Raw genomic sequence first — 67,970 nt, forward strand, 5'->3', positions numbered from 1 at the left:
GTAGGCAGGGCATTAATAGCAGGCAGGGTGGTAATAGTAGGCAGGGCATTAATAGCAGGCCGGGTGGTAATAGTAGGCAGGGCATTAATAGCAGGCAGGGTGGTAATAGTAGGCAGGGCATTAATAGCAGGCCGGGTGGTAATAGTAGGCAGGGCATTAATAGCAGGCAGGGTGGTAATAGTAGGCAGGGCATTAATAGCAGGCAGGGTGGTAATAGTAGGCAGGGCATTAATAGCAGGCCAGGTGGTAATAGTAGGCAGGGCATTAATAGCAGGCAGGGTGGTAATAGTAGGCAGGGCATTAATAGCAGGCCAGGTGGTAATAGTAGGCAGGGCATTAATAGCAGGCCAGGTGGTGATAGTAGGCAGGGCATTAATAGCAGGCAGGGTGGTAATTACACGCTGCAGGGCAGAAAGTGAAAGTGTAATATCACCAGCGTGTGACAGGTTCTACTGTTAAAACCCTCCTGCGTGATATTGATTGAGTTTATTTTAATTCTAGGCACCTTTCAACGGCCCAAGGACGGCTGAACTACATACTGAAAAGAGCAGAGACTCAAAGGGAACCTAAAACGATGAGTACAGACTGGATGTTCTGGGGTCAGGAGGGGTCAGGAGGGCAGACAGGTACAATCAGAAGTGTGATGGGTGAAAGATTCCAGTGATGATGGTTTTAAACCAGTTGAAGGTGGTAAAATAAGCAGAGAATTGACGAGGTTATGAGCAAGTGTGTGTGATAAAGAAAACTGCTGGATAAATACAGATTTTGAGATTTCCTGGATAAAACAAAACCTAGGAAGATCCTCTGAACAGCTGTTCCTGTTCGTCATGTGGTTTTAATAGATACTGTGTGTGTGTGTGTGTGTGTGTGTGTGTGTGTGTGTGTGTGTGTGTGTGTGTTGGGGAGGTTCCTTCTTCACATGCCCTACAGCCTTAAAGAATAAAGACCTCAATGCTTTTTTCAATCCGTGAAATTTTCGATCTCATTCCTGCAGTTTGGTAACTTTGAAGGTTGACAACAGAACACAGAAATGACCTCAATACCCCCCTACACACACACACACACACACACACACACACACACACACACACACACACACACACACACACACACACACACACACACTCAAACCACACACTGTTTAAGCTGTGGTCTGAGTGAATGTTTGTTAAAGAGTGAGTGTGTGTTTGTGTGCGTTCATGTGCTAATGTGTGACAGCTGCAAACTCCCTGACCTACATCTCCTGCTGACATGCTGTGATTCATATATCATCCTACTGTCCAAGAGACACACACATACACACACACACACACACGCACACACACACACACACACATTTCTGCTCTCGTAAATTCAAATGACTTATGATTCAAATAGTTTTTGTAATAAAATGATAACTAACATGTCTAAACAAGCTCCAGCAACAGAGCACCAGTCCCAGCACCAGAAGGGAAAGTGTGGAACCAGGTGCTCAGCTGGTTCTGGACTTGTTCTGAGATGTGAGGCCGCTCAGATAAAACACAACTGCTGACATGCTTGTTTAAAGTTTGTGCACGTTTGGGTTTTATCAGGCTGACGTGTCAGCGTTTTTAAAAGGTGGTGTCTGGCCGTCCGGGCATCAGTCCAGGAGATGTCCTGCTCTGCGCTAACATCCGAGCATGTTCTCACTCCTCGACTCACCTTCTTCCTCATGTCCCGGCCGTGTTTCTCCAGCTCCTTCCTCATCTCCACAGCTCCAACTTGGGCAGCATTTAGCACCAAATTTTTCCACTCGATTGGTTGGATGATGTGGGGATCGTGAGGCACGTACAGGCCGATCTTCACCTGGGAGGAATGGAGGTTAATACTGGCTGTGAACATGTGCCCACCCTCCTCCTTCACAATCCTACCTTTTTCAGAGTGTGCTGGTATCTCTTGTAGGAGCTCTCAAACTCGGACACCAGCTCCCCCAGCGTGCGGTGGGTCAGCGGTTTGTCCATGAGGTCCTGACGGCGGCTCATCCCCAGCGAACCATAGCGGCCGTTGCAGTAGACGCCCAGCACGATGTGGTGGAAGCAGTGGCCAGAAAATTGGGTCTTAAAGCTGATGGGGAAGCGCTCGAGAGACGTCAGCCTGTTGGTCAGGTAGCTGGTGGACGTAGCTAAGGAAGGATGTGGTCTACGACGACGCAGCATCAGAGATCAGAGCAGAGCTCAAAGCCAGATTAGCAGCAGGGGTCACCTGAGGGGAAATGGTGCCTCTGCAGCAGCACCTTCAACAATCTGCCATCAAATACAACCCCATGGGCTGCTGTTACCAACACTACACAGCCAGATGCTGGATTTGTTTCCCCTGCCCAGCTGAACCTGTTGACAGTCATGTGACAGTAGATCCAGTCTGGCTGAATGCGCCGCAAGGTCTGTGCTGCCTGACTCCGCCCATTTCTAGCGGTTTACCGACAGTCTGATGCCTGTTCACTCTTTTGCCAACACACTGGGGAGGCGTGTTAAAGACAAAGCTGTGTTACTGTCTTGTCGATGTCCAACAGTCAACACCAAACCTGAACCTCATTTCCTGTTACGTTACAGGAAATGAAATAGGTGTGATGATCAGAAGGAAAAGCACGTGATCAGTAGTGAGTCAGACCTCACGCTGTTTAGAGATCCAACTGTAGTGGGTCTGGGGAGGATCCAAGAGTCCACCATCTGTTCTGAGTGGCCACAGGTCCTTCAGGAGACTCACTACTGTGTAAATATCAGTAAATATTTAGGAAGAGCCACTAGCAGAGGTTTCTCTGTTCTCTCTCACATCTTTCTGCTAATTTATGCAGCTCAGCTGCTGCTCAAGGACTCTTCCTCTCTGACCCGAGGTCAGCCGACCCTCCTCCTAAACAAGTCTGTGTGCATAAACAGGAAGTGTCCGTCTGCAGAGCTTTTTATGGCCGATGATGTTTGTTGGTTTGTGATGATAGAAACTGCTCCATCGGGAGCTCACACACCTGAGTGACACCTGTGTTGTGTTACTGTCTGCTGATTTCTGTGTGTTGTAGCCCGCAGCAACAATGTTTATTGCCATAGTAACACAAATAATACAGGTCTTGAACTGTAAAAGTCTGCAGATACTTAAATATTTGTGCTTCACACTTCCTGAACTCTGACATCACTGACCTGCTCAGCAGGTATGTGCAGCACATTGGGAGTGTCCTTCCTTAAGATGAGGCTGTCCACCTGTTCTACCAGGTGAGGCCTCATAGCTCAGTGGTTAGAGCACTGGTCTTGTAAACCAGGGGTCGCGAGTTCAATTCTCGCTGGGGCCTACCAGTATCTTTTCTTGTGGACAGCCGCAGCAACTGGTGAAAGATGACACCACTAACGCCAACATGAAGACTGAGGTTATTTAAAGGTCAGGTGAAACCTCCCTCCAGCCCACACGTCCGTCCCTCCCTTTCAGTCGTGTCATTTGTCTGGCAAGCTGTTTCTGTTTCCCTCCCGCTTTCATCTGCAGGCTAAAGTCGGTTTCATTTTCCGTCAATGTCAGCTACCCTCCAGAAGAAAATCCAGCCTGAACTGGATGGTGGCCAACCTTAGATTTTAGAGGGTGAGCAGAAGTCAAAATCAAATCACATAAACACAGTTTGGTTAACAATTTCCAGCTCAACGAAAAATCTCGGTCGCCCCCTAGTGGCGAGGTGCAATAAAGAGGTTAGCCCCATCTCCATTTTTGGGATTTTGTTTAGGCCAAACTGACAACTAATTGTTTCTCAGACACATTTTCCCATCGTTTTGTAAGTGTCACCAGTGAGCCGCGGCAGCAGCCAGGTGTCATCACGGTTGTGTAAAAGTGACGCCTGGTCTGTGTTTAATCACAGTTCTGTGGCGACAAACCAGAGGAAAAGATGGTATTGTGATGATTGTGTGGAGTCAGGGGGTTAAACTTTAAAGAGGGTTTGTTGCCAGGCAACAAGGTTCCTTTCGAAGGGAAGGGTGGAGCTGGATATGGTGGGGGATTAATGCATCAGAGCAAGATGTCTTCTTGATTATATACACAAAACAATATGACCCCGCGCATGTGTGTGTGTAGGATACATCCCCAGGATGACAGCTTCGAGACATTTGATTGGCAGAGACTCTCTGATCATCTCTCTTGCCGTCTCCATTAATCTGAAAGAGGAGAAGTGAAGATACTGATGAATAAAAGTGTTAATTCACTCACTATTAGTCAAGGAAAATGGGAATTAAGTGGGTTTAATTGACTGTTAGTGAAAGAATTCAGATGTTTTCAATAACTGGGTTTGTGATGATGGTTATCTTACCCATAGAGAGGACGACTTTTCTTGATTTCAAAGAACTGCGTTCCAGTATGGTTGTATCTGACAGCCACATTAAGGATAACAAGGACACTTTTCTCCTGCAGCAGTTCTGGTTTTTTTTCCACGTGACAAATTATCTGACACTGCTGCGGATGTTGTAAAGTTGTCATGAACAAATGCTGACGTCCGTGTCTCAGGGAAGAGGACACAGGAGGACTTTTGTCATCAGAGTTGCCACAACACTCAAGCATTTTCAGTGTTGGCTGTCCAACTCGCCCATCAACTCAACTCAGTGTCCCGATAAACTGATGTGCGCAGACATGCCAAACATGATGAGCCTCAAACCGACTTCACCATGGCAACCTGTGCTGCCAGGTGACAGAGGATACTGCAGGGCCTTCATGTAGTTCTGGACGGCCACCAGACAGTCTGGGACAGACATGGACGGCTTGAAGGTCGGAGTTTGGGGAACAGGGTGCTGCAGAAACAGCGGAGAGAATGATACAAATTAATGACAGTAAACCACCAGGCAGGAACCATAATTAAGCACGTCTATTAACGATTCACCATCGTGGCTGACAGCAAACTTGTTCGGTCTGACAGTGGGGAACAACAGGAAGTCGTACGATAAACAAATGTTGTCACACCACAAAGACCAGCGGCTAACCCAAAGCGTTGGGGTGAAGTGGCACCAGAGGAAACACTGATAAGTGAGTCAGAGTCACCACAAACCCACACTTCCTCTGACACACTGTGTGTGTGTGTGTGTGTAGCAGGAAGTTTTACAGGAGTCCCATAATTTCCTGACTTTTGTTAATTTATAACATGAGCAAAGGGAAAAACAAGGATGGGAAGAGTCTGAGCTGTGTTTAACTGTGAGATTACAGAAGAAAACTGTCCTCACTATCCCCTTGGCGATTAGCAACATGGCTGCGAGCAGCAATGAGGATGAACAGTAAAGATTCTTCATTTCAGATAAACTTTTTTCCTCTCCATCAGTGAGAGATCCGGACAGGACAACAACATCACTTCCTGTTCAGGGATGACTGACAATATTACGACTCTCACAGCTGTTGCTACTGATGCTAATAGTCATTTAATACAGTCAACCTTCACATCGCATTAAGGAGCAAAGAGTTGGACCGTCGCCCCCTGTCTGTAACAGCTGATTACCAGTCATCGCAACACATCCAAGCATTAAAAAAACTCTCTCAGCCAGCTAAGGCCAGTAATGAGCAGATTTTACTGGTGCCATAAATCCATGCAGTGAAATCCTCACAGACACACACACACACACACACACACACACACACACACACACACACACAGCTGCTTTGTGCTGGGTGGGGAAGTGAGATGACTGGTGATCCCTCGCTTTCATCCCCTCCTCCCTCAACATGTTCCTGCAGCTGACATCACATCCAGAGCTTTAGTTGGAAAAAACTGGATTTTTAATGCAGCCTTTGAGCAAGGCACTGCACACACTTTGCTTTTCATGATGAAACACCTGTTAAAAATCAGTGAATGCAAAAACCAGCAGAGCAACAGTGGTGAGAACTTAACTGAGCTGCTAACTATCGGCGTTCAGCTGTTAAGACCTGACAGCCTGTATGTTAGAAACATGCTAGCAACAGGCAACTACACACTAACATGCAGCTACACGCTAACACCCCCTGTAATTACACAAAGACAAGTGCAGAACTCGTGATTAAAAACCCCCTCGTCACAGCATCTCTAGGGCCATTTCATTTCTCCTTCCCCCTCTTTGGTTGTCTGTTCATCCTCCTTTCCTTTCAGACTCTTCCCACTCCTAACATCCCCCCTCAGAAAGTGGCTTAAACCTTCCTGGATTTTGAGTCTGAACTGTACAGGAAGCTGAAAAAGGAAGCAGGAGGCGGTCAGAGAAGAATGATCTCAAATTCAGCAACACAGTTAGGAAGTGTCCATTTAGCTACTCTGCACAATAGCGTCATAAAACATTTAGTTACAAGCTGACGTGCACTTTAATGAAATTAGGGAATAATGTTTTTATGAGACTGAAATGATGAAGCCAGGTCGCCATAAAGATTTAAAAGGAGAACAAACGCAGGCCATCTTTAACATTATTGTAATTCTCAGCATCAAAACTTGACCAGGCCTGCAAAAATCCCCAGAATTTGTTTCCTGAATCCAACAAATCGGTGAGCCTGGCGTCAACTGTTGCTCTGGGACGGGAAAAACTGATAAAACAAAGGCCTTTGTTGGTTTCTTCCATCTAAAATGAAACCCCGTCGGCAAAGAAGTATTTAAAATGACTGAGCTGCTTGTGTGGCTCTGATGAACAAACGGTTCTTTAAACTGCAAAAATTTCAAAAATGTTTGTGGAAAAATGATTCAATTCGGCTGTTAAACAGACTCAAACAGTCCAGAGAAGGTTGGTTAAAGATTGTCAATAGGTGCAGCTGGTTTTTAGAGATTATCCAGTACCCAGATTGTATTAGAGGGATTTGGTCTCTGTGCCAGTTCTGTAAATGAGGACACACATCACGCATGCACGCACGCGCACGCACACGCACGCACATGCGCACCCTCCCTCCTGCAAGTTTCTGCATGCTGCATTTTTGTATTTTAGACACAACCATGAGGACTATAACATGTAACTGTACCAGATGGTTAAATGCTTCTCAGTTATCACTGGTAAACATGACTGACCAGTTCCTGGCTGGGTCACCACCAGCAGCTGTAACTGTGGCGACCATCTGCTTTCACACATGACTCAGGTTGCAAAGACACAAGACAATCATGCAACATAAACCAGCAGACACCTTCGGTCTTCAGAGATCACGATGATGAGCAAAACACGAAACCCTCCGTGAAACACACGACACGATGAAGGGAGGCTGTTCCCTTTACAATCCCTCTCTTAACGTTGTTATGCAGCTTGAGTGCATTGTTGCGCGAGTTTGTGCGTCGCTGTGAGGCTTCTGTTCAGAACAACACAACAGGATTTCAGGACTGTGGGCCAAGCAGGTCACTAATGCCCATGTGGGCAATTAGCAAACATGCAACAACCGGATTCCATTGTCCACACAGAAGCATTCATGCACGCTGGTGATGAGTCAAATATTAGAAAATACAGGCCAAAGAATAAAGAGGTGTGTTTGAAAAGGGAGGAGAGGGTGATTACAATCAGGGGAGAGTTAATAAAATGAGACCAATGATTGGTAACAGATTAAATGCTTCATCATTTGACTTCTGATGAACGACTCAAATGAGCCATTTGTTCCACATTGGGAGTTTAACTGGGAGGTCACCTGACCCTCTCAGAGCTGCTATTTAAGTGCTGATTTGGGGGGTTTCCTCCTGATAGAGAGAAGAATTTTGAGTTTCAGAGTCTGGTGACAATGATGTCATCACATTAAGGTACAGACAGTTCAAGTGAAACTGTAGAAAACATTTAATGAGCCGTAGAAACAAAATATAGCACAGAGTAGAGGGTGGAGAAACAGTGTCGATATTTATTAGCTGAGGCTCATGTATTGTCCTTACATAACCTTCGTACAGATTAAAGGATGTTGTGCCTGAGTGTGTGTGTGTGTGTGTGTGTGTTTCAGGAGCGACAGTCTTGGGCACTGTGACAAATTCAAGCAGAATTTATGTTACTTGACAGGTGTGGCGCCCCATTTTAGCACAACTGTTGTCATGGTAACGCGCGTGCGTGTGCAGTGAACAGTTTACCTGTAACGGTCAGGTGAATGTACATAGCATTCAACACAGTAAATTACAATTTCTCAAAATTCTTCCACAAATCAGGTCACGGTGAATTTGACCTCTGACCTCCCAAATTAAATCATTTTATCCGGGCAGGCAACTGTGTCAACAGTCGCAGCATTCCTGAGATATCCTCATCACCAGATTAAGATCAGTGACAGTTGATAGCACAATCGCGCCGCAGAACAAAGAACTGTTCTGTGTTCTCATCTCAGTAAAGACGTCTGGCGGCAGGAACATCTCAGAAAGGCGGCAGCTAAACTGCAGCAGCCTGCAGGATGAAACCTGAGCGGCTCTCACTCACCATCCCAGCTCACTCCGCTGCAACGCTGCAGCACTCGCTCCAGCCGAACGCTGCAGAGACCTCTGCGCCTCTCTAGGTGCCACAGCGAATAACATCGCTGAGAGCTCTGCGTCCACTCACATTCACTCGTGTGATTCCACTCGCTTGCCTCCAAATCCAAAGCAAGTTGAAGTTGTTGAATTTATTTTCCAAATTGGCGTAAATGTCTCACATGGCAGACCGCCATTATCGATTACGATTAGCTGAACATTACCACAGGAAGATGAGTCTAGAGGCCAAATAGACATAATATGTGGTTTTTACTCCCAGCAGAGCTTCAAACCCTCCAGCTTCTCCTCCTCAACCTACCTTAGGAAGGTACGTAGCGTTCCGGATCCTTTCGACCATCTCCTGGCCCTCGGGGTGAACGGCCGACACGTGGGACCACATCCTCTCCCAGGTCACACTCTCAATGGGGAAACCGGCCCTGTTGACGTAGAACAGAACCCCTCCGTCCTTGTCTTCGTCCTCCCCGGGAGACCTGGACACGTTGTTTGGGGCGGATGCACACAGCTCCTCCTGGGTGCTGCAGCGCAGGAGACAGTGAGCACTGGTGCTCTTGGAGCGGCCGTACCGGCTCAGCTTGGCCGGGGAGGTCCCGGCCCGACCAGGTGAGTTCGGTCCCGTCATCGATTACAGGAGGAGGAAATGTTGGAACGATAATCCTCCTCCGATCCTCAGAGGCTCTTGTTGTTTGTCAGACAGAACATGTTGATGTCAAATGGAAAACCTGCGAGGGTCAGAAATAATAACAAGGATATTTATTGTTATTACCATTAGTAACAGCAGTTATATCAGTAGTAATAACAGCACTGTTGTCTGACAGAATCGTATAAGCCTGCGGACACGGCTAGAGGCAGCTGTAATGACTGTGCTTCCTATTTTAGGATGGTTTGAAGCCTTGACAACATGGCAACAAATGCAAACAGGAACACCAATCTATCGAGTCCATTTCTGTAAATGTCTTAAAAAATGATCTGGACATGTGAGGTGAAAATAAACACTTTTTCACTGAAACAAATGAACAAATATGATTTATTTTTTTTAAATATGAAATAAATCAAATATTCTATTTTGGGATACCAGATCATTTTGGTCAGAGGTTTGGTGAAACATTGAGAATTTTATATAGTTTTCCTGTTCAAAATGATGATGTGCTTTGAGGCCAATGGTTAAGCGGGACAATTTCTTTAAATAAGATCAGAAATTACAGAGAGAATGAATTAACTAATCGGAAGAGCAACATATTAATACAACTACTACAAAACTGAGAAAGGAGAAGCGTATCTAAAACACGTTTCTCCAATTTTACTTCATGTAAAAACGATAAAAAATGAACTTGAGCAGCATTTACAGTGCTTATTGAAATCTTAATTAAATGGATATTTCTCTCACCACTTGGCACATCGAGCCCAAGTTCACACCAATTTGAAGGTCTGGCTGCGGTTATTGTTTTAAGAGCAGCCGCTGGAGTTAACAGGCGGAACCAACGGTCCGATCGAGGCTAGAATCGACACGGTGCCGGTGGATGGAGGTGGGTCCCAGTGGTAACAAGGCGTCCATGTCCAGCTCGGCGGTCAAGTCTTGTTTTGGGTCGAGGTTTTCGAACTTCAACAGTCTTCGATTGTCAAGGCAGCATGATTTAATGGCCGCAGGTGACAAGAGTTTCAAACACCTCTTAGAAGTAAAAGCATGGCCTTTAAAAACCGCCTTGTACGCCCACTAAAAGTTCCAGATTACAGCGGCATGTTTAAAAGAATACAAATCATTAATTAGTATGGCTTAATTTTTTTTTTGGTAAGGCCAGAAAAGACGATATTTCGAAAACTACGGTTTTTGTACTTTGAAAATACTTACCGGAAGTCTCGTTGGTTCGCTAGCTGGCTAACGCAAGCTCACGCTCGGCCTCACAATACTGCGGGGACTGTTGCCTCCCACCACCCAGCAGGAGAAAATTACCTCCTCTGCGCATTCTTTCCCATCAGCATTCCGCGCAGCTCTTCGGTGTCAGCTACATCTCTGTGAAATCCGTCTTCATGGTGATAAGGCGCTTCTCCAAAACGCTCACATGATGGAATCACTCAGAGGAACCAACCTAACTGAATCCCCGATGTTCTTCTGTATCCCCTCACTCCGCGCACGGCCGCGAGCCGCCGATCCTCGACGGTCTCCCATTGGCTGATCCAACAAAGAGAGGCGGGCTTTAAAGGCCGCTTGGGCCCTAACGCGACCTCTGATTGGTGGGTTTTGACAAACGAAGGCGTCAACAAGTGACATGCGAAATTAATCGAATTTCTGTGCCTTTATCTCAACTGTTGATGTTTCGCCCCCCCCCCCCCAGTTTTCCATATTTTCAGCTGCGTGAACAAGGTTACATTCAGAACAAGCAGCTCATTCCACAAGTTATCTCCAGATAATTGAATACCTTCAATGCGTTTGTCCGCCTCAGTGTTGCTCGTCTTGTATTCGAGGGTGAGCCTCGGTGAAAGAAACGATGTTTGAGTCAGTAAGTTATAGAATCCGATGAGAGAATCAAAGCACTTCGAGAGACCTGTTATCTTGCTGGAATGGAGATTGTTCAACAAAAACAAGCAACGTCATTTCCCATCTATTGTGACTTACACACGCAGTATAGGATATATATTGACAATAGTAATACACGATTACAGAAAATAGAAGGTTGCTTTACAATCAAAGCCCCTTGTCTCTGATCTTGGCCTTTGGAAGATCAGAGGTCAACGTCCATCCAGAATCCAAAACAGCACCAGATTTAATCATCTCTTCCTTGGCCAATTATCAACATTTCCTGAAAATTTGATTTAAATCATAAACTTTTTGAGTTATTTTGCTCGGAAATGAACAACCGCAGGCGGTCACATAACCTTGGCAGAGGTAATAAAATAGGCTGCGAGTGAAGAAAACAGCACGTTTAAAAAAAATAAAAAACACGCTAAGGGTGTTTATTGACCTTTATATTTGAACACTAAAATAAAATAAAAATCACTTATTGCGCAATCATGTAACATTTGTAGACCTTATAATAATGTATCCGTTAGTGTAATAAGTTAATTAACAGCTCCCCCTTCTGGACAACAGCGGTTTATACAGCAAAAAAAAAAGTGTCGAGACAACTGTTTAGTCAAGCGTTTGTACCACAGGCAATTTTAGACTGCATTTATAGAGAAATTATAGATTTAAACTGGAAATCTTTGGTTTTGTTCTTCTGACGAAACAGGACATTTGTTGTTTTGCAACAAATGTCACAAAACTCCATCTCAAACGTTTGTCCTGCTCATAGTCCGAGACAAGTTAACAGGTTCTCTATGAATTTGAGCAGCACCCAATTTTAGTGTCTGCATATTTGAAAAAATATATATGTTCAAGTTTGAATGGACTCAATTTATGAAAACAGCCTTTAATTGTACAGCACTCTAAAATGAGTTTATGATGACTTGGTCTATCAATTTATAATTTCAGGTCATTCAGGCTGTTTTTAAAATTATTGGTTGCCAAAGAGCTCTGTTGTTAACCTGTTCTTTCTAATATTTTTACTAAAATGTTTCTGGTTTTATTTTGAAAGTTGCTCCAATGTGTATCCTGATTTCTGCCCATTCTTGACCTGTAGTACCAGATGACCTCCTCCCTGCAGGTACAGCCTGTTTTATCAATCTTTATTCTTTATATATATAGCATCTGTTACAATCAAAATTGTTTCTAGGCGCTTTACAGAATCCCAGGGTCTGACGCCCAACAAGCAACAGTGGCAAGGAAAAGCTCCCCTTTAACAGGTAGAAACCTTGAGCAGGACCAGGCTCATGTAGGGGGACCCTCCTGCTGATGGCCAGCTGGGTAGAGTACCTGTAATCTGTCACTAAAGAACAATTGATCTGGTCCAGGATAGAGCTGCCTATCAATGATAAAACATCTTTCAACAGGTGTGTTGGGATGGGATCTAAAAGACACATGGAGGTCTTGGATTTCTGAATTAGCAAAGACGCCTCAGAAAAATATATAGGGCTGAAGGAGTTTAAGGGCTCGTTGGAGAACATGTATGTTCCCACAGTCAGCACATCTGGTGATGGTCCAGTTGTTGGGATGGCCTGGTTAGCTTTTTCTCTGATACCTAGAACTTTATCAGTGAAGAAGCTCATGAAGTCTTCACCACTAAGGGAAGAAGGGATACGTGGATCTAAAACACTGTGACTCTTGGTTAATTTGGCCACAGTGCTGAAAAGAAACCTGGGGTTGCTCTTATTTTCCTCAATCAAAGAAGAAAAATAAGCTCTTCTAGCCTTACGAAGGGCCTTTTTTTTTATAAACTAATAGACAGTCTTTCCAGGCTAAATGGTAGCTATCTATATTTCAAGAATACCACTTCCTTTCTAGTTTTTGCACTTTCTGCTTGAGGGTCCTGATATGTGAATTATACCAGGGGGCACACCTCCTCTGAGTTACTATTTTCTTTTTCAGGGGGGCAACAGAATCAAGCGTGATTCTCAGTGAGGTTGCTGCACCTTCAGCAATAGAGTCAACCTCAGCAGGGCTAAGATTCTAATGATTGATCCCTGGGGAAACACACGGTGGTCCTGGGATCAACGCAGAGATCGCTTCCTTAAACTTAGCTACAGCATTATCTGAAAGACATCTGCTATAGTGAGACTGTGCTCTGAACATAGAAGAATCCTTAATCATAAATGTGAAAGTGATCAAAGAATGGTCTGACAGGAGTGGGTTCTGAGGGAACACTGACACATGTTCTACCTCAACACCATAAGTCAGGACTACAGTAGATCTAGGGTGTGGGTGAAGCTATGAGTTGGTTGGTTTATCTGCTGGAGGAAACCAACTGACTCAAGTAATGAAATGAAGCCATTTCTAAAGCTGTCATTTATAATGTCTACATGGATATTAAAGTCTCCAATGATAATGACTCTATCTGTTCTGAGGACCAAGTCAGATAAGAAATCAGAGAACTCAGATAGGAACTCTGAATGTGGCCCAGCAGGGGGCCGATATACAACTACAAACAACAACAATGTTGCTGCTGTCTCTCTCCTGCCACTGAGCAGCTGACGTTAATATAACACCTTGATGAACAGTCCTTTAAACACTACATTTAACCCATATGTACCCTTAAGTTTTGCCCATAAAACCTTTGAAACCAAAACAAAAACTAACCAATAAATTAAAATAAGAGCTGTTATTTACAATACAGCCTCGGTTTAAGATGAGTGGGCTTTGAGATTTGGATTTCCTTCCATTTTGTCATTTTCCATTGAATTCTATGGGGGAGAGGAGAGTCTACTATCACACAAGCTAAAGTTTTCTATTGTTAAACTTACCAGTACTTTATAAAATGACAACGGGTGACAGAGGGGTTGTGGGTAAAGGGATATCATGTCTTTGATCTTTGAACATCATAGATAGACAAATATATTTAAAAAAACACTTTGGTGCTTTGGTATGAAAGGACAGAGTCTAACATAGGTCATTTTTATCCAGTATTATTAGGGTAACAGAGAAACTGGTCTACAATTTGGCACTACATGTTTGTCAGGAGGTTTTAAGATAGGAATAACTTTGGCTGTTTCATTCTGCTTGGAAATATTCTGGTTTGTAAAGTCATAACAAACACCTACTACTCAGCACTACACAAAAGATGGCACACGGGTAAGTTTTGATCAATTCAATTATTTGGCAAGGAAATTTACATTAGCTAAAAATAAAATGTCTATCCTTGTAGAGATTGCAGGTTGTTGAGAAAATGGTGGACCTGATTGACTTTCTCTGGAATGATTTTTTTAGGGTCTGAGCATTGGACAAGTTATGTTTTTATTATACAGTATACCCTTACCCATGCACAAAAAAATCATGACAATTCGCACACACATGAGATGTGGTGAAAGATTTGATATTGTTGCTTGGAATTGAACATGAAATAATTTTATTTTGAGTGACAGCAAATATAGGTAGACAAAATTGGCAGACAAGATCTACAAAAATGTAACCGTAACCCATGTCCCCAAATCAACTGGTAGTCCTGTATATCCCTTTTATTGCTGTTCTACTGCAGCTTTATGAGTGAAGTGGTTCATAATGTTTCTGCAACAAAACTAGAAATTATGGGTTATTTTAATGGTATAAGGTGAGACATATCAGGCATTGTATATCTTTGGATACAGTTGTTAGGGTGGCTTAGTCCTTTGGTAAATGGGGCACTGTGCAGTGAGGGTAAGCTTAAGGTGATCAGTGATACTGAAGACAACCTTAATAAATTGCCTGTTATGCTTGATGATTAATAATCATGAGATAAGTCATGAGATAAGTGTTTCCCTAGAGTTTCTGTACTCCATTTTGATTTAAAGGGAGACTTCTCTTAATCTTTTTTCTTCTCTCTTCTAACATATCAGCTACCAACATTTGGGTCCATCCGCATACGAGCACAACACAGTGGAAATTGGAAGCATACTCTTTTCCAGACAAACCAATTATCTGGTGCAGTCCATTCTGGGAGAGGGTTCATTTGGCAAAGTAGTCAAATGTTTAAGACTGAAAGACAACAAGACTGTGGCAGTCAAGGTCATAAAGAAAAAAGGAGATTACTACGATCGTGTAGAGAAGGAAGTATGTAATACCCACTTTTGTTCCTACTTGCCCTTGTATGTGGTTTAATAAAGGTGAACCTTGAGCCCTGCTAAGGCTTCAAAGACTGGATGCAGAAAAATGCAACATTGTCCAGATTCACGCAGCTTTTTTTGACAGAGGAAATTTCTGTTTCGTTTTTGAGTACCTCGAAAAAAGTCTCTTTGACTTCATGGAGGAGAACGATTTTCGTCCTCTGCCTCTAAAGGGAATCAGATTTATTGTCCAACAGGTATGTCTCGCTGCACTTCCTTTTTCATTAATAGCCCTTCAATCTAATGTTGAAAAAGTATTCTGAAAGTGTTTTATTGGCTTTAAGCTTGCAATTGTACTTCAATCGCTGAGGAGTGTGGGACTAACACACTGTGACATAAAGCTGGACAATATTATGTTAGTGGACCATGAAAAGCAGCCTTTCAAAATCAAACTTATCGACTTTGGAGTTGCCAGGGTTGCATCCACTATACCACAGGGCTCAGCTATACAGGTCCTCTGTTACAGGTAATTATTTTTACAAATATTTAAAATCATGGCAATCTATAAATAACCAACTGTAAAAAGCAAATTAACACCCTTTTATAGGTCTCCAGAGGTCCTTTTGGGTCTTCCATTGACAGAGGCTGTCGACATTTGGTCTCTGTGCTGTGTGGTTGCAATGTTACACCTTGGTAATCGGCTGTTTGATGGGGATAATGAGTTTGACGTGGTAAGTATATTTGTAATATTTGTAATTTACTTCATTCTTTTCTTTGAACTTTTCTGCAACATAAACCTTTTTTGGTGAATATTGTGATATTATTGAATATTGTGTTTTCTTTACCCACAGATGAGGTACATAGTGGAGCTATTTGGTCAACCTCCGAATCGAATGCTAAATGCAGGCATAAAAACTAATCAATTCTTTAAGCAAAGCATGTGCGCATGGAATCGATCATGGAAACTAAAGGTATCTGTACCTAGTTTGTCTAAAATATTTCTTACGGACTCCCAAATTCACAAATTAATAGGTAGGAATGTTTATTTTGTTGTGCTTAACTCATTTTCTGTTATCTGTTCAGACAGGCTACAGCAGAGGAGGACATAAGCTTCTGGATTCTCTGGATGACATTTTAAGCGTATGTTTTTCCAGTTTTAATTTGTTCTTCACATCAATGTAACAACACTTTCTCTATAGCATAAAGAATATATTTACAGGGTAATTAGCTACTTTAAATCAATTTTTATTGTTCCAGGCCTTCCCTTCTAATGGCAGCGAACATCCAGAACTTAATCTTTTTGTTAACATGCTAAAGAACATGCTTGACCTTGATCCTGCTACACGCATTACCCCAGCTCAACTGCTGCAACATGGTTTTCTGACAAACACTGAGTAAGTCTACACAAAGATCATTCATTTCAGTCCTAAAACCCTTGATTTATCCATTTGAAAAAATTGCAGGACCTCAGATAATTATTTAAGTCAAGTATTTGTTGTCTTGAAGGGTGGGGGCTACCTCTAAAGAGCCAGAGGTTACTGCCAGCCAGGAAAATGGACAAACTTTACAGACGCAGTGTGAAAACCCCCAGCAGCACCAAGAGAGCCACTTAAAAACAGGGCAGAAAAGAAATCGTGACTCAAAAGATGATGACCCAACTTGTCACGACTCCAAGCGGCCTAGAATACAGTCAAGGGTGACACCAAGAAAGTACACACAGATAAATGCTAATAATTCCAGTGTTCAGAGGAAGCTGCCTGACGGGAAGGATGGTGGGCCTCATCGCTCCACCTCGATGGCCGGGCCCAGGTTCAGCCAAAAAGCTTTGAAAAGAACAAGGCGATACACAGGCAGTAAAGGAGGGAAAAAGTAACTGACTCCCTCAATACCTACAGTATGTGTGGGGTACAGTCCCATCTGGTCTTTAAATCACATATTCACTCTGAATTACAATAAAGGAAGCTGATTTCATTATGTTAAACATTAGTATCTGTTTTTTCAAGACCATAAAGTGTTTACAAAAATCAAACAACAAATTGGTGCATTGAAATTAATATAATTATTATTTGGGAACCTATTCCCTTGTTTTGTTGTGCCTGGGGAAAAGTTGACCGATTTTTACTTTGTCCCATTTACTCTGCCTATTGTTACGCACAAAATTGTAGTAACAATATTTTATATGTTTTTAAAAATATTTTATTCTTAGAAGATATAAACAATTCAAAACTATTGTGTAGTGATATATAGCTGATGTATAAGTAGTTTGTATACAGTTGCTAAAACAGACAGGAAACAGGTAATAACTGCTAAAGATATGTTTGCTAAAGATACACAGGATATCCCCAAACTACTTGTAACCAACTATTTTTAATTAATCCTGCACAATCAATCAATCAATTAATCACGTAATCAATTAATCAATTAATTAATCAATCTTTATTTATATAGCGTCTGTTACAATCAAAATTGTTTCTAGGCGCTTTCCAGAATCCCAGGGCCTGACCCCCAACAAGCAACAGTGGCAAGGAAAAACTCCCCTTTAACAGGAAGAAACCTTGAGCAGGACCAGGCTCATGTAGGGGGACCCTCCTTCTGATACCCGGCTGGGTAGAGAGAGAGGAGAAGGGGGAGGACAGGTAGAGGATAGGATAGGTAGAGCATAGAAATACATTAATAGGGTTAAGTATAGTGGGTCAGCAGGGTCGGAGGTCGGCAGCATACAGTAAAACTATAAAGGTGGCTCGGCCTGTTGATGAATACAGGGGATGGGGGAGCAGAGATACTAGGGGAGAGGAGAGGAGAGGAGAGGAGAGGAGAGGAGAGGAGAGGAGAGGAGAGGAGAGGAGAGGAGAGGAGAGGAGAGGAGAGGAGAGGAGAAGAGAGGAAACCATGACCCAGTGGGGTGACAGAGGCCTGTCAGGTGATCATGTTTCTGGACCCCGGCAGCCTTGGCCTATTGCAGCATAACTAAGATATTAACCTAATAATTAGACAACTCCCTAAGTATGATAATTTGTCTGTCTATGATAGTAACTGCAACTACAGAATTAGTGATAATAAGCTTTTTGAAAGAGGTAGGTTTTAAGTCTGATCTTAAAAGTAGCGATGGAGTCAGCCTCCCGTACCTGGACAGGGAGCTGGTTCCATAGCAGGGGGGCCTGGTAGCTAAATGCTCGGCCCCCCATTCTACCTCTACAGACTCTGGGGACCACAAGTAGACCAGCATTCTGAGAGCAGAGCGGTCTATTGGGTTGGTAAGGTGTCACTAGCGCCTCCAGGTAGGATGGAGCTAGGCCTCTGAGGACCTTATAGATCAGAAGAAGAATTTAAAAATGATCCTAAGTTTAATGGGCAGCCAATGAAGAGACACCAGTACAGGAGTTTCCTAAGGGAAGCATGTACAAGGTGAAAAGGATTGTTTCAAGTGTTGACTCTTGATTGAACTTCTTTATTTGGATCCTAACTTTGTTCTGGACCAATTTTTCTTTGTCATTCTGCCTTTCTTAGTTGACTTAATTATTGCTTGTTCTTCTAATTATCTGTCTTGAATATCACCTATTATTCTACTGATAAAGAAGACATCCATTTATTTCAGACTTCTCTGATCTACACATGTCCTGATTTAGCAGAACGTGAGAAAAACCTATAGTTTCAACAGTCAGAGTCACAGTCAGATCAGTGTAGAAAAGAAAGCGTGAGTAAGAAGCACGCAACAGAGCACACCAAGCTATTTTGTAATAAAGTAACGGAAACAAAATCTGATTAGTTAGTGTTAGCTCCTGTTAGCTGTATACAGACTTCATTTTAACCTGGTTGGTAGAAAAAGAGTTTATTTTATGTATATGTTGCATGTCTGAAGTAATAAACACGTTTACATTTTTTAAAATGCCTTTCTAGCTTTAGCATTAGCAGGACACTGAGATATTTTAAGTTTTTCATGAGTCGTGGCAGAATGATTCTGTGCACATGGTTTACATTTAACAGATTTGTATATTTGTGCGAGCTGCTTGTTTCTTCGTGCCTTTTAACTCATCATATCCCAACATTCAAAAGAACATCTTTTTATCTGTGCTGCTGTATCATTAGTGCTACTGAACATGATGCACACTCTGTCTACCAAAGGGGGATTGTCGGTGAATAGCGTGTTACATAGAAATTATTTTCACCCATTTAGCAGCTGAAAACATCTCACTGGTTTCATCACATGTGGTTCAGCATGCTATAACTTGGCTGGCACATGTAAAAAAAAAAAAAGAAAAGGGGAAGGTAGTTTCATGAGAAAATCTTGTTTACACATCACCAACACGAACAAGCCTCATTTACTCTCTATTCTTGACAGATTTGACTAATTATATGATGACAAAGTGATTAACGTGATTAAAGTGGTGAAATAAATCCAGTGACATTTTTTATTTTTGTTTATGCTTTTTTCCTTTTTTTCCCCAAATGAGAGCATTTAAAGCAAAAGAAAATTATTATACAGAAAAAAAACAAAAAAACAATTAGAATTACATGCTCAAGGAGTGCTTTATCTGTGTCACCAGGCTCAAACGATCAAACTTCCAAACTTTCATCTCTGATCAGGCGGTCTCATGGGGTTTCGTACGGCCGGCGAGGCTGTAGGACAACAGGAGTCTCTGATCTGGTCTCTCGAGCCTGCTCATGATGAAAATTAGCTCTAAATCAGCCAGTGGAGGGAGGTTGGGATTGCAGCGATATGACATCATCTGTGTAAACCCGTGAAAATCTTCACCACTGCATTGATGGCTGACCGGAGGTATGACGGCGACACACGCTTCCATTTTGGTACAGTCACGTTTAACGTTTTTACAGTGCATCAGACAACTCTGCCCTGAAATGTGGTCCTTATAGGAGGTTTTATGGCTAAAGAATAAATAAGTGCCATCTGTACACTGACAGTGATAATAGTACAAACGATAACGTCAATACTTTTATACTGTTTTAACCCTCTGAGTCAACTCTACCCAAGACTGAAGCTAATCTGACCAGTGCTTCTGGGCCTCATTTCTCTAATATTGGTAGTGAAACATTTCGGGTTGCAGATGTTGTTGTTGTTGTTATGGTGGTGGTTGTTCCTAACCCAAAGTCAGTTTTCAGCAGTATCTGGCGGAGAACGCCAGGACAGAATGTTGATATGTAGGCGTCTTTAAAGCCGGAGTTGCAGAAGCAGTAGACCAGCGGGTCCAGCAGGCAGTCCATGTAGGACAGAACCATGAGGCCGTCGTACACCTGAACCACCAAGTCCTCGGCCTCCTGCAGGTTCTGCAGCCGCACGCTCAACAGCACTGCTCTGGCGATGGCGCAGGGGAGGAAGCAGATAGAGAAAACTACCACCACAGACGTTACCACACACATGGCCCTCCTCAGTTTGGCCTTCTCCCCAACTGTCTTCTTCCTCAGGCGATTGACGATGCGCATGGTGCAGTAGACCAGGATGATGAAGGGGATGACGATCTGGCTGAAGAAGACAACCTGAGAGGAAGAGGAGTGACAGTATCTGTGAAATGCCGCCATTTCAAGGCATAAAAAAGGTGGACAGATTAGCTCAGATTTTGAGGTATCGCACTGATTAATCTGAATTATCTATGTGTATATGAAGATGTGTAAACAGCAGCTGCTACAGGTGTTCTGTAACCTGTCTGTGGATCCCTGAGCTCCAAAAAGGTTCATTGCTCACTCACCTTGGGACTGGGCTCCAGCAGAGAACCAGGCTGTTAATCCCTGTGCATTTGTCAACATGGAATGCTGCTGTTTGTTGTGCTAGGTTTTAATTTGTGTGAGCACTGATGTCACCGTCAGCAGCCTGTTTTGGCTAGCGAGCTCCGCTGTGTACACAGCTCACGCTGTTTACCTAAATATGGGTTATTTTGACGTGTGAACGCGTAACAGCCCAGGATTTAATGTTCTGAAACCAAAACTCTGTGAAAGTGCAGCTGTTTTCTCTCATCTCTACTGGTTTAATGTAGCACAGATGTGAGGTCATTTGAATAAATACCTCTCTTAAGGTATCTGTCACGTCATGCAATTGGGTCTCGATTTTGCGGCCGTGACTGTTGCAGCACTCGAAAGTCTTCAGCATGGTGGGGATGGTGAGTGGCAACAGGAAAAGCCAGATGATGATGGAGATCTGAGGAGATTTCTTCAGGATTTTGACAAAATTCCTTCTCCCGAGATGCACCACATTGAAATAGCGGTCGATGGACAGCACGATGAGGAAGGCAATGCTAGCGCCTCGGTTGAGGAACAGCATGAAGAGCAGGGTCTTGCAGACTGGCGTGCTGTTGCTGCGTCTCTGGTTGTGCTGGTAGTGGTAGATCTTGGCCGGAAGGCAGGCCACCAGCAAGAAATCAGCAACCACAATATTGAAGAGGAAGATGCTTTTGTTCTTCCAGAACTTAAACCTAAAAGGAAAATAAAACATCTATGTAAGCACTGATGGTGAAGGCTTGTTGAACTCAGTCAGCCAGACTGGGCTGAATAATTAATCTACACATGCAGACGAAGCTGAAATAAAACTGGTTATCCATCCACGGTAATGGTCAACGATGTGATGGGCTGTATCACAGCGGACATCAGGCACCCTGCCTCATGGACGGGGTCCAGCTGCACAAGGCTGCTCTCCAATGGATTGAGAGCCCATGGGTGGCTTGGACAAGCGGCTGGGTCACATTTTGAAACCCAGGGAAAGATTCTGTTGGCAGGATCAAGTCGATTGAGCTCCTAACCTTCCTGACCACTCTGCTGCAGCACTTTAGGGTTATTTTGTCTGGGGCGCTTCCCAGTGTTAGGGGCAGAATTCTGCTTCAGAACCAGGCCAATGGTAAACAGAAATGACAATCCAAACAGGATGTCTCTGACTGAACTTCTCCTGCCGCCAGAAATCTCAAACCACACACAGGCAGCGACACCCTGACTCCATCTCAATAACATCCCAGGGAAAATGTTCGTGAGTCGGATCATTCATTGACTCAAGACCTGACTGTTAATGGCGCACAGAGCCTATGAGTTATTCACCTGCACGTTCTGTGCCAAGAGGAACGGTTCAGAACCCACACACTACAGTATGTTACCCTCTCACACACTTTGAACTTTAATCTATAGGCAGCTGTGGCGCTTCCTCGTACCTGAAAATGAAGACGTAGAGGACAGACAGGTTGAGAGGCAGACCCAGTACGAACTCCACAACCATCACCCATGAGAAGATCTGATATGTGAACGAATTGGGGGTGTTACAGTGGTCAATGGTGGAGTTTGTAGACATATTGGACATCAGCTCTGGAAGGTTAGGTCCTTCGGTGTGTCAAAACACCTCGGCTGGAAGAAGGCTGAGGTTAAAAATCCTCAAACAGAATCCAGAATCTTCTGCTCAAGTAGCCAAATCCAGTTCACAGTGGGATCCGTCAAATTCAGCAGCTCTCCTCAGACATGCTCACGGTGATACTGGTGATACTGGTGATCCTGGTGATCCTGGCTCCTTCAACACAGAAGAAACGACACACAGGCTGTGAAAAAAAAGAGAGAGCAAACATCTCATGTCACCACGTCTGTAAGGGTTTTTCAGCATGGGGCTGAACGAGGAGGACTTTATAATCAGCAGGAGGTGTGGTTTCAGCTCTTAGCTCACTGTGGAGCACATATGCTTTGGTTTCGCTTTTGTTAACACTTTAAAAGTCTCAAAGTGCTAACCAATAGATAAGGAGGCATTTACAGCCGTCCCCCGCAACTAAACTGGCAGTTGAAGGTTTTCTCCAGGCGAAAAAGTCTTGTGAAATTCCTCAGGCGGTTGTCCTTTTCAATCCGGCATGTACGCACATGTCTGCTTTTGTATTCCAAGAAGGAAAACATTGTCGCTTAGAGAAAAATGACATAAGACTTTGTTTTTTTTCCAGCTCACTTTATTAAATTCTGTTTATGTCATGGTAGAATTAACAATCCTGATAGGTCTTCTCAAGTATATCAATCCCATTTCCTTAAGAAGACAATTGGCTTCAAGCCCACCAACCTACTCCTGAAGTTGCCGCACGGGATTGGTTGTCTGATAGGTTGAACATTTCCAGAAACTAGTCACATGACCCTGCTTTTGGTCCAAACAGGCCCCTTCATCCAAGACCTTCAGCTGATTATGAAGTTTAAAAAAAAAACATTGAACCAAGAGGATGTTGTTCCATCGAAGGCAAACATTATCCAAGTTACACATGAGTCATATAACAGTCTGAAAATGAGTTGCTTAAATCTGTTAGGCACGACAAGTACTTATTACACTTCTGTTCCTGTCGCCGTGTTGCACAAAATATGCTAATGCTGTGTTGTTTCGAAAGAGAAAATGTCCAAACTCAGGGACTGCATTTGCTCACGCACAGTTGCACCTCTGACCAAAACCGTACATCTTTTAATTCATCACTTTATAACAACATTGTCCTTTGACAAAGACTTCAGTGAACATGAAAGTTTAATGAGGATGAGTGAGACTGTGGGAAGACGGGTACCCATTACCACCCCAGCGCAGTGGCAGGTTAGGAGACGGATTTCCATCAATTTGTTAAAAATTTAGCATTTATTGAACCTTTCTGAAACCACAGTTGGTGGGAAATTAAAAGAGTCTACTAGCCCAAGTGTTGAAAACTCATTTAATTTCCCACCAACTGTAGTTCCTGGGTCAGTGTTTTCTGGTGATGTTCAGATTAAATGGTTAGGTTTTGTTATCTGTTTGTGGACTTTATCTAAAGAAGATGGTTATCAGAAGCTCATCCTCTTGACTTATCTTCATATTTCTAACCAACATATGTAGAACTAACAGCTATATATATTGCTGTGTTTGACTTCCGAAGTACAGATATGTATTTCATAAGTATTTCAACATTGCATAGTGGCAAAAAATGTTGAAAAAAGGCTTTTGGGAAAGCAAACATGTCTCATGAAACAGCTCTGAGAAAACACGCAAAATACGTGAGATTCCTATTGCCTCTTCGGATAATTTATCAGATCCACTGCTGCAGGGCTTCCGACGTACCAACAGCTTCTAGCTTCTGACACTTCCGACCGAGTTTAACGAGAATAAGTATGTTTAGTCCAGTGGCCCAGTCACTGCGGGACCTCTGGTGTTACTTTGTTTTCAGGAAAAAAATAACAACAGTTATAATTGCTATAACCTCATTTGGGTTTTTGTTTGTTATTCTGAAGCCCACCACTAGATGGCCAATATTTCGGCATAGTGACAGTAATTTGTGTTCTGCAATGGTTTAGCTGAAACCACTCCCGCACGCAGATGGTTTCCCGGATGATGGCGCGATGACGTTAACATGCTGTTTTCGTTTGTAACAATTCTGCCATCAAAAAGCAGAAATTCTAGGTGTAAAATTTAAAATCTGACTCATATTTTAAAGGCTAGGTAAGATAAACGAAATAAGCGTCACCACACATTTCACACTAAAGCTGCGGCCGCTTCTAGCGAAATATGATGAATTATTATCATTCCTGTTACAGTCATAAAGTCATCGGCATCATCTTGTGTGGGCTGCGATCTGTTTGTGAGCGTGTGTGTGTGTGTGTGTGTGCGTGCGCATGCATTTGCCCATGGCTGCCAGTCTCCTCCATTAGCATCGTCATCATCATCTTCTTTTTCCACCTCACCAGAAGCACAGAGGTGCATCTCCTTTCTGCGTACTGCTGCAGCCAGGTAGATCTTTCAACACCTCTGTTCAGACACAACAGCTGTTGCCTGACCCAGATTTCATCTCCGTGTCTACAGAGATGTGTTTGGTTTAAGGTCTGGTGAGAAACACGTCGAGTCAGTCTCATCTGGGCTTCACAACCCGCACAGTGACTCTAATCCTGCCAGTTGAAAAAAGAAAAATCCAAACTGGAAGCTGCATCTTCTCCCAGTACCGGTATGAGGTCATATTTGAGTCTAAACTGACCCCGGTGTGAGAGAATGGTGTGCATGCAAGTGTGTGTTTCCTGTGATGGACGATGATCTGACCATAGTGTCTTCTTGCTGCTGTTGACCTCATAGTTAGGCCCCGCCCCCACAACCCTGGTGTGAACCAATGTACAACGGGAGAAGGTGTGAGAGGACAGCTCGGGTTAAAATTCAGCCATTGCGACCTAAAGTGGGCGTTTTCCCACCCTCACTCAGGCTTAACACGGACAAACCTGTTCCTTAGAGCTAGAAGCCGTGGACAAATGAGCACTAACAGGTTTGGACAGGAGGGCTGAGGACCAGAAAAGTCGTGGAATGTCTCGCTGCTTTCTGGAAGGTTTCTGGGACTCAGGACTGCGTAGGATGAGTCAGGAATTTGGTATTAATAGTGAAACTTAGATGCTGAGTAACAGAAACTCCAGAGTTGCTATTAATGGAATTTTTCACAATAATCCGGTAATCACCTCCACCTCTGGATTATCAGACAGATGTTTCAGACAGGTCACTCACTCTGATTCACGCCTGTGTGAGGTCACCCTGGTAATCAGCCGTGAGTTGACACTGTTGAATGTGCGAATCATGTTTTTAATGGAGGAGGTCTGAGCTTTTTAATAAAAAAAGTTTACAGGTTCTGCAGCAGTAGCAGAAACATGATTTAATCATAGTAATTCCATTTACATCATCATGACATTTAGAAATACTGGGCAACATTATGTAATATCATCTTGATAACAAAATAAATGCTAACATTTGCAGAGTTATATGAGCCATGTCAATTGATGAAACTCTGGAATCAAACTTGAAAACAAAAAATGTTTCATATTTATAGAAAATCAGTGCAGGAGGAAGCATTATTTAAGTCATTTCTGATCCTCTGACTTAGATAAACCAAATTTTAACAGTTATAACAAAAATAACCTCTCCTAAAGAAAAAGCTACATATGAAGATTGAGGTGAAATACTGAGTTTATGCAGAACATTTGCAGTTGGTCAAGGTTATGGATATTGTGCATGTGTGCGATAGCCCCTGTTGGTCAACACCTCCTGAACACACCTGCAAACGTAGCCACGCCCTCTTTCGCAATATCCAATGGCCAAACAGTAGCCAAAACACACACAAAATTATCAAAAACTTCCTGTGCATCCATTTACACAATCAGACACGGTGGGAATGATATAATTTAGGTTGAATCTAAACAAGAGAGCCATTCGGATCCTCGCGTCATGAAAATGAGGCCTCTTTCTATCTTCAATTATGTGTTTTCTTCATCCTCATCAGGAGGGGCAGATGTGTCAGATGTTGACGTTCTATCTGCTTGAGTGTGATTAACACAAACACTGAGCGATGTCGTGCTCGGAGATGATGACACAGACTACTCATCTGACTAACTTACAGTATTTATAGCCATGAGGTCACTGGTGATAGAAACAGCCTGAACCAAAGAATCCGTTTGAATCAGTCTGAGTAAGTGTCTTCCTGGAGACCTGATTCATGCGTTTCATATAAGTGTTTCTCTCGCTTCCTCCTGGGGTTTGTGAGGAAACCGTCGTTAAACTTTGTATTATCAAATTAAAAATTAACCAACTGCTTCCTGTTTGTGTCTCTGGGATCGAATGACGGCATCTGAAATGTGCTCATGGGTCTGTTTTAGATTACTCAAATCAGAATACGGACAAATTTTAACAGATAGCTCCTCTCTTAAATAAAAGATTTATTCTTTTTTAATGGCAAGAATTCTTTATCATTAGAAGATTCCATTGTTCCTTACTAATAATTACTATTAGCCACAGTGAACTATAAACTTTAGATGGAATCTAATCCAGGATTGCTCAAATATTTGGTTTCAATAGCTTACAGTGAACTGATGTCAATTAAATACTAATAGGTAATACTCGTAATAGGGTTTTTTCCTTTATTAATTCTTATAGAATTATTGTAATTATTAACTGTTATATTGAACATTTAGTTCATTTAGTAGACAAACTTTTGTCCCTTTGAAAGAATAAAAAACTGTTTGGCCACCTGTGACCAAACCAAATATACAAACGTAACACTTCAGATCCTTGTTGACAGCAGACAAAACCATCCTTTTCTGACTGAAAAAGAAAAGTAAAGGTGAAGGTTTTAGCATAAAAGCATCTCTACAAGGCACAAATAAACTCCAGAAGAGGAATTTTCTGGGTGAAATGTCTCCTCCTTGGCTGTAAAGTCCAGGGAGTTGTTGAGTTTTAAACCTTTACTCTGGAAGAGGCCTCCAAAATAATTGGGATATAACTCTGCCCCCCTTCCAGGACTTACCACTTGGATGAGTCTTATTTATGGATACTTGTTGTGAGGAAACCGAGACAAATGTTTAAAAATCGATGTAAGATTCAGCAGGAAATGGAATCAGCAAAAGATGCCAACCAGTGAAGAGTTTGCGCTCTCTTCTGTCCATCAAGTGTAACTGCAGATTGATGACTGAGGTCCTGGTCCGGGAGGACCCACATCCATTCTGGGTCTGCCTCTACAGTTCAGAGCACGTCAGTGCGCGTAGGATGCGTTGTGTTTCCTGTTGTGCTGGTTAGCGGTGATTGAGGGTCTTTGACCAAGAATGGGAAATAGTTGGAGAGATACAGCGCTTTAAACTTGGTGCTGCAGAAGCAGTAGACCAGGGGGTCGAGGAGACAGTCCATGTAGGACAGCACCATGAGGCCGTCAAAGGCCACAGCTGCCCTATCCTGGGTGGCCTCGCTCGCATTCTGGACGCGGATGATCAGCAGGACCATCCTGGCCAACGCACAGGGAAGGAAGCAGAAGGAAAAGACCACCATGACGCAGGTCACCAAGAACACGGCCCTCTTCAACTTCGTCCTGTCGCCGACGGTTTTCTTCCGGAGCCGGTTGACGATGCGTACGGTGCAGTAGACCAGGATGACGAAGGGGATGACAATCTGTGTGAAGAAGACCACCTCTCTCAGACTGTCCACCACATCCTTGAATTAGAAAAGAAACAAGAAAAAGTAGACATTTTATTACATTGCAGTTAAAATGCAGAAAAACGTGTCGCCCCCTAGTGGCCGAACACAGGAAATGCTGCAAAATCAAGTCTCAGTAATGAAGTTTGATTGTTTTTGCATGTGTGTGTGTGCCAGAGGGAGAGAGAAAACCTGACACCACACAGCTGCCTTTACTTAAAAGTGATGCGATAAAGATGCATTGGAGCCTTTTTTTTCTTACGCTGAGATGTGTGGATATCCATCAGCCGTAATATCAGCCTCTTTCTCCTAATTCGGCTCTCTGTTGTTTTCATGTCTAAGGTTTCACTTCTTTGGCATGCAGCATGAGCTTATCTTGACCAAGCTGTCATGCACAGCTCAGGCTGATGCTCTCCAGCTTTGACGCTTAATGTTAGCAATGCGGTGTGCTCCCGGGGCAAAAATAGCATGGAAAAACCTTCCAAGTGGGGGTCTTCATGAGATTATCTCTGGTCATCTCTGTGGGCCATCAGTTCGCATTCAACATTTATGAGCTGCAGACTTGTCAGAGCTCCACTGTGTGTGAATCTGATTGATTTCAACAGTGTAGTAGACCTTTACTGACATCGTCTCTTTCATCAGAAAGGCCTGTGCAGCTGTGAATGAGGGAATCTTGGGTCTTTGACCCATTGGCACTTCGGATGACCCTGTTCTGGTGTGTTGCTGGAGCCACCGGAAATGAGCTGAGTGAGTTGCAACCCCACCTGGCTGACGCACCAGTCGTTACAGTCGCATCAATGAAGGTGTAACTGGAGTGAAACCCACCAGGAGGGGGGGTCAAGAGATGATCTCTCCTGGAAAATCTGTACAAATCTGACGTTGTGTTAACCCTTTGCTCCCACGTTGCTAAAACTTTCACTGCTCAAAAGTTTTTTGTCCTTGCTACTTTTTTTAATCTGAATAATCTTAAATCTTGTTCTGATTTTTGCCACAAAAGCAGACGGAACGAACAGCCGCAGCAGGCAAGACGCAGCACGCGGGTGTTACCTTAATCAGAGTGTCATCATTGCTGGTCTTGTGGCTGTTGCAGCACTCAAAGGTCTTGAGCATGGTGGGAACGGTGAGAGGCAGCAGGAACAGCCAAATGAGGATGGAGATCTGGGGAGATTTCTTCAGAGCTTTCAGGAGATTCTTCCTGCCTGGATGCACCACGTTGAAGTAGCGATCGATGGAGGTCACAGTCAGGAAGGCAATGCTGGCTCCCCGGTTTAAAAACAGCATGAAGAGCATTGCTTTGCACACTGTGTTGTTTTCGCTGCGTCTCTCTCCTTTAATGTAGTTGTGCGCCTTTATGGGCAGACAGAAGAGCAGGAGGATGTCTGCCAACACCAGGTTGAAAAGGAAAATATTGTTGGAGTTGGATTTCCAAAATTTCAGCTTGAATACGAAAAGGTGCAGGACTGACGCATTCAGAGGCAGAGCCAGGATGAAAATCATGATCATGATCGCTGCATAGAGTTTATACAGTGTCTTGTTGGAGGCTTCGCAGTCCTCAATGAGTTGGTAGGTAGAGTTTCTCATCTTAGCGCGCCGTTTTCTTCAAGGTTGACAGAAATAATCAGTTCACACTTCAGGTCTCTCCCTGAAAATAAACATCAACAGAAGAAAAAAAAAAATCCCGACCAACTCGTTTCTTCACCGCCTTCTGTAATCCTGCCCGAGTTCCTCTTTCGTGAGACTTTCAGGTTGCAGAGGCGTTCAGGTACCTGCTGTGAAAACCCTCCTCTCGCCACACGCAGCAAACTCTTGTGGTTTCTCTGTGCTCGCAGTGCTCTTGAGCCTTTGTAACCCCGCCTCGTACCCTGAGGCAATGAGTCACCAACTGCTTCTCCACAGTGAGGCCAATGGGGATTTAGAAGGGACAAAATAAACCTGCAACTTTAAATAAAGCAAATACAATCCACCTGTACCTAAAGCACATAATCCACACAGATTTGGCTGACAGAACACGCGGATATGAGCTGCGGGTTATGGAAATATGTCACCCTGGCAAAAATAAACTGCTATTTCCTGGCTAAAACTGTGAGAGTTTTTTTTGGTGACTCCCGGAAGCTGCAGTCCTGTTTCTCATGAATGACGGCTTCCAGCCCTGCTGGTCTATTTAGCAGATGCTAAAATTCTCCTCGGACTATGCCGGCTCGCAGCAGAGGGATTTCACCGATTTAAATGTGGGCACGAGGAAGTGGATGCAGCACTGTCGGGCCTCTACTATGTAAGGACAAGTAAATGAGCATCCGAGGAATGTTGCGTCCTGTGGGAGGAGGAGGGGGGTTAACGCCAGGCCTCGCTCTCCGCCCTGCACGCCTCTTTCAGCTACAAGTTCAGACAGCGCTCAACATTTTAATTAAGAGGACGTATTTTCTGCAGGAGCACGTGTGCAACGAGGAGAAAGGAAGCGACCCGCGCGTGTGAAAACACCGAACAGGCGCGTTGATCCTCCAGTTTATGGAGGATCGGAAAGGCCTCGATCAGTTAACTCAGCTGATGGGATTTATTTGTCTGTAGAGAACCTTTGAAATTTTTCCTAAATAAATAATTAATAAAGTAGGCCAAACAACCTTTACTCTAATTTCAGGCAGGAATATTTAACTTTCTAGAGTTGAAATGAAATCTGATGGTAATCAGAAAGAAAAAGCTTAAAACTTATTATGACTGCAAGTAGGTTAACCTCCACCTCTGTCTCGCTGTCCCTCCCTTTCTTTCAGAAAAAGGTGTGACTATCTATCAGAGTTCAAAGGTCATTCTCGGCGTAAGAGGCTGGTCCTGCTCAGCTTATGTGATAACTGTGCCAAGGAAGAACGGCCTTAATCATCTTTACCAAAAGCAAGTCTGGATATTCAGCTGTGGTGTAATAAAGATTTAATAGGCTGTAATAGTTGGTGATGCAGGTCTGTTGCGTCATAAAAGTGCATCGTTAAGACCGTTGCACAATTCAATAGTCAGAAATGCTGAACGAGCATCTCTGTTTCCGTACGTTTGTTACCAAACCTGCCTCCTTTCCCACGCTTTTCCTGATTCATCTTTTCCCACTGTTTATTCTGATTTTAGTGAGTTGACTCGTGGCAATCCGCTTAAATGTATCACAGCTGATCATTACTAGCCATAACAATCGACGGCTTTGACACTGAAGCCTGTCAGACAGGCCATCAATCACGCCGTCTCCCCTGGGTTGTGAGGCCGACTCACAGCGTGCTGCAGTTTCACAGGAGGCTGAGATGTTTGGCAAAGAGCCTGTCAAATTCTTCTGGCCTCCAGATCCTTGCTCACGCTGCAGCCTCCCCGCAGCTCCGTTCTGATCCCTCTGTGCTAAAGTTTACCTTCCTCGCTCTCAGATGTCTCCAGGATTCCTTCTGCATCAAGCAGCATGAGAATGTTCACAAATACAGAGTGTGAATGATTTGAGCAGCGACTGCAGCACCTCACTTGGACTTTTGAGGCTTCCTGGATCTCTGAACTGCAAAAGGATTTTATTGTAGTGTAAATATCAGTGTTGGCCATCTTTGGTTTAATATGTTACCTTTTATGTTCTGCTCTTTGATGGGCTCACTCCGGCTCTTACTCGCTGCTCGATGAGTCTCCTGCCGCGTCCAACCAGGAGACTCGGGAGTTTGTAGCGGGGAGCCAAATAATTCTGACATCTGTTTCTCTAAAGTAAACTCAGGTTTGCACCACATCTGTCAAAACAAAGGAAATTCTTTTCTGTAATGATGGAAAATAAACGGATTCTTTTATTGTCATCCCAGTTTTATAAAGTTCAAGCTAAGGATCAGAGAACTTACTGTTAATTCACATGATAGCTACATTAGGTGCACGTGAAGCAGGAGATAATGGATCACCCTTGCATAAACATCCAGAGCAACGCATCGGTTTTCAACCTTTTCTCACATCCAAAAATGTAAACATATTTTCTATTTTTACATGGAAAAATTATTTAATTTCCAAATGGATATGAGAATTTAATAGTCTGACAAACTTAAATGCTGCAGAAAACAGCTGTTACGGATGCCAGAAGTTAGCAATCTGTGATTGTCACACCATTATGTAATGATGATGATGGACAGAGTGCAGGAGGGTGAAGGTATTTTGGGATGGATAGAAATAATTTGAAGGTCTCTGACCTGTTGTAGGTCTGGAGGAGGGTTTGTGCTCCATCGGGAATCGAAATCCTAGCTTCCAGGAGGTGCTCCTCTGTCCCACATCTGGCATTCAAGGACAGAAACAACACAGCTGGAAGCCTTCCAGTGTTTAACCTTTTGACCTGAGTCCAGCTGAGAGACGTACTGTGCGGCTTCCTCTGACATCAGGGACCCCAGCAGCGCTCCAGGCTCGGGATCAGTCAAATGACCTTTGTCAGGTGAGAGGTCCTCCATACTGTTTGAATAGAAAGAAATCCATCCTGCTGACATACAAACCTCAAATCAAACAAGGTTTTAGCTTCAGAAGAGATGAGAACCCAGAGTGAAAGTGCAGGAAACAACATGAAGGTCAAAGGGAATTTTGAATTCAAAACAGTTGGAAAAATGGTTGCGAATGCATCTGTCACCATCTCAGAGGAGTGATGGGAACAAACGCTGCTGCAGAACAAACCAAACATCCTGGCACTGGGAACAACCCCACCACCACTGTCTGTGGGACAAAAGAGGTCTCCAACCACCCATCTGAAATCAGGAAGTTATTGTTTATGGATCATTTTCCATTCAGTGACAGCTTGCATCCAACAGCTCTCAATTTCCTCAATTGATTTAATTCTTTTTTTAAACTGGAGAAACAGGTCCGATTTATTTTCCTTTCAACTTGGCCTCATGTTTATTTCGGCACACTGAAATATGATTTGTAGGACTTATGTTTGCAACATGATGGGAACACTGTTAATGTCAGGACCAGGATGCACCTGGAACCATTCAAACTAGCAGCAGCAGCAGCAGCCACATGTTCTCTTCTTTCCCAGTCAACCATCAACTCCTCCGCTAAATTTCCCAGACATTGAGCAGCAAAAAGCAGTGTTAGCATGAGCATGCACAAGGCTAAAGATAACCCATCTGTCTAGTGTCATCGGTTTCCCATCACCCCTGCCTGTTTGGGCTTAAGAATTCCTATTTGTGTCCATCAGAAGAAGATCCTGCCGACCCCGAGGAAGGACAGAGGGGCCTCGGCATTGACCACCAGCTTTAATGGTGAGTGATTGACGTGTCTCAGTGTGTCTCAGTGCTGTTAATCTGAGCTTTGATGCTTAAACCTGGATCTAAGACCTCATTACCAGGTCCTAGTTTGGTCGCATCATCTTCTGCTTCGTCCTCCAAATCCCCTTTTGAGGTAAAACTAGCCTGGTTTGGAGCTGTGATCCATCCAGATGATCTGTCCTGAGCCTCCTCAGACCTCTTCGCTCTGTCCATAACCATGTGACCCCACATAGATGAAGGTTGGAGGTAAGAATTTCCCCTCCTTCTCATGACCTCCATGCATCACTCTGCTCCAGCCTTTTACGTCACAATAACAAAAGAAAAAAAGAAAAAGCCGGTGTGAAAAAGAACAAGAAAAACCTGTTCTGCTCACATGTCTCATCATCGTTTCAAGGTGAATTAGAAATTTCCTCATTCATTTCTTGCTGTGGCTTGAAAGTCGGTGTTTGAACACACTCGGGTACAACACATTTACCTGTCAACAGAGGATTCACAACCAACACAAAGAAGACATTTCCAAATTAGGAGGGCTGATGAATCACCTTTAAAATAGAATCATTCACATGCAGACGTGCTATCAAACACGTACACTTGCACCTTTAGTAAGGACAAATGAGCACTTTACCACCACATTAACCCCACAGAAACGACCCCGACTGCAGACAGGTGTCGGGCCGTGTTCGTCCAATCAGCCGTAAATTGAAACCATGCAACCGAACTGGACCGAGATTCCGTTCTGTTCTGATTCTTGCCCCTGAGGCCGCTCCGGAGGAGCTGACGCCCAGGTGGCGGGAATCTCGCCATTTCTCGCCAAGTGTATCTGGGTCAGCGAGCAACCACACAAGCAAACAGAGTTATTCATTGTCGTTCTCTGTCCCCCTTCCTTTGTTCTCAACCTTCACCAAGGGCCCTTAAAAAGCAACTAATTCAAGTTACTCATTCATTCATCCAGCCCTCAAGGTAAAACCTGCAGTATGTGTGAAACTGCAGCGGCGGTGAATGATCCAGTCTAAATGGGATGAGTCATCCAAGTAAAATCACAATTTCTAAACATATTATTATATATTTGTTGAGTTAAAGTTTGACTCCCCCTCACAAAGGCAAAAAAATAGCAAAAAGCTAAATAACTATGCTCAAGATTCAAAAGATTGTGTAACGGCTTTTTTTTTTTAATCATCTGTCATTTTAAAGTTCTGTGCAGCTTTTGTTGGGTTAAAAATGGAACATTTCAGATTCAGAATCAGACGACTTTATTGATCCCTTTAGGGGGTGTCCATCAGGGAAATTAGCATCTCCAAAAAAACGTACAGCACTGTACAAAATTACCCACCACCATTACACACCATTAAACCTATTAAAGATAATAAAAATAGAATAAAATAAGAAATAAAAAAATAAAATAGAATAAATTAAAAATAGAATATAAATATAAAATATAAAACTATAAAAATGTAAATAAATGAATAGATGGATGAATGAATGGATGTCCCAGTATTATGTTATTCCAGTGTTGTTCCAGTCCTTCTGTTGCCCCCCCCTCTCCCCCAGTGAGCAGTTGAACAGTCTGATGGCTTGGGGGATGAATGAGTTCCCCAGTCTGTTTGTCCTGAACTTGGGGAGGCGCAGCCTCTGGCTGATCAGGCTTCTCTGGCTGTGGATGACAAATGAAACAGAACTTTCTGGTATTTGAAACTCAAAGATGCACTGCACACTAGCTCCACACGAGCTCTCAATCAGCTGACCAGAAATCGGAAGTTGGACACGTTGGAGAGGAAGCTGGTCATTATCTTTTTACCACCATCTGATCTCCTGTGCGGAACATGTTCAAACACAACGATGTGCAAAGTGATATGGAAATGGATCACAATGTTCAATTTTTCATGTGGATAGGAAGAGTCCCCACAACGTTACAGTTGCAATTTAAGGCAAGAGTTTAAAAACACAAACAAAACCAGGATAAATGTGCTGGGATAAATATGTAATGTTTTTAGTTCAGTCATATAGACTGTAGACTATAGACTATAGACTGGTTTCCACTTTAGTCATATCTCTACAGACTGGCTACCAGTTTAGTCATGTCTCTACAGACTGGTTACCAGTTTAGTCATTGTCTCTACAGACTGGTTTCCAGTTTAGTCATTGTCTCTACAGACTGGTTTCCAGTTTAGTCATTGTCTCTACAGACTGGTTTCCAGTTTAGTCATTGTCTCTACAGACTGGCTACCAGTTTAGTCATTGTCTCTACAGACTGGCTACCAGTTTAGTCATATCTCTACAGACTGGTTTCCAGTTTAGTCATGTCTCTACAGACTGGTTACCAGTTCAGTCATGTCTCTACAGACTGGCTACCAGTTTAGTCATTGTCTCTACAGACTGGTTTCCAGTTTAGTCATGTCTCTACAGACTGGTTTCCAGTTTACTCATATCTCTACAGACTGGCTACCAGTTCAGTCATATCTCTACAGACTGGTTTCCAGTTTAGTCATGTCTCTATAGACTGGTTTCCAGTTTAGTCATGTCTCTACAGACTGGTTACCAGTTCAGTCATGTCTCTACAGACTGGCTACCAGTTTAGTCATTGTCTCTACAGACTGGTTTCCAGTTTAGTCATTGTCTCTACAGACTGGTTTCCAGTTTAGTCATGTCTCTACAGACTGGTTTCCAGTTTACTCATATCTCTACAGACTGGCTACCAGTTCAGTCATATCTCTACAGACTGGTTTCCAGTTTACTCATATCTCTACAGACTGGCTACCAGTTCAGTCATATCTCTACAGACTGGTTTCCAGTTTAGTCATGTCTCTATAGACTGGTTTCCAGTTCAGTCATGTCACCACAGTGGCTCAAGGGCTACAACATATGATCTTCCTTTTCAATGTCTCGGTTTCTTTATTATTGTGATGCGAATCTCTTAATAAGCGAGTTTCATAATTCTTTGAGGTACTTTTGGTTTCTCCACCTGCACCTGTGAGTAACTCTGGAGTTTGTTACAACAAGTTTCTGCCATCGCAGTTTTTGATTTGCTTTGTTTTAAAGTTCAATTTGGGCAATTGGTCTCGGCTGGTCTGGATTGTTTGGAAAGGTGGGACGTGAGGTTGGACGGATGTGCAGGGGTAGCGGTCGACCTCACAGGTAACAGGATTATTACTGTGGCAAACAACTGTAAGAAACAGAACAAGGCCGTTGTGCAAATAAAAGAACCAACAAATCCTTTGTCTTTCTAAAAATAACACCCAGTCTGACAGGGACGAGCCACAGGACAGGAGAACCCTCAGGGCTCTGCACCAACCTGGATCCAGACACACTCAGTCTGTGGCTGGACCGGAGCTTCAGAATGTCAGATGGAGGTTGACAAACTCTTGGTTGGCTCATGTAGCACTAATGGAATCTTCCTGTGACTCATGCTAACGAGCAACAATGACACAGAAAGGCCTCTCGTTGTAACTCAGATGTAACTTTTACAGCAACCGTTTACGGATAAATTACTTCAGTGCTTCTTGGGTCTCATTGTTCCTCTAGTGACAAACCTGCTGATGACACAATCATGCGGTTTTCCTAATTTTGTCCTGATGAGGTGGTTATGACACTCAATATTCTGACAGCTGTGGAAAAACACAGCTGAAAGAGTTATCCTTTTAAATTCTGCGCTGTTTTTGTATTCAATGATTTGTGACAGGACCAACACCCATGAGAATCAAAATGGAAAGTTAGAAAAATAAAAAAGCCAAGCAGACAACAGTCTGAATGTCACAAACATAGCGCAACAAAAACAGAAACAGCTCCCCTGCTCCTGCTGTAATCCTGCAGATACAGCCGCCGCGAGGTTGAAATAATAATCCTAAAGTTACACCTCCCATCACAGAGATAACATTTAGGTTACACCATTACAGAGTAGAAACAATCTCAATCGTTAAGTTGGTCTTGGTGCTACACAAAAATAGTGGAGACACATCTGTAGTTACACTATTGATGTTGAAGTTACACCTTTCTCAGGGTGTTAATGCAGAATGTTCTGTTGTGTTGTTGACATTACACCACCCGTTAGTGTAAATGTTGAAGTTATACCTGCGGTTAATATTGGAAGTTACACCTGTTGTCAGTGTTGAAGTCGTGCCAGATTAATTAGAAACTCATCGATTTTTGATCTTCCCTGAACAGGTACAGCCTTCAACAAGCTAAGCCATGAGTAACATCTTTTAAGCCTCCTGGGTGTCTGTGGTGTTTAACATGACATCATCGGACTGTTTTGTAATAAATTAAACTACCTACATGTTTGCAGTGTTATCTTTTAAGGATAGTGTGTCAGTAACGCATTGATACTGAAAACAGAAGCATCTCCCCTGACGGAGCCGTTCCTATAGAGTACATGTTGCAGAACAGGTGAGGTGGCTCTGACATTCTTATTTATATTTAGTGCATAACATGTTTGAGAGTCTTAAACATGTTTCTAGTAGGCAGCAGCAGGATGTGAAGGTAAATCTTCAAAACTTAAAATGCTTTTGCATACAGCAGGAAAGGGTCCTGCATGCAGTAGTTTGCTACCCTCAGGAACGGGTCTGAACATGTCTTCTTGGTTTAATCTGATGTCATTCATCTGTTTGTCATAAGATAAACGACTGGCTTTTCACTTGGAACCTTAAGGTTCAGGCGTGGCTCAACAACTCACTTAGCAGCTCCAGAAGGTCTTAAATGTCAGCTGTGGAGCAGGATGAAAAATGGCCTTACTGATTTACCATAAGTCATTAGACGTTTTATTACACATTATTTTATGAGTTATACTTTTTTCTTGCATGTTAAACATGGGAATCCATGCTGAATGTCAATTTAGGTCGCCTCTGAACAAATAGATTTAACTGAAGCATTGTTGCTCTTCAGGTTTGAGATTAGTAGCCAGAAGAAATTGCAGATTATTGGCGAGTTCCGTCTTTCAGTTGTCAAGTTAAAACAAATCTGCGCAAACTCGCGCCAGTCACTCTTCCTCGGTTGAACAGCGACCCCTAGAGGTTACAGGAGGTACTGTAGAGACCAAACGTAACCGCGAAACCTTTTCTGGGTCATGAGTTTGATAATCAAAAAAAAAAAAAAGGGTTTATACGTTTGGACTCTAGATACAACACGAGATCCTATTTCCAGACCATCAGCTGGATCTCTACTCTGATCTTCCCTCTCAGGTGTTGATTGATGGAGCACATGCATCCAACAGGCACATTTTATAGTTTAATATTTAATAAAATTTCACTTCAGATCAGGAATCCCTTTCACCTTTCTTGCTTCCGCTCATCTGAAAAAGGAAAAAGGTGCCATTAGTTTATAGACACAAAATGCCTTTTTACCATGAAAACAACCATTATATTGGTTTCATTGAACAGACGCATTTCAGCAGATCAGAAACGTGGCCGGCCGACTCGACAGCCTCACATCAGGCGAGAGCAGCATGTGATAGAATAAAGGAGAATACCGCAGTGGTAGAGTTTGTTCAGTCTCTGGATGTCCAGCTTGCTGAGGTGTTCTCTCTGGCCGATGTCTCGCTCACTCGTCTTTGGTGACAATGTACGTTTTCCATCTTTACTGAAGAAGAACCTGCAGACAGAACACTCTTGCTGGGATTATTCAGCCATTAGGCCAACCAGGGCCACAGTGAGGAAGGACAGTACGAGGACTTACTCGCCATAGTGCATTATGGATTTGAGGTCATATGGAAGGTTTAGGGTATTGCCTTTTTTGATGCTGAAGTTATTTTCTTTACCTTGAATCAGAAAGATGAAACTGTCTGAACCAGACTTTTTTGGAAGTGTACTTTTTTTCCATGCCAACCTTTCAGGATATGCTCCCACTCTATTGTGACGTACTGATCCCGATCCTCGCGGGTGTGTTCATGGTGCAGTCCTAGAGCGTGCATGATCTCATGGCAAAGGTTCCCCACTGTACAGCTAGTCGGGAAGTACAACTTCTGTTCTCCTCCTTGACAACCAACATAAGATGCACAACTGAAGAAAAAAAAATAAAAAATCCTTATTTACACATTTTGATCAGACATTTAAAGGCAACGTGAGCCATCAGTACTCTCCTCACTTTAGACGGTCAATGGACTAAAACAGGAAGGTCAAGCTCACCCTAAGCCACCAAGCAATTTCAAGTAGCTGAACTCTGTGGAATGTGAAACAAAACGAATACATGAAGAATCCGAGATCTTCTTAAAAGCCTCCTGGATTTCAGTCTTCCGATGAGCTATCAGGAGGAAAAAATAAATAAATTACAGATTGTTGCATGTGTTCAATTGTCCTCAGAAAATCCAGAACCTACCCAGTGACTGATCAATGACGTAGGGAACAGTGGCATCCCCCCACACGTTCTTCAGGGCGTTCCTGTTCTCCTAAAATTCATTAACAATTCTTACTTTTAGAATGTTCTTAAAACTTTCCCAGCATCTGAAATGATCCAACTACTTGACCAAAAAGTCAAAATATTGTTAAAAAGTGTGGAGATTTATCTGCTGAAGTTAATGCTAATGTGACCAAATTTACATTCACAATCCTGCCCAGCTTTTAACTACAGTAGTCTCAACCATATGTAGGAAGTATATTTTCTTTGACTATACAACTACATTTTATGCAAGATGAGCTGAACTGATTACAAGATGCTGAAAACTGATGGGTAAACTTTGTGCAGTAGTATTTCCACAGCAATGCCTCAGTTACTCTGCACTTGTGGTCCTGGCCAGATATCCCCACTACGCCCCGTTTCTCTCCCCCCAAACGGGCCCATTAGCTCCACAGCTAAGCATGCAAACAGCAGGTAAACTTTGTTTGCCCGCCTGACCTCTTTAAAATGATATTTTCCAATTTATGATCCTCACCGATAACAAGATGTCTCCTTCATCAGCAGCCAGCTCATTACTGAAATCTGCAACAGAGAAATCATTGCATGTATGCAATGTTTAAGATTTTTCTATGTTAAAGATTAAATTTACCTGCTATGGTCTCTGGGCTGGCAAATCCTGGCACCAACACTGAACCTGCAAAATGTTCAGCCAAGTCAAAATTTCCTCATCTGGAAACTTACATAAAAAAAAAAAAAAACTCATCTGTTAGATTAAAATCTGCAGAAAGGAAAAAGCAAGAAATACCTTTTATTTTACCTTGTTTACATTTTTGTCTTCATGGAAACTGTCAAGTTTCCTTTACATGAAGTTGTTCTATTAATCATCTAAGGATTTTTGTTTTTATTTTATTTTTCATACCAACCTAGAGTAGAAGTTGTTTTGTTCTGGGTGACATTGAAGGAGATTTCACCAACTGACAAGAAATTCAGTCCAGTTAGTTCACTACTTCCTGGTCGCACAAGCATGATCATGACAACCATAAATGTGTTATCATAAATGTGGACACAAACCTGCAGCAGGACTTTCTACATACAGCGTGCCGTTCAAAATTTCACCAACTGTTGAAAACAAATCATCACATTAACATAGCTCAAATCCACTTAATTGTACTTTATGTTGCAGCAACAAGTGAAGGTCCAACCTGAAACAGAAGGTCTGACCTCCTGGTTTTGGTTAATGGGGACACATCCAGCTGATTGAAGAGAAATCACAAACTGAGGAAATTGGAAAAAAAAAATAAAAATCACAATCATTCATGTTTTTACCTGTCCAAATGCAGATAAATACCAAGAGCCACATTGTGCCCCTGCTATTCAACAGAGATTGAATACAAAGGAAAAACCCCTTTATATACCCGTACAGGTGTAATCTGTTGTCTAATTATAACCATTCTATGTCTAGCCTGTAGAGGGCGACACAGACAATCGGATATGACGCAAAACTGGTGGTTTGAACTTTTACATAAACTCTTTATTTCACTTTATTGTATTACTGCAGTGTCCAGGGATCACTGCTTCTGCTAGCACATAATTTAAATAATAAAACAGGCCAATACAGAGTTTTAGATCTTTGAACGTTTTCTCTTTAAACAATGTGATCTCCTCCTTCATAGAGAAGAATGGCCACTAGATGACGTAGTATGACATCAAACCATTCACTCTATAGGAAGCTCCAAGTAAACTTTCATTTGTTTATTATATTAAAATTTTAATTGATAAACGACGATTCATGTTAGATCATATAACTGACCTATGTCATGTGACGTCCTAGTGCGCCATAGAGTAAAAAACGAAAGGCAATTAAGTCAGAGTTGCCTCCTGCAACAAGAAATCATAATTCGATTACTAAAAAGGGTTTTGTCTACATTTATTTTGCAGCAGCGATTTTTTTTAATTCGTTCAGCTTCAGCTAAATAAAGACAGACCATGAACGCCGCATCATTCAGGCCTCGTGACAGTCATGTGACGTCTTGTCATGTGGCGCATTCACTTCCTCCTGAGCTGGAGCGCGCAGCCTCTGCTGTATCATGTCGTCCTAGTTTAGCTCCACGCACGGTAAACATGTTATTTCGAGATAAACGCGGCCCTCGTCCGTCTCTGAAGCTGCTTCTATGGTTATTGGCCTTCCTGGTATGTTCGCCAGTCCGGTCCGCGGCTGCTGGGGACGACAGCCTGTGGTACCGGGACCTCTGCAGGTAACAAACACACCTCTGACTCGGACACACGCACTGCTGCTGAAAACAGAACCAGTGACGCTGAGGACGATAGCGTGCCATCACGTCTTTTTAACACCAATGTCCTTCAGTGGTTTTAAATGTGACTCGAACCTTTCGTCATATGTCCTCTCTTGCGCACGTTCGGACGATATCGCAACGGAGGAGACGTCTCTTATGAAATGTAGCTCCAGACTCCGCTTTGTGTTCCGGTTTCAATTTCAACTTTCGTTGACGTTTCTAAATTCGCGCCGCACTTTAAATACACGCTCTTAAAAGGTGGCCTCTCGTAAGTTTAGATGAGCTAGCTAACGAGCTAATACTTATTGATTAGGAAGCTGCGAAGCTAATTCATGCCGTTAAAAGTGAGCAGCCAGTGGACGTTCTTATCAGGCGGGGGGGGCGGGGATCTGGCTGTAGCTAACTGTTAGCACGGATGCCACAGCTCGATAAACGTTAGCCTAGTTAAATAAGAAGCCTGACAACTGTGACACAACCATCCGATAAGGCACGGGTGAACACTGTATTAGTGTTGTAATCGAGGCTGCGTTGATGCAGCTGCAATGTAAATATGTAAATGTGCTTAAAAAACAAAAATGTGCTTACTTAACCTGTAAGGTTGGCCTGGTTGCATTTTGCTGCCCTCTGTTTGTTTTTCTAGCTTTAGTAGCCCTGATGGTTCACTGGAGACTTGATCAATGTTTAACTGCACTTGTGACATCATTTCATATTTCTAACAATACTTAACCTTAATCACAACTTTTCCTTCAGTATTATTCTACAGTTATTGTTTTTAATCATTCTATTGACTTGACTTATGCTGCAGCTACACATGGGAGGCCATAGATAAAGATAGTAATGTCATCTACACGCTGAAGCTCTGCGAGTCCTCGCCACCAACCAGCTGTGGTCCAGATGTCGCCGTGTGTGCCCAGAACCTCGGCACCAATACGAACCAGTCTGTCGGTGAGTACAGCAAAACTACAGATGACAACAGCAAAAATGATCAAGAGCTTCGATTGTGTAACGCAAAAACCGTTGAAGGCATCAGCGGTGTAATAGTGGCAGTGAATTTGGTGATGTGGTGATGTCAGACAGGACTGTCATGGAAACAAATGTAACAGTGTTGTGGTATGATGGTTGCAACACATACACACATGTGTCATAATCTGTCCTCCATTTCTGAGTTCTTCTCATCTGTCTCGTGACACCCAGACAGACGGACGTTTCAGGCCTCGGGGCTCGGCACAAGAAACGTCATTGTTGGGAGCGTGACGGTGTTGTTTTGGTTTATTGGTGTTTTTAACAGAAAAAACACACCAAATCCACAGGGACAGCTGTCAAATGTCCTGAAATCATGTGATCTTATGTGTTTTCCACATAAACATGTTTATGGTCTCGTAACAGTTTTTGCTCTGAGCTGTCTTCTTACATGTTAGAATCACTTAGGATAATCACACTTCTTTCTCTTATCAAACTTCAGTGGAAATAATCCAGTTGAACCTTTTTTCCCTCTTACAGGTAAGAAATCAGCCATGAGGTTTAGGAGAATGATGTCATCAAGTGTTGAGAAGACCAGTCAGCCAGAGTTATCAGCACTTTTAGTTCCTGTAGCCTGAATAATCAGTTAATGAATCCTTAAATGTCCTGCAGATCTGTGTCTGATGAAGTTTGTCAGCATTGATCAGTTTCTTTTTATCTCTGTTCATATTATTGAACATCAGCACAGTTATTGATTTAGAAACTGATTTTTTTACATCGTCATCTTTTTTTTTTAGCAGAAAATATCTTGTTTATCTTCCCTGTAATATATAAAAAATCCATTTGGCATTTTATCAGTTGGAATTCTCACTAATGTGATCTGATTGTTACTGTTTTTTGCAACATTTTCCTGTCAAAGTTAAATTTCCATTGTTACCGTGACGATTCCTGACATCAGTCACACTATCTATTTCAGATCTGCTCCACATTTTTCTGCATCAGCACCGTGATCCATTGAGGTTTCAGAGGTTTTGGATTTTATTTTGTTGTGTTTTTAAAGAAGTCCAGTGTCCTGGAACCAGGCCGTGTCCTCATGAAATCCGTTTGTCCACCTCCTAACTGAGTTCCTCAAAATGGATCTGAAACCAGCAAACAAGTCTCTGACCCTGTTTTTCCATTTTATTCTTAGTGTTGAAGTCCTCCAGGTCAGGACAGTTCAGTCGTGGGAAAAGTAAAAATGAATGATGAAATAGCCTGCTGATCACATGACCTGTGGTCACATCATCAGACATTACACACTTCTCAAGCTCTGAGGCATCAGAAGCAGAACTGAGAAAAGCTGATCAATCTGGTGTCCTGGTTTTAGCTCAGTTAACGGGCTTGTGATCAGTTGGTTCCCCATTTTTATGAGGAGAAGTAGAAGAAACATAAATGATTCCGTCTGAGACTTGACTGAGACATTCTGTCCGTCCTGCTGCAGTAGGCTGGTTTTGGTGTCACGGTTCACAGTTGATCAGTAATAATCCTGCTTCCACACCAGGACCCAGGAGTTCTGCTTTTGGTTGCTTGACCTGCTGTGAGTTGGTTTAACTGATTCCCACTGCTGTTGTCTGTCTGTTTTTTTTCCTCACATGACAGATGATGATGAGGCCTTGGCTGTTTTTAAAATCTTGTTTACAGAGCGAGAGGCCAGACAAGGTCACCGTCTGGGAACGAAACCTTCATGTTTCCTCCTGACATTAACGCTAACATCCAGCTCCTTTTAAACAAGTCCTCGTCCTCTCTCCTCTTCCTCTTCTGGTGTGTGTGTGATGGACTTCAGCCTCTGACGGTGTTCTGATGCTCCTGCAGGTGATCTGTCTCTGCAGAAGCTCTCCGGTCAGGTTCTGGACTTCAACACCACCACAAAATGTCAGGAAGGCATCAACACCGTTCAGACCAGCTTCAGCTTCCAGTGCGGGAAAACCATGGTGAGGCTTCGTGATGGTCCATAATGTTCCAGGAGCTGTGAAAGATGGTGGCACCTACCTTTGATTTAATTAAAACTTTAAGTCTGTGTGCGCGCATGTGACAGCGCTTGAGTCTGGTTTGTGGGTGCCATTCATGTTGGGTTGACATTTACACGCTGCTTCCTGTCGAGTCAGACTGAGGGGGACGCCGTCACTTTTGTGTCAAAATGGGGGAAACAAATGTGGTTTTCAAAGAAACTCAACAATCGGAAGCTAAAGAAAGAAACAATCATTTCATAGTTGGTTTTGAGGCAGATGAATGTTCAGGAAATTAGTTTTATTTGGAAAAGGCAACGCTCCCATTATTTATCTATCTGCACGTTTTGTTGAATTTTTAAATCCTTTTTTTTGTTTTAGGGGACACCAGAGTTTGTCGCTGTGTCTCAGTGTGTGCATTACTTCGAGTGGAGGACCTACACCGCCTGCAAGAACAATAAGTTCAAGCCACAAAAGGAGGTAAGTGGGGGTCATGTGACCAGTGGGTTGATGATGTGAGAATGTGAGAGGACGCAATGAGATGGCAAAGTTCTGACATTGTGAAAACATGCCTGATAATTTCAACTTTCTTATGCACACAGGCACCACTTAGTTTAGTTTGTTTTGTCTCCCCCTTCTGACCATGGCCTGAACAGCAGCTCAGCTCATAGTTGACAGATGGATGTCAAATATTCGCTTGTTAAAAACCAGGAGACTCGTATTAAAAGATGAATGAATGCTGTGTCCAGGTGCCATGTTACGTGTTCGACACGGACGGCAAGAAGCACGACCTCAGCCCGTTGGTCAAAGTGAGCGACGGCATTCTGGTGGACGACGGTGACGACAGCATCGACTTCTACATCAACATCTGCCGGAGCCTCAGTGAGTTGGGCAACACGCGACGAGACGACTGAATTTATAGTTTCCTCCACATCTTTTCATTTGAATTCTTATTTTGGAAGCCCTTTTTAACCATTGTCTTTATTTTTCAGACCTGCCTGGTAAATCCTGTCCAGAAGGTTCTGCAGCCTGCCTGGTCACCAGTCAGGGCTCCTTCAACATGGGGTTTCCCAAAAAGCGGCTGGAGCTGCTCTCCAACGACAGGTATCTGCACGTTGATGAAGGCTGTTTTCTTTAGTCTGTATTAGTTGGATATTTATCTACTGGGGGGGTTTCGGATGCCTTCCAGATTGAGGCTGCAGTATGAAGTCGACGCAGATTCCTCTCGTCCAGATATCTGCAAAGAACACGTTCCAGCTGTCAGCATCACATTCGTCTGCCCATCACGCAGATATCAGGTGGGTGTCAGAAACCTGGATCATCTGCAGACATGACCTTCGTTTCCTTCATTTGCGTGTACTAAACTAACCCTCAAAAGTTCAGAGGACGGTTTAGCTCTCATTCATAATTAGATTCAGAACTCTCTCAGGGCTCCCCTGGCTTCCCTAAAATATGACATCTTACTTGGTCGCCAGCTGTGGTAGCATTCTGTGATCTATCAAAACATGATTTCCTCATGCAACTAATGGAGGCTGTTTTCTGCCCTCTGCTGGCGGAAACACGCACAGCAGCACACTCGCTGACACTGTCCTTTTACTAAGCTGCACTCTTTTATGTGGTTTTAATCTGTCCTCACAGGGCAGCAGTCCTAAAATGACAGCAGATTCCAACTGTCGATATGAGATCGAGTGGGTGACCGAGTACGCCTGTCACCGAGACTATTTGGAGAGCCACAGCTGCACACTGAACAGCGAGCAGCACGATCTGTCCATCGACCTAACGCCACTCACCATGGCCTGTAAGTGGATCCTTCTCTGAAGAAACTGTACTCTTGGCTTTGGATGAGTCTGATATTGATGGCACTATTCAAATATGGCTGCCTGAACAATGTGTGTCCACAGCCACAGATGTTCCATACAGCGCGCCCTCCGGACCCAGCGGCGGAGCCGAAAGCTACATCTACTACCTGAACGTGTGTGGAAAAGTTGCCACCGAAGAATGTGGCAAAGAGAGTTTCATATCCTCCTGCCAGGTGAAGGCGACCGGAGGGCTGTCGAAGGTGGCTGGAAGATACAGGAACCAGACTCTACGGTATTATTTTATAACAGTTGGTGAAGAGGGTCAAAGAAGCTTTCTAAATGAACTTTTCTTTTATCCAAAATTTTAACGGCACTTTTCCCACCACATCTATTGTGATTCTGGCTGCAGGAATATTAAATTAATGGGTTATTGGCCAAAGGGTGGTGTTTAAATCTCAGCAGGTCCTAATCATTTCTGTCCTCCCTCCCTACCTTTTCTTCAGGTATTCAGATGGAGATCTGATTTTGATTTACCCAGGTGGATCCCAGTGCTCCTCAGGCTTTGAGAGAATGACCATCATCAACTTTGAGTGCAACAAGACTGCATGTGAGAATCTGCTTTTCATAATTCTATCGTTTTATTTTGAGTGTAGCACCACCCGGTGGTGGGAAAAACAATTACACTGGCCAAGGCCACGTTACCCTGACATGCTGCCGTTGAGTCTCCAACATCGTGCAGAATTTTTTGTGATGCAGCAGCTTTTGTGGAAAGTTGCAGTAAAGTTCTGATTCTCAGTGGGGTACTTCATTCAGTAAGATTATGAAAATAAGAGTTCTTGATGTTGTCTGCAGCCAATGGTGGGCGGGGATCTCCAGTTTTCACTGGCGAGACGGACTGCACTTACTACTTTAACTGGGAGACGGCGTTAGCCTGTGCAAAAGAGAAGGAGGATTTGCTGTGTCAAGTTCGGGACGGGAACAAACATTACGACCTTTCACCACTCACAAGATTCCCTGGTGAGGTTTTTTTTGTTTGTTTGTTTGTTTGCTGCCTGATGGTGAGACCCGCTGCTTCAGGATTTCCAGTGGGAACAATAAATGTTAAATTCTCTGTCAATTTTACCACAATGGCCAAAGATCACCCTGATGGGTGTAGTAGAGGCAATGACAGATTGGATTTACTGGATTGTCAAATCACATTGGATTTTTTCAATTCAGCAAACATCCATTATTTCTATTTACAATAACACTTGCTGTCTCCCTCACTCCATTGCTTCAGGCCCCGAGGCCAGTGGAAACTGGGAGGTAGTGGATGCTCAATCTCCAAAGTCGGAATCTCGTTTCTATCTGAACGTCTGTCACAAGGTGGTCCACTCGGGAGCTGCTGTCGGCTGCCCCGTAAATGCATCAATCTGTGCCGTGGGTAAGAGTCACATGGAAGAAGAGCTGTTTTTGATGGTTGTCGAGATTTAATGATTATCTCTCTGTCTTCAGATAAGAAAAATAATGCCATCAGTCTGGGCAGCTTTCTCTCATCTCCTCAGAAGACCCAAATAGGAAGTGACATCAGACTCGTCTATTCAGATGGAAGTTTTTGCAACAGCAAGAGGAAGCGGATCCGAACCATCCTGACACTGAAGTGCAAACCAGGTAGAATAAAGCAGATTAGGTCATCCTCAATCATACATTTCAACAGTTTTCCCTTGTATCATTATTATGATCTCTTCCTCTTGCAGGAGACCTGGAGAGTGCTCCCATCCTTCGCAGCATTGCGTCTGATAGCTGTGTGTATGAGCTGGAGTGGTACACCGGCGCTGCTTGTGTTCTCTCAAAGACGCAGGGAGACGACTGCAGGGTTGAGGATCCTCAAGCTGGTACGACTTGAGTGAATGTTGCACAAGAAAATGACCGAAAGGTGTAGAAAAGTAAAACATATGTAAGCCGGCTACAATGCTGCACTGTCACTTGATGCCGAATGTCTTTGCACTTAAGTAATTCCCTACTCAAATCTTCAAATTTTGCACACAAAAAAGTTCCTACAAAGCTTTTTAATACTTTGTTCTTTATAAAGAAAACATATGAAGAAGTACAAACGAATGAACTTATGAGCTATAGGATGAGGATGACATCACGGGAGAGGAATTCCAAGTATATTAACTTCCACACCTTTAATTTGTCATTCCACAGACCTCTCCTTCGACTTATCTCCCCTCACCAAAGCTGACGGTGACTTCTACACCCTGAAAGTTGACAAGTACAACTACTACATCAATGTGTGCGGTACTGTCAAAGCTGCTGGCTGTCCTGAAACCTCGGGGGCCTGTCAGGCCGAACAGAAGCCGGGAGTTTCTGAGAGGTGAGCTGGAGCTTAAACGACCCGACTCCATCAAGTCATTTTCTGTTACTGCGTGGTTGCTATGGCGACTCTGAAACCATTGTCCCCTCCTTTAGAGCCTGGAGTCTGGGGCAAGCGAACGCTCGTCTGTCTTACTATGACGGCCTGATTCAGCTGGTTTACAGTAACGGTTCTCAGTATAACGATGACAGACACACAGCCAGGTCTACACTCATCTCCTTCCTCTGTGACCCAGACGCTGGTGCTGGACACCCTGAATTCCAGGTAAAGAAGTTCAAACTTTTTAAAAGTGCATTTGGATTAGGATCTAGTTCACCTGTAATAGATTTGTATCTCTAAACTTTATTCCAGGTTGAGGACAGTAGAACGTATAATTTTCACTGGTACACATCCTACGCATGTCCTGTAAGGCCTCACGAGTGTTTGGTGACCGATCCCGTCACGCTTGAACAGTACGACTTGTCCAGGTAACGGAAACAGAGCAGAACTCGTCCCATGTGCAACCTTCTCAAATATTTGCTTTTTCTGATTTACCATCTTCTGCTTCCAGCCTGTCGCACTCCACATCTGCCAACAACTGGCAGGTCATGGATTATTCGGACCCCCTCAACCCGAAGAAGTATTACTTCAACATATGTCGGCCAATGAACCCGGTTTTGGGCTGCGACCGCCATGCATCTGTCTGTCAGATGAAATATGAGCAGGTGTGCAAGAAAAGAAAAGTAGCTTCACTCATTTACCGCCTGTAAGGAGGCTGCTGGTGTATCGGTAAACAATTTTAGCTTGTTCCTGTCTGCTCTATGTTCTTTTCAGGAGTCTCTGAAAGAGGTGGTGTCAGTCAGCAACATGGGTGTTGCCAAACGTGGACCCATCATCGAGGATCGTGACCGGCTGTTGCTGGAGTTCACAGACGGCTCTGTCTGCATGTCGGACGGCCAGAACCTGTCGTACTCGACCCTCATCCACCTGTCGTGCTCCAGAGGAGCTCAGGTGAGGAGGTTTTGCACTTAACGGGTGGAATGTAGCTTTTTGGCACTGAATAAATTTATTCTCGGGCATTTCTGTCACAATGTGTGCAGTCAAGGAAGCCACATTTCATGATGTACCAGAACTGCACTGCTTCCTTCATGTGGGAGACCAGGGCCGCCTGTGCCGTCACCACCACCAACAGTCAAGTGAGTTTCTCGCTAATCTTCTCCTCTTGTCCTGGGTTTAACTCGGACTGAGGCACGTTCACTCAGAAATTAATTCCCCGTGTGCCAGAACTGTGCTGTGGTGGATCCAAACACGGGCTTTGAGTTCAACCTTCAGCTGTTGGCCTCCGAAAATGGATATCAGAAAACTGCAAACGGAAAAGTCTTTCTGGTGAGGAGGGCGCTCGAGGGTGATCGTCGTTTTCCTTCAACAAGTTCACTTCATTTGCGTTTTCTCATTAACCTGCAGGTAAACATTTGCTCAGATGTGAAAAAGTGCGGGGCTGGGATTGCTGGCTGTGTGCTGGAGGATGGAGTTCCTGTGAGTCAGGTGGGGATTGAGAAGAGCCTCCAGTACTCCACCAACGGCCTGCTGACGCTTAAGTACAAGGGTAAACTGGACAAACCCACAGGTATCAGCACTGGCACACAGCACAGCAGTTTCTGTTCATGTAGTTCTGCATGCAGTTTTAGGAAGTGCTGGAGTTTAATAAACGCTGTCATGCTACCGAGCTACTGCAGCCGTCGTTAACGTAATTTTTCTTCTTCATCAGCAAAACGGGACACTTTCACCATTAATTTTGTCTGTGATCCAAACTCTCACCCCGGCTCATTAAATCTTGTACGAGAGGAGATGAGTACGTTGTCCACTCACGTGATCCACGACGTTCTCTTTGAGTTCTCCACTGCTCTGGCCTGCATCCCAGCCCCCGTTGACTGCCAGATCACTGGTATGCTCCTTGTTCCTGGTAGTTCTGTACTGGAGTGGAGACCTCAGCAGCTGTTTAACCTCCTCTTTTTCCTAAAGATTCTCATGGGAACGAGTACGACCTGAGCCACTTGACCCGGGACGCAGATGATGCACCCTGGGTTGCCATAGATACAGGCGCCATCAAATCACGCCAGTTTTACATCAATGTCTGCAAACCCCTCCCTAACCTGAAAAACTGTCCAGGTTGGTGTCATGCAGGCGAACACACACACACACACACACACACACACACACACTGTGTTAGTTAAGGATTATGCGACAGATTTTGAATCTTTTAAGTCTACTCCTGTCAGACTTTGTTAAATTGGTTCTTTTTGACCTTGCAGTGGGTCCTCTGGGGGCCTGTGGCTTGATTGATGGAAGAGGTTACAACCTGGGATACGTACAGTCCAGCCCGCAGATGGTTGAGGACGGCTCCATCAGCATCATTTACCAGAATGGAGACCAGTGCGGCTCCACATCCTTCTACTCAACTCGGATCATCTTCCAGTGTGACGAACACCCAGTGAGTACCACAGCCCCCAGTGAACCTTGGCTTTTATTTGGGCTTTGTGATTAAATTACACCCAAATATGATGGCAGGGGGGAAACATTCATGTACAGCCTTGGTTTGGGCTGCCTGAAGGACAGAAATCTGTGTTCACATCTTGCGTCTGTCTGCAGGGCTCCCCCATGTTCGATCGCATAGATGGTTGTGAGTACGTGTTCATCTGGAGGACGTCTGAGGCCTGCCCGGTCAAGAAGTCTCAAGGTGAACAGCTGGAAATTTTAAAAAAAATAAAAAAACGGCTGCTACAGTGATCCCTCGCTATATCGCACAGGCACAGCTGGGACTGTGAAATACGCCAGTGACAATGTTTCCAACCTTGTATTACTAGATTAAAATTATTGTTTTAAACAAATTTTGGGCTTTAAAACAGGTTTTGATTTTTGGTTTCATTCTATAGTTCAGTATTGCATTGTAAAAATAAAAATAAAATAAATAAAGCTGACTACTTCACAGATTTCACTTTTCGCGTGTTATTTTTGGAACGCAACTCCCGCGATAAACGAGGGATCACTGTACTCGAATCCTTTCAAAAATCGGTAATCGGGAGTTAAAAATACCAATCAGAGATCTGACCTCGTTCCTCCAGGTGATAACTGTCAGGTCCGTGACTCCAGGAGTGGTTATGTGTTCAACCTCACTTCGCTGAAGGGGAAAGATTACAGTGTCCAGAATGGTAAATACACCTACCACCTGTCTGTCTGTGGAGGGCTGCAGAAAGATGTCTGCACCCACACAGACACCAGCCGTAAGATGGTGGCTTCCTGCCAGGTGGAAGGAAGCAGCCAGAAGATCGGAGGTACGGAATTATCAAAAATCGCTTCGCGCTCCCTCTCAGCTAAGCAGTAGTAGGTTACATCTGTCTTCTCCTGCAGGAATAGCAAACCAGGTTCTGAGCTACGTGGGAGACCAGCTCATCCTCAAGTACACAGGTGGAGAGACGTGTCACAAGATTTACCAGAGGTCCACAGAGATCTACTTTTCCTGCCACCCTGACAAGAATCCCGTGAGTGTTTCTCAGAAGCAGCAGAATCTAAGAATGTTTCTGTTAGATTCTTACCTGTAAATGAAATCTGAGCATCAATGTGTATGTTTTTAAATAATTTTTGTCAATTTGTAAACTAAATTGACCAGGTAACGGCTGCAATCTTTTTATTCCCATGAAACAAGTGTTTTCCTGACTGATAATGCCTGATTTGTTTAAGGGAGCGCCAGAATTCATCAAGGAGACCCCCGAGTGTACCTACATGTTCAGCTGGCCCAGCGCTCTGGCCTGTGTTCCAGTCAAAACCACCAGCTGCTCCTTCAAGTAAAACTCATCTTTTCTTCTCTGAGACTCAAACATCAAATGTTTGATCTGAACTGTTGGCGAAATGTCGGTTCAGGTCTTAAAGAAATGTTCTGTTGAGCTAAAACCTGTTCCTGTGGTCAGTGACGGTCAGGGCCGCTCCTATGATCTCTCCCCTCTGGCCCTGGATATTGGAAACTGGGAGGTGCAGCTCTCCACTGGCGACACCAGTAAAAAGATCTACATCAATGTGTGCAGGTCACTGGTGCAGATGGGAGGTCCGTATCTGTGCGGCTCACGGTCATTTCCTCGTACTCTTCAGCCTCACCTGTGCGTTTTACTTCCTGTGTCAGGCTCGTGGGCATGTCCGTCCAGTGCAGCAGCCTGTATGAAGGTCGGAGATGAATATGTGAGTCTGGGCCACGTAGAGTCCAGCCCCACACTGGAGACAAGTGTCCTGAACCTCAAGTACACTGGCGGCCAGGCCTGTCCACGGAGTAAAGGCAACCGCACGAGCATCATCCGTTTTAAATGTGACAAAGTGGTGAGTGATGCGAGATTGATTTTTAAGCCCTCGGTACTTCATCTGTCAGCTGATTTCTGACTGGATGTCTGTGGGTCTCTTCCTAACGCAGGATTCCAGGCCTATTCTCATCTCTGCCATTGAAGACTGTGTGTACACTTTCCTCTGGTTAACACCTGTCGCCTGCCCTCTAAACAGCACCCAGCAGGACGAGTGCAGGGTCTCCAACCCCGCCACAGGTCCGACATTCACACGTCCACGAGGCTCTGAATTCAAGGCCTGGTTCAGTTGAGAAAACGTGGCATAACCGTCGATCCTCTGCCATTTATGTCCTGCAGGTCATCAGTTTGATCTCAGCACCCTGACAAAGGTCGGAGGTTACACTGTGTACGATCATCGTGACCAGAGGAAGATGTTCCGCTTGAACATCTGTGGAACCTTGCCTGACGCTGGTTGTGGTCCCAACGCTGGTGTGTCTTTATTTTCATTTATATACTCTGGACTAAACTACAGTAATATGTGCCACCAATATGCATAAATATCTTAAAACCTTTCCATATTTAACATGGAGTTGATCATATTTTTATCCAGTAAGAACAAATAATGCATTGGGAATCATAAAGAATTCACTGGCACAACTCCTGGTTACTTTTTATTATGGCTCACTCATTTGTGTGGTTTGTGTAACACATGACGCGTAAGGAGACACTTGATATTCTGCCTTTTGTTGAATTATTGACTGCCGTGACTATTCTGCACATTCCTCCACCTCAGTTCATACCAGCAAACAACAGGGACTTTTAAAAGATTAGTGCAGGCAAGGAATTGGGGAAAATAAAAGGACCGCATTCAAAAAAACACGCACTGAGAGGACAGAAAAGGAGAAGCTGTTTAGGCCCCCAGCCTGCAGCTGTGATGGAACACTGGGCGTTTCCCAGCCAACCAGTTTAGTGCACAAGGGAATTCTCACACTTGCATTTAAATGTGCTCATTTAAATTTTTCCAGGATTTTGACCTGTTTGTCCTTTTTGTTTCCAAACTAAATTAACCGTTATAACTATTCTGTTGTAGCTGTTTGCATTAGTGACGCCCGCACGGCCACAAGCGGCGGTCAGATGAGCAAGAAGCTCTCCTACAAAGATCAGGTTGTGGAGTTGACATACGAAGGAGGAAGTCCGTGCGCAGCAAACCCTGAACTGAAGCACAAAACAGTCATCCACTTCATCTGCAGGTCAGATGACAGAAGAGAGAAATCCTGCCGTCTTAATACTCTCAATGTTCACATCATCCTTCTGTTCCCTAGGCTGCCGAAAATGGGATCAGCTAATCCAGAACCTGTTCTGATCTACTCCGACTCTGAGACCTGCACGCACTTCTTCTCCTTCCACACTCCGCTGCTCTGCGAACAGACTGTACGTTTGTTTTCTGATTAATCTGAGCACTAATGGCCGTGTCTAAGCTCTCTTACCGTTCTGTTACCTGTTCAGGCAAAGTGTTCAGTCCAGAATGGCTCTGATCTCATCGAGCTGACACCTCTGATCCACGCCACTGGTTATTACACCGCCACGTACGAAGCCGTGGAACAAAGTTCTGGGTCTCCAGACTTTTACATCAATGTCTGTCAGCCCCTCAACCCCATCCCAGGGGTCAACTGCCCCCCTGGAGCTGCCGTCTGTATGGACCCCGATGACGGCCCTCCTGTGGTAAAACTGATTCACTCTACGTTCATCTGCTTTGTTGGACGTTGTACTCATTCATTTTGCTCATGTTCTGATCATTTTGAGACCAAACGCTTGTTTTGTTTCTCCTGTAATCGATCTCGCTCTCCTTCGCAGGACATCGGTCGAACGACCAGCGGCCCCGAGATCAACGAAGCAACGGGAAAAGTCTCCATAACCTACCTGAGCTACACCAAGTGCGCAGCCGATCCGTCCAGGAACTACACATCTACCATCATCTTCACCTGCCAGAGAGGCCTGGAGCTGGTGAGTGCTGCCCCCCCCCTGCTGCTGCACTCCTCTGAGCACATCTTTAACCTCTGCTTCTCCTCTGAACAGGGCTCCCCTCAGATGCTCAGGCTGCAGGGATGTGTGTATCTGTTCGAGTGGGCCACTCCCATTGTCTGTTCAGACGCCACCAGCATGAGCGGCTGCCAGCTCAACGACTCTCAGCTCCAGTTCAGTTTTGACCTGTCTGTCCTGTCGGGTGATGTTCAGGTGACTATATGAGTTGTCTATGCTGATATTGGATGGATGTACAGACGATGATTTCTGTTTGTGGTCAGTAGCACCGACGTATAAAAGCGGCGGCGTTGAACGCTGCTTTTTCCCTCTTTATGTCGACAGTGTTTTTTAAACTAATGAAAATATAGTTTGATCTTAAAATTGTGTCCAAATATGTGGTTATTTACAGTGTTGTAGTAAACAGACGATTCTGTACCTCAGGTCCCCACCAGCTCCGGCACCTATCACATCAATGTCTGCGGCTCGGTAACAGAGCCGTCCTGTGAGAACAGCGCGGTGTGTCGAGTATCTGGTTCAGGTCCAGAGAAAATGGCGTCATCCTATGGCATCAGTAAAGTCATGACGATGGACTTTAAACACGACAATCAGGGAATACTGATGGAATACAGAGAAGGAGACGCCTGCTCGCCAAGTGAGTTTTTGGATCAGAATCACAGACTCGTATCCAAATCATGATTTAAAAGTAAGGGTCTTGACTTCCACTACAGTGACAAGCGATGGCGAGGTCTGCGTGCTTCCCTTCACATTCATGAAGAAGTTGTACAAAGAGTGCACTAAAGACGGAAGGACGGAGGGCAGGAAGTGGTGTGCTACCACCGCCAGTTATGACACAGATGGAAAGTGGGGATTCTGCACCGAAGGTGACAGAACACAAATGATGTATTCTGCCAGATAACAAGCAGCTGATTTGACCTACTTTCAAATTGTGTACGCCCTCTACTGAGGAGGGGGGGGGTTCATGCCTAAGTGCAGAAGCATGCACAGGAACAAATGAACTCTGGGTCACTGTGAATTTTGGTTTGAACTTGTTTAGCTAACACCTAACTGGATTTATTATGTTAGAACCAAGAACAAGCCGAGGACTCGCCCCAACCCTTTGTTCATTTTTGTCGCCTCTTCCAGCTTCTGCTAAACGCCGATCCTCCATATTATTCATCTGCGACTATTCTGCGGGTCACGGGACCCCACAGTTGCTATCAGAGACGGCGGGTTGTTTAGCCACGTTTGAGTGGCGGACCAGCGTCGTTTGTCCCCCCAAAAAGATGGACTGCAAACTGGTGAGCCAGCATCTGACCTTTGACCTCCGATCCCTCTCATCCATGACCGAGCCCTGGAAGTTCGGCCACCATGGAGACTCGTAAGTGGACGGAAACCTCACACACACAGAAACGATGCTGTGTAAATAGTCATCACAACTGCTCTTTGATTCAGGGGCAACAACTTTGTCACTGAATCCACACTTTCACTGCGTCCCCAGGTACTTCATGAACCTGTGTAAGGGTGTCCACGGAGGCTCGACAGGTTGTCCAGAAGATGCAGCCGTGTGTCGGCGCTCGGCAGCAGGAAAAACCCAGGTCCTGGGCCGGGTCTTCACTCAGAGAATGAACTACAACGGTGGGTGACGGCATGAAACTACCGTGAAACATTTGTGACAAACTTGGTTCTTTTCCATCAAACCGTCGGAGGTTCTTTCTGAGTGTCTCCGTCTTCTCCTGCAGACGGAGACATCTCGGTCAATTATGCCGCTGGAGACGACGTCTGCGGGAAAGGTGTGAAAGCCACAACTGAGATCCGGCTGAGCTGTGGCTCCACCGTGGGACGCCCAGTGCTTATCAGGTCTCACACACACACACACACACACACACACACACGTGGAGGAAGATGTGGCAACTGACGATCTGAAGTGCCACTGATTTACTTCTCATTTTTAACTTGAGTTAATGTCGGACTGAGTGTTTGTCTCCAGAGTTAAAAGATGTCCTGCATGAGCGTCACAGAGGACATTTACTGGGGCGGGGGGGGGGTTTATGTAACAATCTGTCATTTCCAGTGTTGCGACATTTTTTTAAACCAGTTTTTCTGGGTATTTGCAAATTTCTGGAAAAGTTCTGTCGTGAAAAAAAAATAACAATGATTGAAGTTGTCGAGCGCAGCTTTAAAGGCTAAAGTGCCGATTGTTGCGCGTCCTGCAGTGTCGACGAAGCCACGTGTGAGTTTGTGATCGGCTGGGAGACGCGGCTGGCGTGCGCGGTGAAGCAGCGCGAGGTGGAGATGGTGAATGGAACCATTGAGGTTCCCGACTCGGGAGTCAGCCTCAGCCTGGGAGCGCTCTACTTCAGGTGAGGCCCCATTCTTCCTCCATCCGTTCATTCCTGGCCCTATTCTTCAGCCCTACTAACAGACCGACGCTCGTCTGGCCTTTCAGCCACCATCAGGCGTCTGGAGACATCCGGTCCAATGGCGATAGCTACATCTACCACATCCAGCTGTCGGGCCTCACCAATGACTCGTTGCCCAGCTGTGTGGGCGCCAACATCTGCCAGGTCAAGATCAACGGAGAATACAACCGCAGGATCGGCTTCTCCAGTGAAGCCAAGTACTACGTCAAAGGTAGGTTGGGGCGGACTGCTCTGACCCTGGGCCACCCCGCACATCTAACCCAGGCTCGCTCGTCCCTTAGGTGCAGCTCTGGACGTGATGGTGCCGTCTATCTCCACCTGCGGCCGCGAGGAGTCCAAGACGGTGTCGTCCACCATCATGTTCCACTGCAGCCCCTCGGCGGGCGTCGGCATCCCCGAGTTCATGCTGGAGACGGACGAATGCCAGTATCTGTTTGTGTGGCACACGGACGCCGTCTGCGTTCTAACGTGAGGAATCTTTGAGTCTTGGATGGTAAATTTCAGGAAGGATGAATGTGAAAGAACTTCTTCTCGTGCACAAACAACAGAACTGTGGAAAGGTCATCGGACGATGACGGCGGGACGTTGCCTCTGCTGAAGCGGAGCCAAGCGTTGGGGGTGGTGCTGACCATCCTGTTGGTTGGGCTGACCATCTCTCTCCTGGGACTTCTGCTCCACAAACGAGAAAGAAGGTTGATGGACGTCATATTTTAGACTTATTAGTCCTCATTTTGTTCTTGTTTTTGTTTTGTTTTTTAAACTCGTCTCATTTGCTGACAGGGAGCTTGTGATCCAGAAAGTGGCCAACTGCTGCAGGAGGGCAAATCAAGTCTCTTATAAGTACTCCAAGGTGGGTCGAACCTATTGTCTTTAGCAGCACTTTTCAAAACCCGACATCCATCGTGTTCCTTTGCTGAAATGTTCCTATTCTCTAGTTTGTATTCTTGTTCCACCCCAACACATTCTGACTGAACATTGTTGAGCAGCAACGAAGCGCCTCTCCTGTGTGAGGACTAAACCAGCTTTTGGTCCTAAGGTCAACATGGATGAAGATGCTGGCGAGGAGGAGATGGAGTGGTTGATGGAGGAGCTTGAGGCTCCGCCCACATCCTCTACCTTATCCTCCCAGCGGGGCCGGAGTCACCACAGCAATGGCCACATCACAACCAAGCCGGTGAACGCGGACGGCCTGCGCTCCTTCACCCTGGACGACCAGGAGGACGACAGCGAGGACGAGGTGCTGAGCGTCCCGGGTGTGCGTGTGCTCAAACCACCCGGCGCCTCCAGAGGCTCGGCGGCCCATCGCAGCGTTTTCCTTCAGGTGAGCGCCACTTCCTGTATCAGTTGTGACTGTTTAGCGCCCCCTGTGGTGATTGCGGGTATTGCAGTGCTGCTGTATTGTATCGGATGTTCTTGATTATTGGCCAATCACCCGTCATTGGCTTTCAGGAGGAAAGCGACGAGGACCTCGTGGGGCTCCTGGAGGAGTCGGACAGAAAGAAGAGCGGTAAACTCCGTTTCTCCGCTATCACCCACGGCAACAGCGTGGCAGCCAACAGGAAACGAGAGGAGGACGACAGTGACGAGGACCTCCTCAGGGTGTGATGTCACTCTGTCCTCGCTCTCCTCACCTTCCAATCCGAACTCTTCTCTCAGTGAATGTGTCCGTCAAAGCAGCAACAATGAAACGCCAACTGTAAAAAGTAGTTCCTCTTTTCTGGGATTCTCTTTTTTTTTTCTTTTTTTTTTTGGGGCTTATTTGGCGGATTGCACCTTTATCTAGTCCATGCTGACTCCTGCTGGTAGCGCGTCTTCTTTATTTATTAATAGCTGATTATTTAAAATGCTCTTCAGGTAATTTTCTCCTAGTTCTATAGAAACACGGACGTTCTGCCACATTTATCAAATACAGACGGCGCCGCTCAAAGTCTCGACCGGACTGGGGGGAAAAAAAAAAAAAAAAAACCTTTTTCAACAAACCGATTCTGTAATGTTCTTCTGAAAGCACGCCATGGCTTTAGCACCTTACTGTAGCATCCGTCATCTCAAAATCAAAGGTGTCATTTCAGACTGGGAACGTTCCGTCGGGACGCTATTTGATAACTATCGCAGAATCGTGGAGGGAAATCTGAAGCTATCAAAGAAAAATGAGAAAATTAAAGGGGGGGGGACAGGTTCTTTCCCAGGAGGGAGACGGTGAGGTTGTTTCTAAAGGGAATGAAGACGCGCGCTTGTCTGGCTGTTTACAGTTGCTACCAGAGCAGATTGTTCCTCTTTCTTCTCCCGGTGGAGAGGAAAGCGCGATGCCTTCCTGACGACGATTTAATGAATTTCTTTGAAGCGTCAACGATAGATTTCACTTTTGTCTCGTTTTCATCAGAGATGTTGTACATTCGAATATACAGATGTTCTGTCATGTGGATTTGTTTTTTGTTTTTTGTCTGGTTTGTCTTCATCGGTGAATCGCTCACACTCGTGTTTCAATGATCATTTTAATGTCTGATCAATGTGTGTGTGTGTGTGTGTGTGTGAAAATAAAGGTGGCCTTAGGTGTGAATGGACAGATGAGGACAGGTTGGAGCCGGCTCGTTGGGTGGTTGTTTTTTGGGTTAAAATTCTCCTCTCCTGCCACAAGCCATATTCTCTGCAGCGCTAAAGGTTGTTTGGTTTCGTGTATAATAATTTTTTTTAAATTAAATATGGTTAAAAATATTTAGAGGGGAAAAATCTTTTTAATAAAAGGTGCAAATTTATGAGGATAAAATATGGATATTCATGAATGATGCATATAAAACCAGTAAATTTCTAAAAGTTTTACCATCAAAATGTGTAAAGATACTTTTAATCCCTGATGTTGCTTTTACTTTCAGTTTGAAAGTTTGAAAAGACCCCCAAATAAAATCTTGCAGTGTTTAGACTTTGGTTGTTCTTTCAGGCTGCAATCAATGAGTCTAATTGTTGATTTTATAGAAATATAACCAATAATTAGTTTAATTGCAGGTGTTAATGTCACCGCAAGTGTTTTGATATGATACAGTATTGGTCACATGACCTCATCTGCAGTCAAAACAAAACAAAAGCCTGAAGTTGGCAACCCACAAAAAAATCATCTTTTTAGTTCATCCAAGTAAAACTTTGGAAACTTCACTGTTTTTATACAGAAGGATCACAAGAATATATTTGCTGGCTTCTGTTGTTTTTAACAGCAAAACCGACCAATCGGATGAGAGGACTTGGACAAGAATCCCAAATGAGGAATTTTTTAGATCCCAAATGAGCAGGCAGGAAGTCTGTTTCTGCAGTGTTCAGCACCAAAGTTTGAGCTTCATTCTCAGAGTTCTGAACTGTCTCCCATGGGTTGTTTTGGGGGTTTTTAATCACATCAAACCAGTTTGGGATGTGATTTTGGTCTAATTTTCAAAATAATGTAGGTTTGGAGAGACTTTGAAGAGCACAAAAGCTTTCTGATGGTTCGGTACTGGTGTGATCATGTTTGTGTTGGTCATGTCTGTTTTCATTTTCAGCTATTTGCCTGTTTTCCTATTTTAAAAGCAGTGATGTAAAAAATAAAACGCATTATTTGAATAAATAAGAGCCACTGTTAACTGCATTTGTTCTTTAATCAGGTATAGATTAAAAAGTTTTGAGATCAGATCTGAATTTGTTGGAATTAACTTCAGATGTGGGTCTGGGATTGGACCGTCTGACTCTAACAAGTTCTGAAATTCCCCAAAAATCAGATCTTACATCTGCTGTGAATCCAGGTCCTGGTGTGTTTGATTCCCTCACCTGCGTTTCTGCTTGCTAACGGGGGTGTATTTTCTTAAAATAATAGACTGAAATATTGGCCAAAACTAATAATGTAGGTAATTATTGTTGGATGGACTTAAATGATTATATTTATCTGACTACAGATTAATGTCAAATCTCAATATGCGTCGGGAACATTTAATTATTGACCGAGGTGACGGCTTCAGGTTGACCTTCTGTGCATGAAAGTGCGTGTAGTTGATCTGTAAATGCCCTTTGCACCCATGGCAGCACTTAAAAACTGGAATTTCTGATAAACCAGTGCTCAAACACACGAACCGGTCCAGAAACAGCAGCCATGACCAGTTTTGATGACATCCTGGAGGAGGCTGGCAAGTTTGGCCGCTTTCAGAAGCGAATCTTCGTCCTGATGTGCATGCTGTCCATGCCCTGGGCTGGGGTCTACGTGGGCATCGTCTTCCAGGGTTTCACCCCGGATCACTGGTGCCGGGATTCGGCGGTGGCGGAGCGGCGGCAGACCTGCGGCTGGAGCCTGGAACACACCCGCAGGCTGACGCTTCCACTGGACAACAGCTCCGGGACGCTGCAGCCCAGCACCTGCACGCAGTTCGACCTGGACTGGAACTCCACGGAGTTGACCTGTGACACGCAGACCCCGAACCTGAACAGAACCTCCACCCGGGCCTGCCAGGAGGGCTGGGAGTACGATTACGAGGGCCGGCAGTCGTTTGTTACTGAGGTGGGACGTTTTCATCCACGTGGACACGCATGACAAAACAAATAAATACATGAATGAAAGCAAAATATGAACGCATGTGCAACACTGATGGTAACTTTTCGATAAGTGTGCAGTAAAAATATCACATTTTGAGGAAATAGGAATTATTTTTGATTATTCAGCGCACAAAAAAACAACACCAGATCCACTTCCACAAGAAGACGTTTTTTCCACACCACTGCACTTTAACCCTAAGGGTTAGGGTTAGGTTAACCCTTTTTGCAGCGTAATACCTGCATGAAGGTTAGAAACGTAATTTGGACATCTGATATTAGAATTTCGGCTGCACTGCACATTGTTTACCAGTAAAAACTGTATGATCGATGAGAGTGACGTGCGGTGAGGTTCATGGCTGCTGAGGCACTGACTCCTCAAGAGTCAGATTTACGATTGTAAGAACTGGAAAAAGCATCTTATTTCACCATTTTTCCAACAGAGTACAACTCCTGATAATGCTTCATATCCCATCAGCATTCCTCTTTTAATTACACTCACAAACATATACACAGGAACATATTTGCGAAGGTAAGAGTCCTGCCTGCCTCACCTGCTGACTTTTCTCTGCACTTTATTGTACGATCAGCAGGAATAGTTCTCTCACACATGCATAAAAGACATTACATAGACAGCAGAAAGTCTTGGTGTATAACGACTATTTCTGTAAAGTTCATATTAGCGATATGCTGAGGAACAAAAACTGGCACACGTCATGCAACCCAGTTTTGGATCGTGCAGTCGTGCACAGTTGGCCCCTGCCTCACCCGGGGTTTCTGCCCTAGATTTGATTGGAAAAACTCAAATTCGGCAATTATTACTCAATCGAATGGCAAAAATGTGTAGTCATACTCCAAATGCATTTTTAACACATATCAGTGGAAAATATTAATATTTATTTATGTACACTTTCTTTTTTTGGTCAGTGACCGCACGTCACTGATTGATGACAAACTGGTAACCAGAGTTGTTTGTCGTCCCAGTTTGACCTGGTGTGTTCCGATAGCTGGTGGGTTGACATGTTTCAGCTATCAGTCAACGTGGGCTTCCTGATCGGAAGCATTGCCATTGGCTACCTGGCCGATAGGTAAGTATATCTCCGTTGCCATGGTGATTTAATGATGAAATATGAATACAATATCCTTTAAATATTTTAACCTGACTTGTGATTTTGTTTGTCGACAGGTTTGGCAGGAAAATTAGCTTCCTGGTGTCAAGCCTGTTGAACGGGATTACAGGGATGGTGGTCGCCCTCGCTCCAAACTATACATCCCTCCTGGTCTTCAGAGTCCTGTACGGGTTCGGAGTGAAGGGAGGCTGGGTGGCGGGATACGTGCTGAGTACGTACGCTCCACTCGCAGCAGGTTTACACTTGATTCGCTGAGAAACAAGTGTAAACCTGTGTTTATATTTGTTTTAACGATGTTGGAACTCAGTCAGTCAGTAAACCTTTGTTTACACCTTTTTCTCTGAGCGTTTTTAACGATGTTGGAGCTCAGGCAGTCAGTAAACCTGTGGTTTCACTTGTTTTTCTCTGAGCGTTTTTAACGATGTTGGAACTCAGTCAGTCCGTAAACCTGTATTTACAATTGTTTCTCTGAGCGTTTTTAACGATGTTGGAGCTCAGGCAGTCAGTAAACCTGTGGTTTCACTTGTTTCTCTGAGCGTTTTTAACGATGTTGGAACTCAGTCAGTCCGTAAACCTGTATTTACAATTGTTTCTCTGAGCGTTTTTAACGATGTTGGAACACTGTCAGTCACAGAGATTGTCGGGGTGGAGTTCAGACGCACGGTTGGAGTCGTCTATCAGATGTTCTTCAGCGTCGGCCTCCTCATCCTCCCTCTGCTCGCCTACTACATCACAGACTGGCGCTGGCTACAGGTGGCCATCACCGTTCCCTACTTTATTTTCCTGTCCTACTACTGGTGAGGAGCACCTGATTTGTGTTTTTAAATGAAAAGCTTGTCAGGTGACATGTCCCATCAGGAGGGTGACACCAGGATTGATCCATATCTGCAGGTTCATTCCAGAATCTCCCAGATGGCTCCTGTCACAGAACAGGAAGTCCCAAGCCGTGGAGATCACGGAGGCCATGGCCAAAGAAAACAAGATGACGCTGTCAAAGAACATCGAGGTAACCGATTTTTCGCAGGCAGGCTACACGTTCATGTCCAGTCGTTGTGTTTGTTTTTTTGGACTCCAGAATTTCAGGGATATCTCACAAAAAAAACCCTGCAAATCAGACCAGTAGGTGGCAAACGTTTAAGATTGTGCGTGACAGATTAGTCGTTAACAATTTCAATGCGCTACAAAGCTAACTCTTCTGAAGGACTCGGGTATCAACAACCAGAATGACCCAAGGAAGCAGGTTCACCTAAACGGTGTGTTTGTTTCCACAGACTCTGTCGGACAACAACACCGGCGACTCTACCACTGCCTCCTTCATGGACCTCATCCGAACCCCAAACATGAGAAAACACACTTTGATTCTCAGTTACAACTGGTGAGTTTGTAATTGGGCCACATCCCCGTGTAACCGCTGAAAGACGAGACGTAACCAGCTCTTCCTCGGTCTCCCCCAGGTTCACCAGTGCTGTCGTCTACCAGGGTTTGATCATGAGGCTGGGCATTCTGGGAGGAAACGTCTACATCGACTTCCTCATCTCTGCTATGGTGGAGTTTCCCGCTGCCCTACTCATCCTGTTGACCATCGAACGCATCGGTAGGCGCCTTCCCTTCGCCACCGCCAACATCGTAGCTGGAGCTTCCTGTTTCATCACAGCCTTCCTTCCTGACAGTAAGTCTTCAGATCAGGTTTGAAACTAAGAGGAAGTATTTTGATTTCATCCTGATTGTTAATGTTCTACGCTCGCAGGTATGTTCTGGATTAAGACGACGGTGGCGTGCATTGGACGGTTGGGGATCACCATGGCCTTTGAGATGGTGGTCTTCATTAACACTGAGCTCTACCCAACTGTTATCAGGTAGACAATTGTGGTTGTGTGTTAGGGAGAAAGGGGTTAATTTTCTCCCCCGTGCCGTTGCCTTCGGAGAAATTAGACGCCGACTACGTGTTTTTACTTGCTGCAAGGTTAACCACACGTCTGCGGTGTGAGCCTTGAACAAAGTTTGATTTCATACTAGCACGCAAACATGTAAGATTACAGTAGACATAAGCGTAACATGATAAAAGCAAAGCATGACATATACAAAGAGCATATAAGAAAATGGGGAACAGAGTGTCACAAGGTGGTCAGGCTGTCCCCCGCTACCTTGAAGCAATAGAACATCAGTTACAAACAATAGGGTGCTCTGACACAAGTAATTAAAGTAGGTCCCAGGGCTTCTGCACATGAGTGATAATAAGCAGTCACAACAGGTCTATGTTTGAACCTAACATTGTGTCAATTTTACTAAACGTTATCACAAATTTCCTTGAATTTAGTTTACTGAGCTTTGAGTTTGTAGCACGGCTTGAGTCAGTGCAGCTCTTCCAATTTTGTACGGTCCACTACAGGATTATTCAGAAGGTTTTCTTGTTGACAGGAACCTGGGTGTGTCTGTCTGTTCAACTCTGTGTGACATTGGTGGAATGGTAGCTCCCTTCCTTCTCTATCGGCTGGCTGTCATTTGGCTGGAGCTGCCCCTTATTATTTTTGGTGGGTTTATCTACAAGAGCAGTTGAGAATAAGCTAATTTGTTAGCAACAGTAACGATATTTTGGGCTCTGCCCCACAGGCGCTCTGGCTTTCGTGGCTGGTGGTTTAGTGCTGATGCTTCCTGAGACCAGAGGCCTGCCGCTGCCAGACACCATCGACGACATTGAGTTTCCCGACAGGCAAGTTTCAAACACTAAATTCACCCCACAGAGACTCACTTTGCTTGATTTGACAAACTCCGACTCTCCTGGTTACGTCTGAACTTGCAGTAAAAATCCAGGAAGCATTTGGCAATACGCTGATGATACTGCGATTTCTTTAGATGATACCTGATAAATGAAATCTAGGAATTAACTCTTAAAACCCAAAATGCGACAATTGCAGAGTCAAACAACCAAATGACTGCCTTTGTTTAGTCAACCTTATCAGCCCGTACATAACCCGTATCAAACTTAAAACAACTCCATTCGCTCCTCTTTTCTGTTTCTCTCGTCTTTTATTTTCGATCCAATAATTCCTCCCAGAAATACCTCTCTGGATTGTTTCTTTGCTTCTTCCTGCCTGCAGGGTGTATTGATTATTTTATGGGGAATAATTCACAATCCTCAGAACCCAAGTCCATTGATTATGCTCTGTCTAATTATGGGGGATGAACTTGTGCATCACCTTAAGAAATCAACTCATGTTTTTTTTTTATTGTTTATTATAGAAATAAGTACAATTCTGTGATGAAGGAACAACCGCTGACCACCCCTTTGACCGACAATGAGGTGACGACCAACAAAGACCCAGCGACCGTTTGAACTCCATCTGTGACCAAAATATTTATTTGCTCTCCCAGCAGTGTTGCATTTGAATTATATTTTGCTTTCCCATTCGAAATGTTGTTTTAAAAGTCACATAAATAATGGAATGTTCTGATCCAGCTGATGTACCATCAATACTTGTAAATATTGTAAATTGAAATTACTAAAGACTTCAAACACTGATGGCTCTCTGTTTCCTTTCAGTAATAGATACTTGTCTTTTACCAACTGTAGTTTATTAGAATAAGTCTGCACACAAACACACTGATCCAGTTGCATCTGGGTGAGACGGGGCAACATATCAAGAGGAAACAAATGGGCAACAACAGATTCAGATTCAGATTCAGATTCAGGTCCTTTATTTGTCCCACACGGGGAAATTTACAGCGCAACAACAGCAAGAGCACGCAGAGAAAAATAAAATAGAATAAAATTGGGAATATGCAAAAAGGATGTGTATATACAATAATCCAGGTAAATGGATACTCAAAAAGAAGAAAAAGTAAAGAAAAGCTCAAAGGTGGACAGGAGCTGTTGGAACAGGCTGCCATTAACGTGGCTCCAGGTAGAAGGCAAGATCAGACAAGAGTTATTACACAGAGAGGTGAACTGATCTGTGGAAAACAGAAGAGAGTGATGGCATGAATACAAACCGACATATTTTCCTCTTTCTGAAACTGTTTGCAACCACGTATTTTATTCGTGTCAAAGTTGATTTTCAACGTAATTTTCCACAAATAAGGCAGTGGTATGTGTGGTTGCCACCACTCTTAACTAACGTCTAGCAATAGAAAACTCTGCCCCACACACAGTGAAACACAGGATTCTGGTCACAAGTGTGTGATATGCTGGTCAAGTGCATTACACGTTTACAGAATGAACCTCCATGGAAAGCTTGCAGCTGCATAATCTTGCTGGAATTGTCGGGGGTCCAGGGTTCCGGCTTGTGTTTGTTGTTTTTTCCTGCAGGGGGCGCGGATGAGTAAATATTGGCTGCAGCTGCCGCTGCAGGTGGGCGCACGTGGCGGCAATTTCGTGAACTTGCAGGACCCGACCCCCGTTTTGGCTCCGCGCTGGAGTTCTCTGTGCGCCCTTGAAGATTGAATGAGTGCGTCCCTGCCAGTTTGGGTTGGTTAAATAAAACCTATGTTTGGACTTTTTAAATCACTGCGTTCTTGCCTGCTTTCGGGTCCTGTAAAAACCCAACCTTAACAGGAATTTTCTGTTTGTCTCCAAACAATATCATATAATATTTGGCTTGCCTTTTTTTGAACCCCATCAAGAGTTGGACTTTAACTCGACATCAACTTGGTCAAATTTTACTGTGTGGCCACATTGGGGGGGTCCTCCACAAGACCCTAAAA

General features: G+C 44.1%; 7 protein-coding genes and 1 non-coding gene across 14 annotated transcripts in view; 4 read left to right on the forward strand and 4 right to left on the reverse strand.

Annotated features, from left to right (window-relative positions):
* The window catches only part of vash2 (vasohibin 2), a 17,232-nt gene extending 6,687 nt beyond the window's left edge, over positions 1-10,545 (reverse strand). The window contains exons 1-7 of one of the 3 annotated variants that reach the window (XM_003971496.3): positions 10,341-10,545; positions 8,691-9,111; positions 4,678-4,766; positions 4,292-4,348; positions 4,065-4,139; positions 1,890-2,127; positions 1,681-1,824 (exon numbers count right to left, since the gene is read on the reverse strand). In XM_003971496.3, coding sequence (XP_003971545.1) covers positions 1,681-1,824; positions 1,890-2,127; positions 4,065-4,139; positions 4,292-4,348; positions 4,678-4,766; positions 8,691-9,011 — 924 coding nt within the window. In that variant the 5' untranslated portion in view covers positions 9,012-9,111; positions 10,341-10,545. Of the gene's footprint in view, positions 1-1,680; positions 1,825-1,889; positions 2,128-4,064; positions 4,140-4,291; positions 4,349-4,677; positions 4,767-8,690; positions 9,112-9,776; positions 10,213-10,238 lie in introns of those variants that run through there. The other 2 variants (XM_011611878.2, XM_011611876.2) reach the window with 2 other exon arrangements.
* trnat-ugu (transfer RNA threonine (anticodon UGU)) lies at positions 3,223-3,295 on the forward strand. Its single transcript has one exon. It is a non-coding gene; the product is annotated as a tRNA-Thr (tRNA).
* A 4,529-nt stretch (positions 10,546-15,074) lies between the features above and the next one.
* Positions 15,075-17,017, forward strand: LOC105417534 (homeodomain-interacting protein kinase 2-like). Its single transcript, XM_029849258.1, has 7 exons — positions 15,075-15,255; positions 15,343-15,524; positions 15,606-15,729; positions 15,850-15,969; positions 16,082-16,138; positions 16,256-16,392; positions 16,505-17,017. Exons 1-7 carry the CDS (start codon positions 15,196-15,198, stop codon positions 16,869-16,871), a joined length of 1,047 nt encoding a protein of 348 aa, XP_029705118.1. The 5' UTR covers positions 15,075-15,195; the 3' UTR covers positions 16,872-17,017.
* A 1,794-nt stretch (positions 17,018-18,811) lies between these two features.
* Positions 18,812-22,595, reverse strand: LOC101077122 (12-(S)-hydroxy-5,8,10,14-eicosatetraenoic acid receptor-like). The gene is made up of 3 exons (XM_003971495.3): positions 22,144-22,595; positions 21,015-21,420; positions 18,812-20,491 (listed from the first exon to the last, which is right to left on the reverse strand). Exons 1-3 carry the CDS (start codon positions 22,287-22,289, stop codon positions 20,021-20,023), a joined length of 1,023 nt encoding a protein of 340 aa, XP_003971544.2. The 5' UTR covers positions 22,290-22,595; the 3' UTR covers positions 18,812-20,020.
* Positions 22,596-25,570: 2,975 nt separating this feature from the next.
* On the reverse strand, positions 25,571-30,273 carry gpr31 (G protein-coupled receptor 31). 2 transcript variants are annotated; one of them, XR_003891203.1, is made up of 3 exons: positions 28,944-30,273; positions 27,238-27,914; positions 25,571-27,035 (listed from the first exon to the last, which is right to left on the reverse strand). XR_003891203.1 is itself a non-coding variant. In XM_003971494.3 (2 exons), the coding sequence occupies exons 1-2, from the start codon at positions 29,475-29,477 to the stop codon at positions 27,453-27,455; spliced, it is 996 nt and encodes a 331-aa protein (XP_003971543.1). In that variant the 5' UTR covers positions 29,478-30,273; the 3' UTR covers positions 25,571-27,452. The 2 variants fall into 2 exon arrangements, 1 of the variants encoding a protein (XP_003971543.1); XM_003971494.3 differs by having other exon boundaries at positions 25,571-27,914.
* Positions 30,274-38,339: 8,066 nt separating this feature from the next.
* Positions 38,340-40,915, reverse strand: LOC101076666 (low choriolytic enzyme). Of its 4 annotated transcripts, none has more exons than XM_003971493.3 (12): positions 40,784-40,915; positions 40,660-40,710; positions 40,529-40,576; positions 40,381-40,431; positions 40,107-40,151; positions 39,993-40,039; positions 39,440-39,509; positions 39,250-39,364; positions 38,951-39,123; positions 38,801-38,882; positions 38,595-38,716; positions 38,340-38,417 (listed from the first exon to the last, which is right to left on the reverse strand). In XM_003971493.3, exons 1-12 carry the CDS (start codon positions 40,815-40,817, stop codon positions 38,395-38,397), a joined length of 861 nt encoding a protein of 286 aa, XP_003971542.2. In that variant the 5' UTR covers positions 40,818-40,915; the 3' UTR covers positions 38,340-38,394. The 4 variants fall into 4 exon arrangements, with proteins under 4 accessions (XP_003971542.2, XP_011610175.2, XP_011610176.2 ...); XM_011611873.2 differs by having other exon boundaries at positions 40,660-40,732; positions 40,806-40,876; XM_011611874.2 differs by lacking the exon at positions 40,529-40,576.
* A 576-nt stretch (positions 40,916-41,491) lies between these two features.
* On the forward strand, positions 41,492-60,512 carry igf2r (insulin-like growth factor 2 receptor). Its single transcript, XM_011611872.2, has 50 exons — positions 41,492-41,712; positions 42,557-42,696; positions 44,563-44,681; positions 45,078-45,176; positions 45,446-45,578; positions 45,689-45,800; positions 45,886-45,994; positions 46,335-46,494; positions 46,598-46,787; positions 46,999-47,102; positions 47,348-47,512; positions 47,775-47,918; positions 47,990-48,145; positions 48,232-48,369; positions 48,683-48,851; positions 48,947-49,115; positions 49,203-49,318; positions 49,402-49,555; positions 49,665-49,841; positions 49,931-50,026; positions 50,115-50,216; positions 50,295-50,457; positions 50,599-50,775; positions 50,853-50,999; positions 51,143-51,321; positions 51,480-51,567; positions 51,953-52,162; positions 52,239-52,369; positions 52,569-52,672; positions 52,796-52,929; positions 53,005-53,195; positions 53,287-53,413; positions 53,513-53,644; positions 54,246-54,405; positions 54,478-54,586; positions 54,662-54,877; positions 55,010-55,159; positions 55,232-55,390; positions 55,619-55,829; positions 55,906-56,058; positions 56,321-56,555; positions 56,676-56,812; positions 56,917-57,034; positions 57,391-57,537; positions 57,624-57,808; positions 57,879-58,065; positions 58,146-58,289; positions 58,378-58,447; positions 58,634-58,918; positions 59,047-60,512. Exons 1-50 carry the CDS (start codon positions 41,579-41,581, stop codon positions 59,200-59,202), a joined length of 7,491 nt encoding a protein of 2,496 aa, XP_011610174.2. The 5' UTR covers positions 41,492-41,578; the 3' UTR covers positions 59,203-60,512.
* Positions 60,513-61,655: 1,143 nt separating this feature from the next.
* LOC101076211 (solute carrier family 22 member 2) lies at positions 61,656-66,789 on the forward strand. The gene is made up of 11 exons (XM_003971491.2): positions 61,656-62,107; positions 63,124-63,227; positions 63,326-63,480; positions 63,898-64,066; positions 64,161-64,275; positions 64,541-64,644; positions 64,724-64,938; positions 65,017-65,125; positions 65,688-65,800; positions 65,880-65,979; positions 66,510-66,789. The coding sequence occupies exons 1-11, from the start codon at positions 61,706-61,708 to the stop codon at positions 66,601-66,603; spliced, it is 1,680 nt and encodes a 559-aa protein (XP_003971540.1). The 5' UTR covers positions 61,656-61,705; the 3' UTR covers positions 66,604-66,789.
* Positions 66,790-67,970: the final 1,181 nt, after the last annotated feature.

This window comes from Takifugu rubripes, chromosome 16 (genome assembly GCF_901000725.2).
Source record: "Takifugu rubripes chromosome 16, fTakRub1.2, whole genome shotgun sequence".
Taxonomy (NCBI): Eukaryota; Metazoa; Chordata; class Actinopteri; order Tetraodontiformes; family Tetraodontidae; genus Takifugu; species Takifugu rubripes.

Excerpts from the sequence above, each read along its gene's own strand:
- LOC101076211 (XM_003971491.2), top strand. The coding sequence starts at position 61,706 with ATGACCAGTTTTGATGACATCCTGGAGGAGGCTGGCAAGTTTGGCCGC. Across the intron at positions 62,108-63,123 it reads GGCAGTCGTTTGTTACTGAG|TTTGACCTGGTGTGTTCCGA; the intron begins GTGGGACGTTTT and ends TTGTCGTCCCAG. Across the intron at positions 63,481-63,897 it reads GGTGGCGGGATACGTGCTGA|TCACAGAGATTGTCGGGGTG; the intron begins GTACGTACGCTC and ends GAACACTGTCAG.
- LOC101077122 (XM_003971495.3), bottom strand. The coding sequence starts at position 22,289 with ATGTCCAATATGTCTACAAACTCCACCATTGACCACTGTAACACCCCC. Across the intron at positions 21,421-22,143 it reads CTCTACGTCTTCATTTTCAG|GTTTAAGTTCTGGAAGAACA; the intron begins GTACGAGGAAGC and ends TTTTCCTTTTAG. Across the intron at positions 20,492-21,014 it reads TGACAGATACCTTAAGAGAG|GTTGTCTTCTTCAGCCAGAT; the intron begins GTATTTATTCAA and ends TCTTCCTCTCAG.
- gpr31 (XM_003971494.3), bottom strand. The coding sequence starts at position 29,477 with ATGAGAAACTCTACCTACCAACTCATTGAGGACTGCGAAGCCTCCAAC. Across the intron at positions 27,915-28,943 it reads ATGATGACACTCTGATTAAG|GATGTGGTGGACAGTCTGAG; the intron begins GTAACACCCGCG and ends TTCTAATTCAAG.
- LOC101076666 (XM_003971493.3), bottom strand. The coding sequence starts at position 40,817 with ATGTGGCTCTTGGTATTTATCTGCATTTGGACAG. Across the intron at positions 40,711-40,783 it reads ATTTATCTGCATTTGGACAG|CTGGATGTGTCCCCATTAAC; the intron begins GTAAAAACATGA and ends CTCTTCAATCAG. Across the intron at positions 40,577-40,659 it reads GGTCAGACCTTCTGTTTCAG|TTGGTGAAATTTTGAACGGC; the intron begins GTTGGACCTTCA and ends TGTTTTCAACAG.
- igf2r (XM_011611872.2), top strand. The coding sequence starts at position 41,579 with ATGTTATTTCGAGATAAACGCGGCCCTCGTCCGTCTCTGAAGCTGCTT. Across the intron at positions 58,066-58,145 it reads GACGCCGTCTGCGTTCTAAC|AACTGTGGAAAGGTCATCGG; the intron begins GTGAGGAATCTT and ends CACAAACAACAG. Across the intron at positions 58,290-58,377 it reads CTCCACAAACGAGAAAGAAG|GGAGCTTGTGATCCAGAAAG; the intron begins GTTGATGGACGT and ends ATTTGCTGACAG.
- LOC105417534 (XM_029849258.1), top strand. The coding sequence starts at position 15,196 with ATGGAGGAGAACGATTTTCGTCCTCTGCCTCTAAAGGGAATCAGATTT. Across the intron at positions 15,730-15,849 it reads GGGATAATGAGTTTGACGTG|ATGAGGTACATAGTGGAGCT; the intron begins GTAAGTATATTT and ends CTTTACCCACAG. Across the intron at positions 16,393-16,504 it reads GGTTTTCTGACAAACACTGA|GGTGGGGGCTACCTCTAAAG; the intron begins GTAAGTCTACAC and ends GTTGTCTTGAAG.